The sequence below is a fragment of the Osmerus mordax genome, chromosome 10 (genome assembly GCF_038355195.1).
Source record: "Osmerus mordax isolate fOsmMor3 chromosome 10, fOsmMor3.pri, whole genome shotgun sequence".
Taxonomy (NCBI): Eukaryota; Metazoa; Chordata; class Actinopteri; order Osmeriformes; family Osmeridae; genus Osmerus; species Osmerus mordax.
The window spans coordinates 16150788-16211817 of NC_090059.1; the positions used below are offsets into that span (position 1 = coordinate 16150788).

The 61030-nt window shown below is 48.3% G+C and overlaps 6 protein-coding genes and 1 long non-coding RNA gene across 7 annotated transcripts; 4 read left to right on the top strand and 3 right to left on the bottom strand.

Annotated features, from left to right (window-relative positions):
* Nucleotides 1–4259: 4259 nt before the first annotated feature.
* On the top strand, nt 4260–16722 carry capn15 (calpain 15). The gene is made up of 10 exons (XM_067244962.1): nt 4260–4473; nt 6236–6419; nt 6516–6739; nt 6872–6997; nt 7949–8101; nt 10894–11055; nt 11526–11755; nt 12861–13024; nt 13519–13697; nt 15563–16722. Exons 2-10 carry the CDS (start codon nt 6291–6293, stop codon nt 15738–15740), a joined length of 1545 nt encoding a protein of 514 aa, XP_067101063.1. The 5' UTR covers nt 4260–4473; nt 6236–6290; the 3' UTR covers nt 15741–16722.
* A 95-nt stretch (nt 16723–16817) lies between these two features.
* LOC136950266 (uncharacterized) lies at nt 16818–18238 on the top strand. Its single transcript, XR_010877480.1, has 3 exons — nt 16818–17343; nt 17478–17765; nt 17831–18238. It is a non-coding gene; the product is annotated as an uncharacterized lncRNA (long non-coding RNA).
* Nucleotides 18239–21245: 3007 nt separating this feature from the next.
* On the top strand, nt 21246–29995 carry LOC136950265 (putative protein MSS51 homolog, mitochondrial). Its single transcript, XM_067244483.1, has 7 exons — nt 21246–21313; nt 22732–22909; nt 23306–23455; nt 25233–25357; nt 25877–26440; nt 29015–29108; nt 29377–29995. The coding sequence occupies exons 2-7, from the start codon at nt 22752–22754 to the stop codon at nt 29573–29575; spliced, it is 1290 nt and encodes a 429-aa protein (XP_067100584.1). The 5' UTR covers nt 21246–21313; nt 22732–22751; the 3' UTR covers nt 29576–29995.
* Nucleotides 29996–30208: 213 nt separating this feature from the next.
* LOC136950267 (putative protein MSS51 homolog, mitochondrial) lies at nt 30209–33793 on the top strand. The gene is made up of 6 exons (XM_067244484.1): nt 30209–30343; nt 31299–31448; nt 31630–31754; nt 31965–32528; nt 32690–32783; nt 33042–33793. The coding sequence occupies exons 1-6, from the start codon at nt 30327–30329 to the stop codon at nt 33244–33246; spliced, it is 1155 nt and encodes a 384-aa protein (XP_067100585.1). The 5' UTR covers nt 30209–30326; the 3' UTR covers nt 33247–33793.
* Nucleotides 33794–33966: 173 nt separating this feature from the next.
* Nucleotides 33967–34916, bottom strand: LOC136950960 (myeloid-associated differentiation marker-like protein 2). The gene has a single exon (XM_067245495.1). The coding sequence runs from the start codon at nt 34914–34916 to the stop codon at nt 34062–34064; it is 855 nt and encodes a 284-aa protein (XP_067101596.1). The 3' UTR covers nt 33967–34061.
* A 686-nt stretch (nt 34917–35602) lies between these two features.
* LOC136950043 (myeloid-associated differentiation marker-like protein 2) lies at nt 35603–36487 on the bottom strand. Its single transcript, XM_067244129.1, has one exon. The coding sequence runs from the start codon at nt 36485–36487 to the stop codon at nt 35603–35605; it is 885 nt and encodes a 294-aa protein (XP_067100230.1).
* A 3660-nt stretch (nt 36488–40147) lies between these two features.
* prr35 (proline rich 35) lies at nt 40148–42572 on the bottom strand. The gene is made up of 2 exons (XM_067244056.1): nt 41158–42572; nt 40148–40985 (listed from the first exon to the last, which is right to left on the bottom strand). Exons 1-2 carry the CDS (start codon nt 42570–42572, stop codon nt 40148–40150), a joined length of 2253 nt encoding a protein of 750 aa, XP_067100157.1.
* Nucleotides 42573–61030: the final 18458 nt, after the last annotated feature.

Genomic DNA, 61030 nt, shown 5'->3' on the forward strand with positions numbered 1-61030 from the left:
TGAGCGAGTGCATCCAGGGACCCATCCCAGTGGATTATGGGTACTGTGACAAAGTGGAAAAGAATCTGCTTCGTCTTCTGTCAGGAGAAGTTTCCACCGTGGGTCTGTGTGCGGTTGTCCTCGGCAACGCTCCGAGCAGACGGAACAGCTGCCAGAACGCCGTGTTTAAGACTCCACAGGACGTGTCGGAAGTGTTCGCGGGAGATTAGTGGCTCTGCCTTCGTAACGCTGAGAACTGAACTGTCATCTCAGCAGTACTATGTCTAACCACAGCTATATACCCCAGCACCAGTACTATGTCTAACCACAGCTATATACCCCAGCACCAGTACTATGTCTAACCACAGCTATATACCCCAGCACCAGTACTATGTCTAACCACAGCTATATACCCCAGCTCTGTGATGTATTATTATGCCTTGTTGCTGCGTGGCCAGTTCACCTGAAAGAGCTATCGTACTGGAAGGATGTTCTCCCTCTCTCTTCCTCCCTGAAAACTCATTGTAGTCTCTCCCTCTCCTCTCCACTGCCCTTTCCAAACAGTATTGACGTTTTGCTCTTTCTCCTTCCCTCTCTTCATCATCCACTCTGTTGTCCTCTGCTCTCCTCGATTGACTCCTTCCCTCTCTCACCATGACCAGAACGCACGCACACACACACACACACAACACCCGCCCTTCATCTTTCCTCCACGCTACACTACTCCTGTCCTCCCTCCCTCCCTCCCTCCCTCCCCTCCTCCCTCCCTGTTCTCTGCTGTGCATGCTAAGGTGAACCCGGGGCTGGGGCCCTATTAATAGCGATGCTACCAGAGAAGAGAAGCAGCAATTACCAGCTCCCCTACAGCAAATGTAATCAGTAGGAATAGCAGCGGGAGGCAGACGCCCCAGTCTGGTGGGCGGGCGAGGGGCGGGCGAGGGGCGGGCGAGGGGCGGGCGAGGGGCGGTCGAGGGGCGGGCGATGGGCAGGCGAGGGGCGGGGGGACTGGAGCGAAGTCACTGAGCAAGCTGTCCCAGTCCATCTCTTTTGGGACAGCTTTCTGTGACGCTGCGTTCAGAGGACAGGGTGGACACCTCCCGGCACGCTCTCACTTCCTGTAGAGAGGCTCCCTGCGGCTTAAAGGCCCGATCGCTACATCACTTCCTGTTCCCGCTGCCTTCGATTACAGAGCTGCTGTGAAGAAAGTGTGTCACTCGCTAGGAAAGGCACCCCCTCAGAGCACGCTTCTTCCTGGATACCAGCTCCGCTTGTTTGTGTTGCTGTGTGTCGCTCACTTCGACGACAAACCCTGAATATCCTCAGCAACAAACACCATCACCCCTTATCATGTGTCCCGGTCCAGTGGTTCTACCTAGCCCCGCCCCCATCCCCCCCCTCCCTGGCCCTCGAGGTGACCTGACCCAGCTCAGCAGGGGGGAAACCTCGCTTCCAGTTTCCACTCAGCAGGAAGTCTCTCTGCGAGGGTCTGCTGTCCACTGGAACATATAGATTATCTTTATCTCTCCTTGTTTGTTTCCAGCTGCCTGTCCCAGCTCTCGTCTGACCGCATGGACACACGCCTCACTGGGACCTGCTGGAAGTGGGTTGTGTGTGTGTGTGAGTGTGTGTGTGTGTGTGTGACAGGCCTTCACTTAGTGTCCTTGTCACCCTGGTTCCATATCTGTCCATCAGCATGTTTACCATGATCAATAGGTTTACTGTAGCGTTGCAGGAAGTGCCATTCACATGCTCTCTCTCACTCTCTTTCTATGTCTCCCTCTCTCTCTCTCTCTCTCTCTCTCTCTCTGCTTCTTTTTCCTTCTTTCTTCTCTCTTTCTACCACTCTCTGTCTTTCTATTTCTGTCAGCCTGTAAGGTCCATTCAGAGGCCTGTATGCAGGCAGTCTTCCAGAGGGATGTGTGCAGAGGAGAGCTGTGTTGTCAGCCTGACTGGTGCTGTGTTGTCAGCCTGACTGGTGCTGTGTTGTCAGCCTGACTGGTGCTGTGTTGTCAGCCTGACTGGTGCTGTGTTGTCCGCCTGACTGGTGCTGTGTTGTCCGCCTGACTGGTGCTGTGTTGTCAGCCTGACTGGTGCTGTGTTGTCAGCCTGACTGGTGCTGTGCTGTCAGCCTGACTGGTGCTGTGTTGTCAGCCTGACTGGTGCTGTGTTGTCAGCCTGACTGGTGCTGTGCTGTCAGCCTGACTGGTGCTGTGTTGTCAGCCTGACTGGTGCTGTGTTGTCTGCCTGACTGGTGCTGTGTTGTCCGCCTGACTGGTGCTGTGTTGTCAGCCTGACTGGTGCTGTGTTGTCCGCCTGACTGGTGCTGTGTTGTCCGCCTGACTGGTGCTGTGCTGTCAGCCTGACTGGTGCTGTGTTGTCAGCCTGACTGGTGCTGTGTTGTCAGCCTGACTGGTGCTGTGTTGTCAGCCTGACTGGTGCTGTGTTGTCAGCCTGACTGGTGCTGTATGGCCTTGAGTGTGTGACTGTTGAGGCGTGTTCAGGCGCTGGCTAAGACCCAGCATTGAGTTACTCACTGCTGGCTCAACACTGCCACTCATGCCTGTGTGTGTGGACTGTACAGTGTGGTGTGTGTGTGTGTGTGTGTGTGTGCGTGTGTGCGTGTGTGCGTGTGTGCGCGCGTGCGAACTGAGGGAGAAGCAGATTTGAAGCATGTCTTGACCATATTTCCAGGCCCTGCAGTCTCATGGTACTCTGTCGGGAGGTTAGGGTTTGAAAGGTCTCAGCCCCTCAGGGAGGTTAGGGTTCGACACAGGACCACTCAGCTCGTCTCAGCCCCTCAGGGAGGTTAGGGTTCGACACAGGACCACTCAGCTCGTCTCAGCCCCTCAGGGAGGTTAAGGTTCGACACAGGACCACTCAGCTCGTCTCAGCCCCTCAGGGAGGTTAAGGTTCGACACAGGACCACTCAGCTCGTCTCAGCCCCTCAGGGAGGTTAGGGTTAGGGTTCGACACAGGACCACTCAGCTCGTCTCAGCCCCCACCTGCTCTGCTTGTGATTGGGGAAGGGTGCTTGTGCTTAAGTGGCTCGCCGGTTGATTGGCTGGCTGGCATGCCGCTGGGCTGACAGAAGTGGATTGTGGGAAGGGTGGCGAATCAATCAGGCCCCCCCCCCCCCCACTTACTGTGTGATGGGGTGTCTCATCTGTTATTGTTGCCAGGCGAGGGGGGGGGATGCTTGGCACCCTCATAGGGAACAGGCTAGAGGCTAGATAAGGTGCCAACAGGGTGTACACAGTTATCAGTTCCACTGTTCAAGTTTGATTTCCAGCGTCTGTAATGAGCTTGTTTGATGGCTGGATCAGTGCTTCTGGGCGGGCTCCGGAGAGGCCTGGCGGGCGGGCCCCGGAGGTGTGACATCACGCGGCGCCACGCGCGGCGTCTGGCTGGGTGGAGCGCCGAGCGCGTCCTTGCGTGCAAGCTAATATGCTACATTACATTTACATTTAGTAATTTAGCAGACGCTCTTATCCAGAGCGACTTACAGTAAGTACAGGGACATTCCCCCGAGGCAAGTAGGGTGAAGTGCCTTGCCCAAGGACACAATGTCATTTGGCAGAGCCGGGAATCGAACTGGCAACCTTCAGATTACTAGCCCGATTCCCTAACCGTTTAGCCACCTGACTCCATATGCTAACATGCTAGCAGCAGGGGGGGGCGTTCCCGGAGGCAAGTGTCTGTTCCTGTTCCTGTTCGTCCTCGCCTGCTGAACCTCCTCCTGTGGCCTGGAGGCTGAATCAGCATCTGTCTGAAAGTTAACCACACAGCAGCCTGTTCCGTTTCCCCCGATATAGATGTATCTGTTTCGACACGTCTGGGAGTCACGTGATGTTCGCTCTGCTTGTGTGTATTCTGTGGTTTAGTATGTTCTGGAACTTTCTTAACCTCTCTGTTGAATGTTGTTGTTGAGTGAACTGTGGATGCCACCCCTGTAGGCACCATGAAATCTCGACTGAAAATGCTGTCTCTCTCGGAATATGAGGCTAATGAAGTGTTTGTCTTTCCTCTCCTTCTCCCTCTCTCTTTCCTCTCTCCTGTCTTTCTCCATCTCTCTTTCCTCTCCTTCTCCCTCTCTCTTTCCTTTCTCCTGTCTTTCTCCATCTCTCTTTCCTCTCCTTCTCCCTCTCTCTTTCCTCTCTCCTGTCTTTCTCCCTCTCTTTCCTCTCTCCTGTCTTTCTCCATCTCTCTTTCCTCTCCCTCTCCCTCTCTCTTTCCTCTCTTCACCTTCTCTCTCTCTCACACCCCCCCCCCCTCCCTCTTTCTTTAGAATGTGGTGAACTTCGTAGACGACAGTTTTCCTCCAGGCCCTCGTTCGGTTGGCTTTCCCGAGGGAGACAGCGTGCAACAGCGAATCAAGAAGTGGCTCCGCCCCCATGAGATCAACTGCAACAACTTCAAAGACCGGGGAGTGAAATGGTCGGTCTTTCGCACGCCGCGGCCCTCGGACATCCTGCAAGGGCTTCTGGGAAACTGCTGGTGAGATACCATACACTAATATTTCTGTGTGTGTGGTGTGTTTGTATGCTGCCTGTGTGTGTGTGTGTGTGTGTGTGTGTGCATTGATATTTGCCTGGACCCACTCACTAAAAAGCCCCTCAGAAACTAGTGTAGTGTTGTACAGGTGATTCATTAAGTCTCTTCTCAAAGGTCACTAGGATAAATGAGAGACAGAGGGAGAGGGAGAGGGAGACAGAGAGGGAGAGGGAGACAGAGAGGGAGAGGGAGACAGAGAGAGAGAGGGAGACAGAGAGAGAGAGGGAGACAGAGGGAGACAGGGAGAGAGAGGGAGGGAGAGAGAAGGGGGGGGAGGGAGAGAGAGAGGGAGAGAGAAAACGGACCTTTTGAAAACCGAGCTGTACTGGCCTGTTCAGTTCATCACTGAGAAGTGAAGAGATAAACTCCCAGGGAGGGAGGGATGGAGGGGGGGGAGGGAGGGAGGGGGATGGGGGAGGGAGAGAGGGGGATGGGGGAGCAGCCAGATGTAGAGATGCAGCTCGTGACTGGAGGATTATTCATGAGAATGTAGGTCTGGACTCAGGCTTTATCTGCACGCCCTTGTTTTGGACGTCCTTGGATGTGTTTAGTCACCCTCTGTTAGACACACACTCTGTCTCCCTGAAGCACACACACACACACACACACACTCTCACACAATCACACTCTCACACGCACACACTCTCACACACACACACACACACAGAAGAACATCCTCTGACTCTCACACTGTTCACTGATTCTCCTCTTCCCCCTTTTTTTCTCTCTCTGCTTTCACTCTCTGTTTTATTTGTCTCTTTTTACTCCCTCCATTCCTTTCGCCCTAACTCACACACACTCTCACACACACACTCTCACACACACACACTCTCACACACACACGCTGCAGCCTCTCAAAAATAACCCTCCCCAGAGCTCGAACTGCACACTCGCTCTCACTCATGACAGGATGTAACCCACATTTCCATCTTTGAATCCCTCCCCCCCCCCCACACACACACACACTCAACATTAGGTCCGTAAGTCCCACTGCCAATGAAAACACATGTCTCAATGCATATGGGCCAATCACCTGCTGACCTGGAGCTGAGAGAGACGTCCTAGTCCGCCGCTCTCTCGTTTGGCTCCAAAGTAATTTGATTTTGATTAGATTCTTTTATGTGATTGGATTTTCATTGGTCTAAATGGCCAGCTCGCCACTGCTCATCGCTCCCTGAAGCAGATGGGATGGCTCTATTAATACACGTCTGCTTGGAAACAGGGATGTAGGCTGCTGCAGGGGTGTGTGAGGGTGAGAGTGTGTGTGAGGGTGAGAGTGTGTGTGAGAGTGTGTGTGAGGGTGTGTGTGAGGGTGAGGGTGTGTGAGGGTGAGAGTGTGTGTGAGGGTGAGAGTGTGTGTGAGGGTGAGGGTGAGAGTGTGTGTGAGGGTGAGGGTGAGAGTGTGTGTGAGGGTGAGTGTGTGTGTGAGGGTGAGAGTGTGTGTGAGGGTGAGAGTGTGTGTGAGGGTGAGAGTGTGTGTGAGGATGAGAGTGAGGGTGAGAGTGTGTGTGAGGGTGAGAGTGTGTGTGAGGGTGAGAGTGTGTGTGAGGGTGAGAGTGTTTTTGAGGGTGATTGACAGCATTCCTACTAGCCAGGGGAACCCAAGGAGAACCGTCCGTCAGTTTCTGTGTTCTCTGCCTGTTCTCCTGTTTGACTCTTCATCAGCCCGACTGACCAGTGTGTGTGTGTGTGTGTGTGTGTGCAGGTTCCTGAGTGCCCTGGCCGTGCTGGCAGAGCGTCCAGAGCTGGTGGAGAGGGTGATGATCACACGGGGGATCTGCCAGGACGGGGCGTACCAGGTCCGGCTGTGTAAAGACGGCACCTGGATCACTGTCCTGGTGGACGACATGCTGCCCTGTGACGAGTACGGATACCTGCTGTTCTCCCAGGTCAGGCACGCACACACTCAGATACCAGCCCTTCCCTTCATGTGATAAACCTCCTCTCTGGCTGTAGTATCTGTAACACCCCCCTCCCCTCCCCAGGCCCAGAGGAAGCAGTTGTGGGTGGCCCTGATAGAGAAGGCCCTGGCCAAGCTGCACGGCTCCTACTTCGCCCTGCAGGCGGGCCGGGCCATCGAGGGTCTGGCCACGCTCACCGGCGCCCCCTGTGACTCGCTCATGCTGCAGGTCAGCTCCACCAACCCCCGCGAGGAGCCCATCGACACCGACCTCATCTGGGCCAAGATGCTGAGCTCCAAGGAGGCGGGGTGCGTCTGGGGCGGGGGGGGGGGTAGCTCGGGGGAGGGGCCACTGCCCCCACCAGAAGACTCCACTTCTCTGGGTTTCGTTGTGCTGATTTTAATGTGTTGGGTGTGTGTGGTTGTGTGTGTGTGTTCCAGGTTCCTGATGGGGGCGTCGTGTGGGGGAGGCAACATGAAGGTGGATGACGTGGTGTATGAGTCACTGGGGCTCCGCCCCCGACACGCCTACTCCATCCTGGACGTCCGGGATGTACAGGGGTATAGGTACGAGAGGAGAGGAGAGGAGAGGAGAGGGGGAGAGGAGAGGGGGGAGAGGAGGAGGGGAGAGGAGAGGAGGGGGGGAGAGGAGAGGGGGAGGGGGGGAGAGGAGAGGGGAGGGGAGGGGAGGGGAGGAGGGGAGGGGGGGGGGAGAGGAGGGGGGGAGAGGAGAGGAGGAGGGGGGGAGAGGGGAGGAGGAGGGGGGGAGGAGAGGAGGGGGGGGGAGAGGAGGGGGGGAGAGGAGAGGAGGAGGGGGGGGAGGAGAGGAGGGGGGGGGAGAGGAGGGGGGGAGAGGAGGAGGGGGGGGGACCTCAGGTTGTCATTTACACTTTCTCTGACAGACTTGTGAGAAGACTGATGCCATGTTGCTGCACACAGGAGCTGACACAATCTCCAGACACTAGAGCAGATCCCAGATCAGTCCAAACACAAACAGCCAAACCAAACTGACCCCAGATCAGTGTGTTTCTAGCTGGGTGCCCTACAAGGAGAGGGAGAAGTTTGAGAGAGGAAGGTGGGGCAGGGGATAGGTGTGTCTGCAGGAGAGATACTTCCCTGACGGGGGGATAGTTACTGACAGCCTTATCATGGATGCTTCCTCTGTCCTACTTGAGGAAATGGGCCAGGTCTGAAACTCCGAGGCTGGTAAACAACCACGTGCAGCCTCTCAGTGTGGGGGATGGTGGGGAGGGGGGGGGGGGGTGAGGGGAGGGGGGGGGTTGAGGGGAGGGGGGGGGGTGAGGGGTAGGGGGGGGGTTGAGGGGAGGGGGGGGGGGGTTGAGGGGAGGGGGGGGGGGGGTTGAGGGGAGGGGAGGGGGGGTGAGGGGACACGGTTCTCACACCCCTCCCTCTCAGATGACATGAGAGGAACACTCCAGCTGCTCTCAGATGTGCACAGGCATATATGGATTTATTCATAACTTCTTGCTCTCCCCCCCCCCCCGCCCTCCCCTCCAGACTGTTGCGGTTGCGTAACCCCTGGGGGCGTTTCTCATGGAACGGGAGCTGGTCGGACGAGTGGCCTGATTGGCCGCAGCACCTCCGCCACGAGCTGATGGCTCACGGCAGCAGTGACGGAGTGTTCTGGATGGAGTACCCCGACTTCATCAAGTACGACCTCCGCACCTCACAACACACACAGGTCCTGGTTCTGTGAGTGTGTGTGTGTGTGTGAGTGTGTGTGTGTGTGAGTGTGTGTGTGTGTGTGTGTGTGTGTGAGTGTGTGTGTGTGTGTGTGTGTGTGTGTGTGTGTGTGTGTGTGTGTGTGTGTGTGTGTGTGTGTGAGTGTGTGAGTGTGTGAGTGTGTGAGTGTGTGTGTGTGTGTGTGTGTAAGTGTGAGTGTGTGTGTGTGTGTGTGTGTGTGTGTGTGTGTGTGTGTGTGTGTGTGTGTGTGTGTGTGTGTGTGTGTGTGTGTGTGAGTGTGTGTGTGAGTGTGTGTGTGTGTGTGTGTGTGTGTGTGTGTGTGTGAGTGTGTGTGTGTGTGTGTGTGTGTGTGTGTGTGTGTGTGTGTGTGTGTGTGTGTGTGTGTGTGTGTGTGTGTGTGTGTGTGTGTGTGTGTGTGTGTGTGTGTGTGTGTGTGTGTGTGTGTGTGTGTGTGTGTGTGTGTGTGTGTGTGTGTGTGTGTGTGTGTGTGTGTGTGTGTGTGTGTCCATGAATCCTCCGCCTCTCAGACAGGTTGAGTCTGTGCTGGGTTGGTTTAAGGGACAGGAATGCAGTCTGGTTGTATCTTGTCTGTTTGGTTTGTCCTGAAGAAAGAGCTGGCACACCCTGTCTGAGAGGAGAGGTCACAGCACAACCACCTCTGTGTCTCTGTCTGTCTCTCTCTCTCTCTCTCTCTCTGTCTCTCTCTCTCTCTGTCTGTCTGTCTCTCTGTCTGTCTGTCTGTCTGTCTTGTCTGTCTGTCTGTCTCTCTCTCTCTCTGTCTGTCTCTCTCTCTCTCTGTCTCTCTCTCTGTCTGTCTGTCTGTCTGTCTTGTCTGTCTGTCTGTGTCTCGGTCTCTCTCTCTGTCTGTCTCTCTCTCTCTCTGTCTCTCTGTCTGTCTGTCTGTCTTGTCTCTCTGTCTGGCTGTCTGTCTGTGTCTCGGTCTCTCTGTCTGTCTCTGTCTCTCTGTCTGGGTATTGTCCTTCCTATCAATCAAATGAGCATTAAGCAGTGTTCAGCTGCAGGCCCAGAGCTCTGATATGTCTGTGTGTCTTATTGATGTCCAATCTGTCCATCAAATGATCTGTGCGATACTGGGGCCCTGCATGTATGGGATGTGTGTGTGATGCTAGTCTTGGTGTCAGGGTTACAAGGCCCAGAGCCCTGTCTGTCTGGCTTCCTGGCTGGCTGGCTGGCTGCCGTCTCGTCTGTTCTGTCAACCCGCCTCTCCATGAGTGGTACATTGTGGGCTACTGGAGGCCTGGAGCTCTGTTTTTTTTTTCTATTGGCTGTTGTGCGAAGAGGGAAGTGACAGCGTAGTGATGTCATCCCAGACTAAACTGGGTTAACAGCCTCCTGTAAAGGCTCCGACAGACAGGAAGCACCGGCGCGTTACGATGGGGACGCTACGAGGTGTGTGTGCGCGTTCCCAGACAGTCTTTGCGTGTGTGTGTTCTCCATGCTTTTCAAACCTCCTCTTGTTGAGTGGGAGGGCATAGATTAGGTTTCATCTCCTCATCGCCCCCCCCCCCCCTCCCCCCCACGCTTCGTTGCTGGGCTCGCCAAAGAGCGAGACAGTCGACAAAGCGAGAGGGTGAATGTGATGAAACGCCGCCAACCAGCGAGAGGGCGTCTCTCTGGGGGCGCTGGCTTTGAAGGAGGGCTGAGGTATTAGCAAGGCAAATGTTTTCCTCTGCTTCAAGGGAGAATACATTGATCAACTGGTAAACAGATCAGTGTGTGTGTCAGATGTGTGTGTGAGAGAGAGAGAGGGGGCGAGAGGGACAGAGTTGTGTGTGAGAGATAGTACAAGAGTGAAACTAATTTGAGTGGTTGGTGCTCTACCTGTAGTGTTCTAAGCCTAATGAAAGCTGACTTAGTGTGTATGCGTGACTGCATGCTTCACAGCATGTCCCAATGAAGGAGTTAAGGCCACACACTGAAAATATCACCAACTACGCTCTTGTTAAAACGTGTGTGTGTGTAGATGTGTGGTGGTGGTTGTGTGTGTGTGTGTAGCTGGTGGCTGGTATTAGTAGCTGGAGTGTCTCTGCTTGATCTGCTAATTGGCTCCTGAGTCTCATCGCTAGAGGTCCTTCCTGCCTGTCTGTCTTAACATGGAACTATCTGTGTGTGTGCGCATCAGTCAGCGTTGTGACGCTTTCTGACACTCTATCCTCCTCTTCTTTCTTCTCCTTCCACACCAACACTATTCCTCTCTCATCCACCCCTCTCCTCCCTCCATCTCTCTCTGGGTCTCTCTCTCCTCCCTCCATCTCTCTCTCGGTCTCTCCTCCCTCCATCTCTCTCTCTGTCTCTCTCTCCTCCCTCCATCTCTCTGTCTGTCTCTCTCTCCTCCCTCCATCTCTCTCTCTCTCTCCTCCCTTCATCTCTCTCTCTCTGTCTCTCTCTCTCCTCCCTCCATCTCTCTCTCTCTCTCTGTCTCTCTCTCCTCCCTCCATCTCTCTCTCTGTCTCTGTCTCTCTCCTCCCTCCATCTCTCTGTCTGTCTCTCTCTCCTCCCTCCCTCCATCTCTCTCTCTCTCTCCTCCCTTCATCTCTCTGTCTCTCTCTCCTCCCTCCATCTCTCTCTCTGTCTCTCTCTCCTCCCTCCATCTCTCTCTCTCTCTCCTCCCTTCATCTCTCTCTCTCTGTCTCTCTCTCCTCCCTCCATCTCTCTCTGTCTCTCTCTCTCTCCTCCCTCCATCTCTCTCTCTCCCTCTCTCTCCCTCCCTCCCTCTCCCCCCTCCCCCCCTCTTCCAGGTACTTTGACTCAGTGGACATCTGTAAGATCCATTCTGACTGGCAGGAAGTACGTCTCCAGGGCAGCTTCCCCTCCAGGGCCAGCGGACCAATCACGGTCACCGCCCTGACCGTGCTGGAGAGGACTGCTCTGGAGTTCGCTCTATTCCAGGAGGGCAGCAGGTAAACACACACACCATACACACACATGTACCATAAACACACACACCATACACACACATGTACCATAAACACACACACACTACCTGCCTCAGTGGAGAGTTAGAGTGTATGACGGGAGAGTATTAGTGTATTAGGGAATCGGGCTAGTAATCCGAAGGTTGCCAGTTTGATTCCCGGTCATGCCAACTGACGTTGTGTCCTTGGGCAAGGCACTTCACCCTACTTGCCTCGGGGGAATGTCCCTGTACTTACTGTAAGTCGCTCTGGATAAGAGCGTCTGCTAAAATGACTAAATGTAAATGTATGACATGTGTTTTGTCTGTAGACATCCGTGTATTCTCAAACCAAACAGGTGTGTGTTTGTGTCTCCCAGCTTGTCCTCTGGTCTCAGACCTGTGTTTTTAGGGTGACACTCCTGGCATCTAGGCAGTTCAGTCTGAATAATCTCTCTCCTCCCCCCCCCCCCCCAGGAGGTCGGACGCAGCGGACAGCCACCTGCTGGACCTGTGCATCATGGTGTTCCGGGCGTCGTTCGGCAGTGGGAACAAGCTGACTCTGGGCCGGCTCCTGGCCCACAGCAAGCGGGCCGTCAAGAAGTTTGTGGGCTGCGACGTGATGCTGGAGCCTGGAGAGTACGCTCTCGTCTGCTGCGCCTTCAACCACTGGCAGATGAACGGCAGCGGAAGCCCGCCCACGCCAGGTACACACACACACGCCAGGTACACACACACCACACACACACGCACACCAGGTAAACACACACCAGGTACACCACATACACACACACACAGACACACACACGTATGCTACTCTAAGAAAACACACACACACACACAGCTAGTCAAGAAACAGAAACACAAAACACACATTCTAGGAAAATCGACAGGATACACAGAAACTCTGGGCGCTGAGGGCTGTGTGGGTAAACAGTCATTCATAGATTCCTTCACACACACAGAGCAGAGCAGCAGGCTCTCACTTACACACACTCTGCGTAGACACCACAGGGGGTCCCACACCCACTAGCTACTACCCTGTATACACACACACACAAACAATCTCTCCAGCGCACACACACAAACACCTGCATTCACACATGCACTCCCAGATGAAACAACTGTCTCAGACACATATATATACACACACACACACACACACACACAACTGAATTCACACACACACACTTGGGCACATACACACCAACACTCACAGCGTATTCACTGGCAAGAGAATCTGCAAAAGCTTTCTGAGCAGAGAATGATTTGCCCTTACTGAATGGCCCAATCATTCATAATAGAACCATAATGGCCATTTCATTTGGAGTCGTTGACTGACTGAGCTCCCGGGATGTCGTGTGGGAACACGGCCTTCGCTGTGCAGAATTAATGACACACACAGGCGGTCGTCTGCCAGGTGTGTATCTGCATCGACGTATGGGAGTCAGGTGTCAGGTGGCTGAGCGGTTAGGGAATCGGGCTAGTAATCTGAAGGTTGCCAGTTCGATTCCCGGCCATGCAAAAATGACGTTGTGTCCTTGGGCAAGGCACTTCACCCTACTTGCCTCGGGGGGAATGTCCCTGTACTTATTGTAAGTCACTCTGGATAAGAGCGTCTGCTAAATGAATAAATGTATCTTACATCTCTTGGGCTGGACGGAATGACCTTGGTAGATGAGGTGAAGCGGCGCATGTTGGGCTTGTCCTGGTGTCGTCAGGGCGACGAGGGCAGAGCATGTGCTGAACTGAACATCTATAAAAGCTCTAGTGAGATGACCTCACTGACCCCCCCCTCCCCTCCCCTCGTAGTGTCCAGCCCCACCAGCGGCCGCCGGCCCTCGCAGGATTTCCCAGGGTACATCCTGGCCATCTACAGCTCCAGACAGGTGATGGTGGAGCAGGTGGAGGCCACGCCCACCACGCTGGCCGACGCCATCATCCTGCTGACGGAGAACAAGGGAGAGAGGCACGAGGTGAGGGCCACACACACACATTTGACTGGCAAAAGACTCATGTTTAAATGGTAGCGACCCACTAATGTTCCAGCTGAATCAGAATTTGGTTTATTCGTCTTGTATGTTATACAAACACAGAATTTTCTGTGGCAGGAAGGTGCAAACAATAAGCATATACGGATCTTAAATATATTAAAGTACAAAAGTTTAACTATTTCTAAGAACTAAACAATCTAAAAAAAAAACTTAAAAAAAATATAAAGTATGTATAAAAATAGAATAAGAATGAGCAGCATGAGTGGTCAACATAGTGCAATCAGATACTGAGATAAAAGTGGCTTATGTGTAGTGTAATTGCCATTAAATGGACTTATAATAGTTCAATAAAAGGCTGAATGCTTCCCTGTGTGTCTCCTCTATCTGTGCTGTAGCTCACTTACAGGAAGTTGACCATGTCGTCTAAGGAGACTGAACATGCACTAAAACATGACTGTGCGTGTGTGTTTGTTCAGGGCCGCGAGGGCATGACGTGCTACTACCTGACCCACGGGTGGGCGGGGCTTATCGTTGTGGTGGAGAACCGCCACCCCAAGTACTACCTCCATGTGTCATGTGACTGCACCGACAGCTTTAACGTGGTGTCCACGCGCGGCAGCCTCAAGACCATCGACAGCGTCCCGCCACTGCACAGGTACGCCACAAACACACACACTGACACACACACACACTGACACACACTATCATCACACACACACATACTGACACACACACACACTGACACACACACACACTGACACACACTATCATCACACACACACACACTGACACACACACACACTGACACACACACACACTGACACACACTATCATCACACACATACTGACACACACACACACTGACACACACACACTGACACACACTATCATCACACACATACTGACACACACACACACTGACACACACACACACTGACACACACACACACATACTGACACACACACACACTGACACACACACACTATCATCACACACACACAGTTATTCAGACACACCACACATCCACGTATAGAACCTAAACGTCACCATGCTAGAAGGCTGATGCCAGATTGATTCCAGTGTTCCAAGATAATTCAATGGAACAGGACTGTTGAGAGACCTAAATTTGATGGAATTAGAAAAATGGAATGGAATCAGATTCCCCAAAGGAGCACTTAAAAACCAGGCAAATAGCTGATGAAACTGGACTTAAAAATTCCACTCATGAATGACTGTAATGTCACTGTTAAAGACAGTGCTATGAAATGAGAATGTATAAGGACTTTATTATCTCTGGGAGATCATCCGTGCACGCCGCCATTAAACCCCATCATGGATGAGCACCAGACAGCCACCTGATGGTTCCGTTCCTCCCGACACGAGGTCTCCTGCTCATTAAACACTAAGACAAGACTTAGCCCAGTTTGTTAGGCTGATTTTATGAAACATGATGTTGTTTATAAGAATGTTTTGCTCACTTAGGGTTGTGATTTATTTGATTTCGAGCATTAGGATAGAGCAGGTTTCCCGCAGTCTACCTGTGTTTGCTCTCGTTAGGAGCCAGAGTCAGGTGGCTGACCGGTTAGGGAATCGGGCTAGTAATCAGAAGGTTGCCGGTTCGATTCCCTGCATTGCAAAATGACGTTGTGTCCTTGGGCAAGGCACTTCACCCTACTTGCCTCGGGGAGAATGTCCCTGTACTTACTGTAAGTCGCTCTGGATGAGAGCGTCTGCTAAATGACTAAATGTAAATGTAAATAACGCTGAAACAGGACTGAGCTGATGGAAGGAAGCAGCACTCAGTGCCTGAAGCAAGCCTTCCGTTTATGTCAGATACACAGAGAATAACTGATGTGCACTCGCTGTTCTGCACACAGCATCTGCTAGGCTGTGTGTGTGTATGCATGTGTCTGTATATACGTGTGTGTGCATGTGTCTGTATATACGTGTGTGTGTGTGTGTGTCTGTATATACGTGTGTGTGTGTGTGTGTGTCTGTATATACGTGTGTATGTGTGTCTGTATATACGTGTGTGTGTGTGTGTGTCTGTATATACTTGTGTGTGTGTGTCTGTATATACGGGTGTGTGTGTCTGTATATACTTGTGTGTCTGTATATACGTGTGTGTGTGTGTGTGTGTCTGTATATACTTGTGTGTGTGTGTGTCTGTATATACGTGTGTGTGTGTCTGTATATACTTGTGTGTGTGTGTGTGTGTGTGTGTGTGTGTCTGTATATACGTGTGTGTGTGTGTGTGTCTGTATATACGTGTGTGTGTGTGTGTCTGTATATACTTGTGTGTGTGTGTGTGTGTCTGTATATACGTGTGTGTGTGTGTCTGTATATACTTGTGTGTGTGTGTGTGTGTGTGTGTGTCTGTGTCTGTATATACGTGTGTGTGTGTGTCTGTATATACGTGTGTGTCTGTATATACTTGTGTGTGTGTGTGTGTGTGTGTACCAGAGTGACTGTCCTGTTCCCTCACTGCTGTGTTCCTCTGGGTGTGGCTCCCCCTGCAGGCAGGTGCTGGTAGTGCTGTCTCAGCTGGAGGGCAACGCCGGCTTCTCCATCACCCACAGACTGGCCCACCGCAAGGCTGCCCAGGCCTCCCTGGGGGACTGGACCCCCACCAAGGCCACTCACAGCCCCCAGCTCACCCCCGACATCGACGGCCTCCATCGGCCCCGGCCTCTATGACCACCCGCCCCCCCAGCGCACACACACCTAAGCTGACACTTTTCTACTTTAGACGAGGGTGGAGGGAGGAATGGGGGGGGGGGCTGTGGGTGAAACATGTAAGGAGAGGGGAGGGGAGGGGGATCAAACACGGAGAGGATGACGCTGTCCCTCCTCCACCTCCTCCTCCTTCATCCCGGTGTAAGGAGGGCCCCATCCAGCCAAACCCTCCCTGATCCTGCAGAAATGGAACGTGCCATTCTGGGGTGGTGTGGGGGTGGTGGGGGGCCCAGAGTAGTCCCTCCCTCAGCAGGAGCCCTGTGTGCGGGACTGACAAACAGACATGGACCAGAACGCCTCCGGTTCCTCTACGTGGAGATTCCCCTAAAAAACCAGACAATGACCCCCCCCCCCCCCCCCCCCCCCCCTCCTCCTTGTTCTTCTGAGGTCGAAGGTCGGGGTGCAGTGCTGTAACTACTGAGCCACTCTTGGCTGTTCCCCACTGAGCCAATCTACCAGCTCCAGCCAGCCTGGTCTGACCCGCTCCTCCAGCGCTGCGTACAGGGTGGATCTTGGAGGGGGTTGTCTTTGGGGGAGGGGGGGGGGAACTCTTCCCCCCCCCTCCCACGTCTCTGGAGTTGTCAACTATTGATAGTGGTGTAGGGGGCCTCCCCAACGCCAAAACATGGTACTTGATGAGCCAAACCCAATCAGTTACATGAATACCACAATCATTGATCCATAATCTTTATATGATTTTTTTTAAGAAAAGGATTTGTTTAATTTTTACACATCTACACGTTTCTTTAACTGTTTTGTCCGTGTGTGTGTGTGTGAGCGCGTGCACGCACGTGCGTGCTCTTGAATTACCCACCAAGCCATCTGTAAGGTACTGTGTCCAAGGTCGCTCTCTACACAGTGCACAGGCAGCCCTCTCTCTCTCTCTCTCTCTCTCTCTCTCTCTCTCTCTCTCTCTCTCTCATTCTCTCTCTCTCATTCTCTCTCTCTCATTCTCTCTCTCTCCTTCTTTCTCTCTCATTCTCTCTCTCTCATTCTCTCTCTCTCATTCTCTCTCTCTCATTCTCTCTCTCTCCTTCTCTCTCTCTCATTCTCTCTCTCTCATTCTCTCTCTCTCATTCTCTCTCTCTCATTCTCTCTCTCTCATTCTCTCTCTCTCATTCTCTCTCTCTCCTTCTCTCTCTCTCATTCTCTCTCTCTCCTTCTCTCTCTCTCATTCTCTCTCTCTCATTCTCTCTCTCTGCAGATGAAACTCATCACCTCTGTGGTAGCTGGTCTCCTAGGTAACCTATCCTGAGCTGGTTGGAGCTTTTGCTGTCCAGTGCTGTTGTATCTCCACCTTGCTGAACCCAGCTATGAAGCTAAAGCCCTGTATGGGGGGATGCTGGCCTCTCTATGGAGCAACGGCTCCTCAACACAGGGGTTACAGAACCTTTATTCTTCCTCCGTCATTCTAACCCCTGTGGAGGAGGGATACCTGCTGAATGGGCAGAGATTATTCTAGAAACGGTGTATTCATCCCTTTGGAAGGTTGGTTTACTTGAGTGACTGCAGATTCTGTCTGTGGGTTCCCCTCTACTTGAGTGACTGCAGATTCTGTCTGTGGGTCCACCTCTACTTGAGTGACTGCAGATTCTGTCTGTGGGTTCACCTCTACACACTCGAGGTGTGGTCCTGGTCTGTGGGTCTCCCCTGCCACACCGCTGTGGTTGAAGCGGCCGCTCTCCGTGTCTGTATGAGAGCCAGACGGCTGGCTCTCTGGAGGCAGACGGCTGGCTCTCTGGAGGCAGACGGCTGGGTCTCTGGAGGCAGACGGCTGGCTCTCTGGAGGCAGACGGCTGGGTCTCTGGAGGCAGACGGCTGGGTCTCTGGAGGCAGACGGCTGGGTCTCTGGAGGCAGACGGCTGGCTCTCTGGATGCAGACGGCTGGCTATCTGGAGGCAGACGGCTGGGTCTCTGGAGGCAGACGGCTGGGTCTCTGGAGGCAGACGGCTGGCTCTCTGGAGGCAGACGGCTGGCTCTCTGGAGGCAGACGGCTGGCTCTTTGGAGGCCTGACGGATGGGTCGCGGACAGCACCGCTGGCTCTTTGGAGGCAGACGGATGGGTCGCGGACAGCACCACTGGGTTCACTTTGAAAGGTCTGGTTGTGACGGGAGATAATCTTAATGGAGAAGCGCTGCTTTGCGGTCTGAAGAGTTAGTTAGTGTAGGTAAGTGGATAGTTTCCATGTCATTTTTTTTTTCTCAGTTCCGCGTTGTCATTGGTTCCCTTTAGCTCTGTACTGTTACAATATTTGAAGAAGCTGTGATTGTTTGAAATTGATTTGTAAGGCATCTGATATGGGATCTTTTTTTGAAGAGGAACTGGATCTGAGTGAATGAGTTTTGAAAGCGTTTAGTTTGTTTGGTGTGTCTGAACATCGGAGCACTCTGGGGGGCACAGCTACAGCACAGGAAAACAAAGTCTGTTATTCTGTCGTAAATTACTTTTTATTGGGCAAACACAAAAATAATAAAACACAATTTTCTCTCCCTATCAATCAAATACACACTTATGCGCTCACACTTGTCTTGATCATAAACTTGAACACACACACATTCATGTCCCGTTGGATAGGGAAACGATGCAGAATGTAGTCTGATCCCCCGGGTGGCTCCCGTACATTGTGTGCCATATTTCCCAGGATGCTTAGAGAGCCGTAAGACACGGCCTCTGAGATTTCACAGCTTTCCTCCGATGTCACCGCCGCCATCCCCCTTTCATGCCGCCGCTATCTGCTTCTATCAGACAACATAAGTCCCATGTTCAGAGTTGAGATGGTTCAGTCCTTCTGAAACGGAGGGAGGGAGACCGCAGAGAACTAAACGGTACAGTCTCAGCCTGCAGACAAGGGAGGAGAGATTTGTCAGTTAAGACTTGACTTGTTCTAATGTAGTGAAATGGCAAAACTTGAAATTTAGAAGGCCAATTTGAGTGCCCTCTGTTTTTTTGTTTTTTTTAGTTTGTAATTTTTTTTTAAGATTTGGACGTTCCTTTTTAATGATTTTCAACTATACTTGATCTTAGCATTCGTTATCTTTAGAATGCAGTTTCCAGAAATATGTATTCCGTTAATTGGACCCTGAGAGATCGTCGGAATGCTGTCGTTAACAATGCAGTTCTTTGTCCTAATAATTTTAAGATAAACCAGTTGTATCCATTGACCCTTTTATGGTATCTCTGTTAATGATCTCCGGAAGCAGTTTCACCCATGTGGGCTGCTCATGGCCTTACAGTGTCGTAATGTACGGGGTATTGTACAACGTAACCACTAGAAACGTGTTGGACAGCCAATCGGTAGAGGCTTGATTAAGTCAGCTTCGGGTCAGTGTAGCAAACAGATTTAATGACGCACACTGTGTTCCAAACTAAAGGGTGATGTGGACCGCTCACCCAATGTCAGTTTGGCTCTGCGTGACTACAGCCAAGCTGTCTGTTCAGTGTGTTTATTTATTGTTTGATGTACAAATTAATTGATTAAAGCACAAGCGATTATTCTACTGTCTTGGATGTGCCAGGATGAAAGGCAGATATATTAGTGTTGAAACTGTAGGATACTGAATGAAAAATCAATCAATAAGTGATAAGAAAAGGAATGTTGAATAATTCATGGCTTTTTTTTTCTCGTTTTTTTTTTTCTTCTTCTTTTTAGCCCAGTAGGACTAGCTTGTCAAAAACTGAACCTGCACTGATATGTAAAATCAAGACACCTCAATATTCAGCGTCACAGTCCTAAACTACTGTTGCTGTTTCACTTTACATGGACGTGTGCTTGATTTCTTTAATTATATAAATGTTTTTAAATCATCATTATTATTGTCTTTTTGACATTCTCCGTTGTCCTGTGAAATCTATCTTCTTGTTGAATTGTGGTAGACTCTTCCTTGCAGCAGTGGCTCCCCCTGGTGTTCATTTGTGGCTATAGCCAGAGGTTTGAGCACACATCCGACTCATCCAGCAGCCAACATCCTCTTGTCTACAGTAGATCTCTGTGGTTGTCTGCTTGTAAGTTGTACAGACACCAATACCTAATACAACCAGAACCAGTGATCCTAGCATTTTACTTTGTAAAAAAGATCAATCAAAACAAACCTGATGCTGTAATACAATGGAACTCTTGTTTGTCAGGAATGTGATATAAAGAGTATTTTATTGATTTTGTGGGGGGAAATATATGAGAATATGTATAAAAAAAAACAATGTACGTTTAATTTTCAATCTCAGGTTCCAATGGACCAAATAAAGGTTTTTTAATTAAAAGTAAAGCTCATCGTCATTTCGCTTACACACTTCCACTGTAAGGGAGTCAGGTGGCTGAGCAGTTAGGGAATCGGTCTAGCAAAAGGTTGCTGGTTCGATTCCCTGGAAGTGAAATATGACGTTGTGTCCTTGGGCAAGGCACTTCACCCTACTTGCCTCGGGGGAATGTCTTACTGTAAGTCGCTCTGGATAAGAGCGTCCGCTAAATGACTAAATGTAAAATGTAAATGTAAGAAGCAACATTAGGTCATCATGTGCCTCCGACTCTGTCCCAGGCCTTCAAGCCCTCCCGCCCTCCCCCTCCGGGCCTCCAACCTCACCCTAGCTTCCTCCTGCCTCCAACCTCACCCTAGCTTCCTCCTGCCTCCAACCTCACCCTAGCTTCCTCCTGCCTCCAACCTCACCCTAGCTTCCTCCTGCCTCCAACCTCACCCTAGCTTCCTCCTGCCTCCAACCTCACCCTAGCTTCCTCCTGCCTCCAACCTCACCCTAGCTTCCTCCTGCCTCCAACCTCACCCTAGCTTCCTCCTGCCTCCAACCTCACCCTAGCTTCCTCCTGCCTCAAACCTCACCCTAGCTTCCTCCTGCCTCCAACCTCACCCTAGCTTCCTCCTGCCTCCAACCTCACCCTAGCTTCCTCCTGCCTCCAACCTCACCCTAGCTTCCTCCTGCCTCCAACCTCACCCTAGCTTCCTCCTGCCTCCAACCTCACCCTAGCTTCCTCCTGCCTCCAACCTCACCCTAGCTTCCTCCTGCCTCCAACCCCCATCTTTACTAATCGACTCCACCTCCTCCCCACCCTCCCCTCTCTTTCTTTCATTTCTCCTCTTTCCATTCTCGTCCCTTCCTCTCTACCTCTTCCGCTCTCTTTCTCCCCAACCCACGTCTCCCTCTCTCGCCCCGTTCCTCCGCTCCTGTACCCCTCCACCCCCATGTCAGGAACCCTGTAAAGGTGAAGCCTCATCACTCTGCCCCCTCCCTACCCAGCTCATGGGAGATTGGTTTCACTACCCCCCCCCCCCCTCACTCACACACACCCAGCCCTTTGGAGGGGGGTTGCTGCTCTTGCATATTCCAACCTGTGGACCCTGTCAATCACAGCACTGAGAGAGAGAGAGAGAGAAAGAGAGAGAGGGGGGTGTGCAGTGAAAGACAGACATGGTGGTGGTGGGGGGGGCGGGAGAGAAGAGGAGAGACGGACAGAGAATGATCCAGAAGGATCCATCGAAGACTGCAGTTCCTTCCTGAAGAAGAGCCTGTCTAGTGAGCTGAGCAGGTATTGTGTACTGACAGGAGTTGTGAACGTTGCTTGAGGACAGGCAGAAGGTTGTTGGCTTCGTCAGAGCTACTGACGGTTGTCTTATTTTAAATTTAGAACACAGAGATGGAATCGTGTTTAAATTAGCCGGACTTCTGTGGAGCCATGATTGACCTCTTGGCCAGAAATTTGAGAAGCAATAATTAAATCTTTGTCTCATGGGAAATCTATTAATTCCAAGTTTTTCCATTCTTGTGAAGATTTGAAAGAACTAATTAGATTGTCCTTTCAATTTGTCTCCATTAAAGATGAAGCCCATTTTTTGATTAAAAAAAACCACAGGTTTTACTTAATTATGCAATTGAATGTTTTGCGGTTCTGACATGACTAAAGTCTTGTATTACTAATGAAAATACTTTCATGTCTCCTTCTGTTTAACCAGTTGGACTGAACTGCATTAGTACTAGTAGGTCTGTGTAGCCTGGTTAGTTTTTTTATAGGAGCTATAACTAAAACACCTGCCAGGCATGGAAATGTCTGGGAGCATTGTGCCTTGAGTGCATTTCTGCATGCTTTTGGAGCTAACCCAGATAGGGTTTCAGTTCATCTAGTATCTGTGTCTGCTGGGGGAAACAACCCTCTCTGGGACAAGCTGAGAGAGATCAGATATAGTGTTCCTTAATGTCTACGTGGAAGACTATGCTCTAAAGGAATAGTTATTGATTCCTGCCATTCAGTATTTCGTGTCCTTGTCTGAGACGGAGTTCACAGCAATCCAAAAAATAAGACAGCCTAAATATTTTAATCTAACAGTCTATTGCGTCTTACTTGCGTTGAGCTGTAGTGTGGGGATGTGAGATATGCCACCACCCCCACCCCCCACCCCATCCCCATGACTGCTACAACACTTAAAATATCTGGCACAAAGTCCGTGCTAATGCAGGTGGAAGAGGCCAGGGGCTTGGCTGTGCTGTGGCCAAACGGGATTTGGCATCAAGGGCAGAAAGCTGGCTGACTGATTTTGGAGGCATTACAAGAGCGTAGCTAATGGAGACTGCGTGCAAGCTCCACCCCTGCCACCTCCCTCCACCCCTGCCACCTCCCTCCACCCCCGCCTTGCCCAGCGTAGCCAGGATATGCTCAAATATCTCAGCGTATCAGTGACTGGTAATAGCAATGCTGAGGAGAAAATGGTTGGTGTATAATTGTGGACAGTGTGGACAGTGTGTTTAGGTCACACGCTTTCATGAAGGAAACTTTTGATATCACGATTCATGTAAGATTCAGATCTTTCTCATATCCTCGACAAAAAAAACAAAACAACAAAACATAAAATCCACACATACACACACATACACACACACATACACACACTCAGTGAACAAAACATTCAACAGATGATGGAGAGTCTGCCCTCTCATCGTGTCTCCTGCCAGCGTGAAGCAACACCTTCCCAATGTCCGGACCCGCCCCAGCTCTCCCGCAGTCCTACGCCCCGGGGCCCTACGGGGTGTTTTCAGACCAGCAGGGCTTCTACTCTCTGGATTCCAATGTTCCAGGCCTTTCCAGGGTAATCCTCAACAAGCTGAACATGAAGGACTATGGAGAGTACAGGTATGCAGAACAGGAAGGTGTCCCTGACCTCTTAAACCTGGTTAGTGACAACCAAGCCAACTGAAACCATGCTTATACAGCATGTATTATTTGTAATGTTATGTCTGGTATTTTGGTAACGTATGTAGTACTGTCAGATGGGGTCAGATGGCTGAGCGGTTAGGGAGTCGGGCTAGTAATCGGAAGGTTGTTGGTTCGATTCCCGGCCGTGCCAGATGAAGTTGTGTCCTTGGGAAAGGCCTACTTGCCTCAGGGTAATGTCCCTGTACCTACTGTAAGTCGCTCTGGATAAGAGCTTTCTTTCTGTCCATCTCTCTACATACTGGTTATGTATTTATATACTTCTCTCTCTCTCTCTCTCTCTCTCTCTCTCTCTCTCTCTCTCTCTCACGCCAGGGCTGCTATGGAGGGGAAGAAGAAAGGAGGGGCTTTCCGTAACTACAAGGAGATGTTCCAGAATATGGAGGAGACGTTTAAGTTCTGTGCCGGTTGTCACAAGCTCCCAGACCACCTCCCAGCGGAACAGACCCTGAAACGCTGTGTCAAGTGAGTGACAATGCAAGAGGTGCTGGATCGAAAGTAGATTGTTTTTTTTTTTTATGGCCCACTGTCTCATATAAACTGCACTAGTAATTATTTATCACAATCTAGTTACCTCATAGAGGAGCCCAGGCCTGAAAGATCTCATATCAACTCTAATCTTGTTCTATTTATCTTCCACATATGACAGCCAGCACACTGTAAACACAATCAAAACACAAACATGACAAATAGTCTAGTTGCAGACAAAGTGGTAGACTGGACTTCAGCCAGAAACCCATATGACAAATCTCTCTATCCCCGGCTCATCTCTCAGCAACTCTGACTTTGAGCGAGTGAGTAGCAGAAATCCTAGTCAGACTGGCAGTTGATAATGGCACATCGGCACCATCATATTTCAACACAACAATGGAGGGATAAGCCAGTGTTATGTATACACACACACACGTAGCTAGGTCTTTCATTAGCATTGTTCTGTGGAAGCCTCAAGGACATCTGATTCTTGCTTGTTTTCACAGACTCACACATTTGCACACATTAATGCACACAGACACACACACACTCAGCCCCCCAACTTACACACACACACACGCACATGAACACACACACTGGAGTTCCCAATAGTTTCTTTGCAATTCTCAGCTGCCTCAAGTTTTCTCACACAAGGGATCAATGGCAGACTTTTAGGTGACACAGAACTGTTGACACTTGGCACCAGTTTAATGTCAACAATTCTAGAGTGGTGGCAAGGCCTTTGGCATCAGAGGATTATCACCATGAGAACCAAGGGACTGTTACAACCCTAGCACTAAGCAACGTCTTTAAATATCAACTTATTTTTATTAACATTTCTTTATGAGCTCTCCTAATATTTGATTACTCCCGCAGTGGAAATTTAGATCAATTTAAACATTTAGCTCTCTTACTCTGGTTAATGGCTGAGTTTACAATGTGTCATGATGCTGTTAATGTAATTATTTCACAGGCTTATTGAATCGGCATTTGAAAGAGGAATGGCTTGCTTTTACACAAATTCCCAACGGGATGAACAAAGTAGCCATCTATCCATCTACTTTGGTACTTTGACTGTGTCCAGTACTGATCGTGTATTGGTTATTCGAATGTCTTGATTCAAAGATAGTGGTGCTTAATAAATGAATCCATACTGATGTAAAAGTCCCTCCAGGTTCAAAGTGACTGAAGTGAGAGGGGCGTCCTTGCCTTGGAAAGGTGCCAGGCGGGTATCACACAGCCATTACCTCACCACCTAAAGTCCGACACAAGCTCAAGGTTGCATACTCAGTAGTAAATTCCATCCTAGAGTCTGGCTCTTACCTTGTCACCAGCTGTTCTCTAAAACAGAACAGAATCTGTCAGTCTTTAATGAGAAGTTGTCCGTTGACAGCAGAGGTCAGACTTGAAGACTGAGTGACATGAATTCAGACTTGTGTCATTCACTATTAATATACACAGACACAAACAAGTCTCAGTGTCAGAGGAGCAGGCCTCTGATGTGATACTGAAGGAGGAATTTTGATTGGAGCCTTGTCTTTCTTGAGGGGTTTAGTTTGTCTGAGGGGGCAGTTCTGTCAACGTAAATGAATCCCTCTGAGACGTTGCTTGTAAAAAGAGCTTCACAAAGAAACGTTGATTTGATTTGATTGAAGTGTATGACATTGTTTCATGATTTTCCGTGACAGTTCAGACGGTGCTAAAAATTATTCCCCAATCCATCCTCCAGCTTCTGTTACTCCTCTTCTTCTCCAACCCTTGAACCCCCCAGGTGTCTGAACGTGTACTACTGCACGAAGGAGTGCCAGGTGAAGGACTGGCCCGAGCACAAGAAAGTCTGTAAGAAGCTACGACTGGTGGCTATTGACCGGCTGGTGGAGTGGCTCATGTTTGCAGGTGAGACGTTTGTGGCATTGTGACCCGACTGTTCCTTCGAGTGAATGAGACAACTCACTGAAAGCAGCTTGATAATGCAGTCCAAACACATCCCAGTTAACAATGCTGGAAAATACAGTATGGAGCTTAGAAAAAGTACCGGAAATGATGAAAAGTCATAAACGGGGTGCCACAAGGATCCATCGAAGAAACCTTTGTTTTCTTTTTTTCTCAATTATATATATATTCAATATAATATATAATATATGTATTATATATTCAATTTCTTTTTAGTTTGATTTAATAGAATTCTGTCTTTTTGCCGTGAAAACTACACTATGTGATTCGAATGAGTGCTTGCTATAATCATGCCTAACTTAGCATTCACTACTCAGCGGATAACCACTCTCTCCCTTCTTCTCTCCCCCCCTCCTTCTCTCTCTCTCTCTCTCTCTCTCTCTCTCTCTCTCTCCCTCTCTCTCTCCGTCTCTGTCTCTCTCTGTCTCTCTCTCTCTCTCCCCCTCCCTCCCTCCCTCCCAGGAGACCTCCCGTTCACCACAGAGAAGTGGTCCAGGCCGGCACCTGAGGTGCGGGGCTGGGACGACTGGCTGGCCATGCAGGGGGACCTCACCCCCCGCCTGGATGCAGTCCTGTCATGCAGCAACATGGGCAACCTCTGGAAGAACGTCACCAGGCCGAGGCCGGAGGTCACAGACCTCCGAGAGTCCGTATGGCGGGTCGAGAGCGAGTTCCTGTCTCGCGTGCTAACCGTTGGCATGGCGATTCAACGGTTCGGCCTGGACCCTTACTCTAAGCCCCTCACCGTCCATATAGCAGGGGCGGGTCTCACTGAGACCATGGGGGCCAGACTGACAGACTATGACGAGCTCAACAGCATGTTCCCTGGGCACCAGGGTCTGGAGGTGGTGATGGTGGGGCCGGAGGTGTCGGAAGGCCCCATTATGAGGCCTCCTCTCAGGGCGTTCGGGCCCAGACAGAGGGTCTACATCAGCGCCTACAAGGGCCTCTACCACCAGTTCTGGGAGGACCTGGTGGATAAAGAGGAAGCGGCCAAGCCTGATCTGGTGGTTGGGTTTCACCCAGGTAAATAGATCTACATTTTCTGTTCAAAATTCCGTTATCTAGTTATACACAATCATAAGGCCATGTGTTTATATGATCCTAAAATATAAATTCAGGTAGAACATGTCAGTATTTTTCCTTCATATTGGCACTAGTACACTCGCTGATTACAGCTACTATTATTATCCCGGGTCAAGCTTAAGAAGTCTTGGAGATTGAAAGTAAATTCCTTCAGAGCCAGGTTTCTGCCCTCCCGTCTCCTCTTCCAGGGTTAAAGGGTGCATTGTTATAAGTGGGGAGAGGTAACTCACTAGATTTTGTGGCAATCTATTTTGTGCCAGACATTTATTAGACATTTGGGTGATTAATGGTGACAGCTGGGTCCGATCTGGCTAGAGAGCCCTGGACTCAGCACAATCTCCATAGCTAGCCTGCTGTAAAGAAAATGAAGAGAGTTTCAGCTCCATTCCCTGCCAAACTCCACCACAACAACACCCAACTATCCTGCCAAAGCCATCTAAATGCCACACGCATCCTCGGTTGCAAAACAAATTAAAAACAAGACTATCTTTATGGTTCAGATTTCCCATACATTACAACCTGCAAAAAGTCACGACCAATCATCATTTCTGGATTCATTTGAATCCAGAAACGTCCATAACTGCCACTGGTGTTAGCTGCCTGATATATGAGCCTCTCCCAGGGGGTAGGGGCGGGGGGTATTGGTAGCTAAAATTAATTTGAGCTGCACACAGGGCTACTTTCCAAACCCCTCCACCACCCTTCCACCCCCCCTCTGACAGCTGCCTGGGTCTCCAGCCTCTCTAACCTGCTGAGCAGAAGTGGAGCCCCCCTTAACCAGGCTCCATCCCCTGTCTCAGTTATCACTGCGGGCTTCGAGGGAGCTAAATATACTAGGACTAAGTCATCTTCGGGTAAACCACTTGACAGCCTGACCATATTTCATACTGCAAACCTGGCAAAACACTGCACTGCACCTCCCGTTGGAGAAACAGGGGAGAGAGGAGGCAGGGAAATGCGTCTGGGTTTGAAGCTAGGCAGAGGAGATGCAGTAAGGATAGAAAAGGAGAAATGTAGGAAGAAATGATAAAAGGGGAGTCAGGTGGCTGAGCGGTTAGGGAATCGGGCCAGTAATCAGAAGGTTGCCAGTTCGATTCCCGGCCGTGTCAAATGACGTTGTGTCCTTGGGCAAGGCACTTCACCCTACTTGCCTTGAGGGAATGTCCCTGTACTTACTGTAAGTCGCCCTGGATAAGAGTGTCTGCTAAATGACTAAATGTAAATGTAAAAGGAAGAAAAAATAAAAGGGCGGGAGAGAGGGGCAAAGAGAAGGGAAAAGTGGGTGGGGGATAAAGAGGTGGAGCGTCAGAGTGGGATAGGACACATTCTAACATGGTTTGAATTTCCTGAATCCTCCAAGAGAACTGACCTGTCACCTCGTAGAGGCTTCATCCCACGAAGGGCCTGTAAGAAGACACCTCACAACACACACAATATCAACACCTTGGCTGGGTTTCCCAGATTCGGAACGTTCTAAGAACACTCTAGAACGCTCTTAGAACGCTCCTAAGAAGCTCATAGCGTTAAGAGCTTCTAAGGAACGTTCTAAGAGCGTTCTAGAGCGTTCTTAGAACGTTCCTAAGAAGCTCTTAGCGTTAAGAGCTTCTTAACAAATCTGGGAAACCCGGCCCTTGTCTGTCTACTGTCCCTCTGATGGAAAACTAAACTATTCAAAGACCATCCGTGTGTGCTGCCTTCTCCCCTTACTCTGGCGTATTAACCCCACAGACACAACTGAAGATTAAACCCGATAACAAGAAGGGCTTTGACAGTACAAAGTGCCTTTGTTTCAAACTCAAGATGGCCAAAAAGTCATTGTAGTCGTTAACAGCCAGAACTCCTTGTCACTCTATCTCCAGATAGCCTAAACTCTAAACGCTTACCCTGTGTTGAATGTTTTATCTTGCGGTGTGCCTATCAAAGCATACATTATTCATATACAAATCCTCTCCTTCTAAGGTTGGTGTTCTGTGGCGAGACAGTGTAGAATATGATCCTCCTGGTGTGCCAACATAATCCTGGGCTGCAGTCTGCCCAGACCCTGCACCTGTATCAGGCTATATGAGACCTCCATCTGGACACACAGTCCTGCCTAGTTGTGTTTACATCCCAGACATGGTTCCTGGGTGCGTGACAGAGGGGGTTCGAGGGAGGCTAGCGTTTTGGGTAACCCTGTCTGACACTAGTCTTGGCCACCCTGAGCTCATTCGTATACTGTCGTTTTTTTTGTTAGAGAAATGCTTTGGCGTGAGAGATTATGTCTGCTGCACGTGAGGGGAGGAGAGATGGATAAACATGTTGGAAAGTTACAACAATTCCAGCCCACCAGAGCTGAAGGAATGATGGGAGGGGAAGATTGTCCTAATGAGACAAAATTTCTCTGGTTGTGGCGATACTTTCTCATTCATAATAACTTAACTTTCTTGTTAAGTAATCGTCTATGGTTAATGGTTCTGCGGTATATAATACCTGTTGTACTAGCTGACTGGTGGTGCGTGTGTGTTGTCATTGCAGGTTTCCATGCCAATCAGGGTCTGGTGGAGGGCTGGCTGCCCACCCTGCTGCTACTCAGAGACTTCGAGGTCCCGTCATTCTTCAGCTTGTTCAGGTGAGTCCAACAAAATGTCCTGTTGTCCTGTGTGCCTCACATGCTGTCAGCACAGACCTTGCTTGAACCTGACCTCAAAGCATGCTTTATCAAGTAACATTTGTGTGTGAATGTGTGTGTGTGTCTATGTGTATCTCTGTGTGTGTGTGTGTGTGTGTGTGTGTGTGTGTGTGTGTGTGTGTGTGTGTGTGTGTGTGTGTGTGTGTGTGTGTGTGTGTGTGTGTGTGTGTGTGTGTGTGTGTGTTTGTGTGTTTATGCTTGCCTACAGTGAGATGGAGTTGACCTCCTCGCTACAAATCCTACTGGAGTTGGAGATGAACATCAAGGGAAGTGGGCCAAACCCGTTCACCTCTCATAAACCAGAGCAGGTCCAGTCCTGTCCCAACAGACCGCTGGTGTACTGCAACTCCCACTACGTGTACTTTGAGGGCCTGCTGGAGAGAAACAAGTTAGAGGAAAGCCAGTAGTGGACTGAAATGCCCATTGGGCCTACAACATTCCTTTACTGTTGGAGACCGCTTATTGGACTGTTAAAATACGTTTTACAGTGTTACTCATGGTGTTTAGTGCGTGGTGATTCATCTGGGTTTTGTGTGAGATTAAACTTGTTAAACAAAATATTAAACAATGTTTTGTCTGTCTGTGTAAACTGGCATATCAAACATGTACACACCTTGCTTTGTTATATTTGTGTTGGTTAAAACAAGAACATGTCTAGACATTATAACGACTGAATAATAATTGAGACGATACAAATAGGGATGGGTAAGAAAGGGAACTCCGCACTCTGGCGGACTCAACTTGTAAATGCATAATTATTATCCCACTTGATGTTATATTCTGTACTCAGCCTTCTGAGTTGCAATAAATTAAATGTCGTTGTATTGCCTACGTGTGACAGTGTGAAATTAATATTTGAACATTAACCTATTGATAAAAAAATAAAAAATAAATAAACGAATAACAAGTGTTTTTTGTTGTTTACATTTTTGTACATTTGTGCTGTGTGAGAGGAGTATATGTGCAAGGCTGTGTAAAATAACAGCGCTTGCCTTAACAACCTGAATTCTCGGGAATCGTCTCGAGTTGTCAGACTGTTCTAGAAGGGGGAGCACAGGTGGTATAAACTTGGAGTCTCCAGTTGGCGGTCCGAATCTAAGTAGGCCTACCCCACGCAAAGAGAATCATTCAACAACGCTTGTCACCAAAGAAATCCTAATGACAGAATCCCAGAGGTAAGCCGCTTTTGAAGTTTTAATAGGCAACATTCGCCGGCCTTTCCCCAGTCGCATGCTCTTATTTGCATGCCGACGTAAAGTATTTGAATGTCTACCTAATAAAACGTTTGACGACGTATGTTATGGACAGCCTTCTAAATCGGGAGACATGGACCGTTGAAGTCACAAGAGTAGAAACTATTTTATTTGAATATGCATGTCATAGTCATAAGTAAAGGCCAAACTTTTTAGATACCTCTGTTGACATTGTACCCTTATAGAACAGTTCATTTTCGAGTCCTTAAGAACAACAAGAGATATGAAAATGCATGATTTTTACAGGACATTTATGAGTGATGAAATCATACAATTTTATTAAATACTTTTGATTTGGATTAGGTCTCATTTGTGACATTGTAGTAATTCCTCACTGAAACCTTCCCCTTATTTCTCCTCTATATATGGCAGACACATGTTGTAAGCTAAGAATAGACATGAGTGAAAGGACAGGTTTTAAAATAGCCAGTAACTGGTCAGTCAGGTGTGTAGAGAAATAAATATGAGCATGTATGAATATGTTTCATCCAAATTAATTTAAAACACAATAACACACCTCTCTGTCTCCCTATCCCCCTCTCTCTCTCTCTCTCTCTCTCTCTCTCTCTCTCTCTCTCTCTCTCTCTCTCTCTCTCTCCCTCTCTCTCTCCCTCTCTCCCTCTCTCTCTCCCTCTCTCTCTCTCCCTCTCTCTCTCTCTCTCTCTCTCTCCCTCTCTCTCCTCTCTCTCTCTCTCTCTCTCTCTCTGTCTCCCTCTCCCCCCCTCTCTCTCCTCTCTCTCTCTCTCTGTCTCCCTCTCCCCCCCCCCCCCCTCTCTCTCTCTCTCTCTCTCTCTCTCTCTCTCTCTCTGTCTCCCTCTCCCCCCCCCCTCTCTCTCTCTCTCTCTCTCTCTCTCTCTCTCCTCTCTCACTACTGTAGGACTGCCCCAGAGGCTAAAGGCAAACCCATGGCCTTCCGGTCTCAGAAAGAGATGTTTGAGAAGATGGAGGAATCGTACAGGTTCTGTGCTAACTGTGAAACGAAGCCTGGTCAACTTTCAAACACACAGAAACTGAAGCGTTGTGTGAGGTGCAGTGCAACAGAAAACAACCATGTTCAATGTTCATGTTTCATACGTGCAGTTGAATCCCAGTGAGGAGCTTCAATTAGAAGCACTTCAATTAGAAGCATTTCTTTCTGTTAATTCCTTTCTATTCCCTCTGCTCTCTCTCTCTCTCTCTCTCTCTCTCTCTCTTTCCCTACGTTGCAGATGTCTAAATGTGTATTACTGTTGCAAACAATGTCAGAAGACTGACTGGCCCAAGCACAAGACGTTTTGCTCACAGCTGCGCCTCATATCCATTGACAGATTTGTGGACTGGCTAGTGTTTAAAGGTGAGGGGCCAAACACGTCCAGTTATTTGTATCTAGTCCCAGTGAACATGTCGGCTAAAAGCTTTAATGCTACAATTGGTGAACCAATAGTTTTACCATCTGTTCTTTTCTGATCACCTCAAATACAATTTGTTAAATATAAATGAAAACTTTGGTTCAACTGATAAAAGCTTCCCTTTCCTTTTCTGTCTTTTTTTTCTCAACGACAAGGAGACCTCCCGTTCCCCACAGAGAAGTGGTCACGCCCGCAGTCCGAGGTCAAAACCTGGGACGACTGGCTGGCCATGCAGGGGGACCTCACCCCCCGTCAGGACGCCATCATGGCTGGTGCTAACATGATAGACTTGTGGAACAACGCCGGAAGGCCCAGACCAGAGGACGATGACTTGAGGCAGTCGCTGTGGCGAGTCTCAAGCGAGTTCTTTTCCAGGCCACTCAGCATTGCCTTAGGGCTGAGACTATTTGGCCTGAACCCTTACTCCAGACCCCTCACCATCCACCTGGTAGGAGCGGGCCAGAGTGAGACCACGGGGGCCAGACTGACAGACTACGACGAGCTCAACCGCATGTTCCCTGGGCACCAGGGTCTGGAGGTGGTGATGGTGGGGCCGGAGGTGGTGGAAGGCCCCATTATGAGGCCTCCTCTCAGGGCATTCGGGCCCAGACAGAGGGTCTACATCAGCGCCTACAAGGGCCTCTACCACCAGTTCTGGGAGGACCTAGTGGAGAAAGAGGAAGCGGCCAAGCCTGATCTGGTGGTTGGATTTCACCCAGGTGAGAAGCTCTTTCACGTAGCTCTTTGAAAAGTCGTACATAAGAACACTATTAAGCATAATTGTTCTTGACTTGTTAATAAGGGGTTAATTCCTGAATGTGTAGGATGACGTTATGTGTCTTATCTGGCCTAAGCTGTTTTGATTTCCTTTGTCCTACAGGTTTTGATGCAAGCCAAGGCCTGGATGAGGGGTGGTTACCGACACTACTGCTCCTAAGAGATTATGAGATCCCCTCCTTCTTCACTGCTCTGAAGTAAGAGTCTTGTATACCCCCAACAGTATGGTATTGCTCTCTACATGATCACAACAAACACCTTATCTTCACCATTACCTAAACATGTCAGCTGTCTACTGTCCAATCCTTTGCAATGCACAGCAAAGCTAATTTTACTTAAATCATGCATTGTATTAATGTATTCATTTCAATCACACATTCTCTCAGTCACTTCTGGGTTTCTGTCCCGTGTTTACGTGAAACTCCCTGTTTACTTCCTCTTTCCTCCTCCCACAGTGAGACAGAGATGACCTACTCACTGCAGATCCTGTTGGAGTTGGAGATGGACTTGAAAGGCAGTGGGCCCAACCCCTTTGCCTCACTGAAACCAGAAATGGTTGGGTCCTGTCCAAACAAACCGCCTATGTACTGCAACTCCCACTACTTCTGCTTTCAGGGGCTTCTGGAGACCGCCCAGTTTGAAGAACCAGAGGAGAGCTGAGATATGTTGAGTAATTAGTCCAACATTCAAACCGTGTTTCTCTGATATAAATTACGGATTTGGCTTTCTCTCTGTCTGAGAAACAAGCCTTCAAACAGTTCACTACACTGTGATTTTGTAATACAATAATACTACGTTATATTTTATTTTTTACCATTAATCCAACAAAATCTTCTTTTCAAAGACGGCCTGGCAGGAGGCAAATGACTCAAGGCATAACGTATCGCCCTTGTCTAACTGTAAAGCATGTTTTATAAACAGTAATCAGGAGGCTATGCATTGTGTGCTCCTTTGGTAAATACAGTAAACATTTGCATCAGCTATCTTAGTTCATTTCCATGGAGGGCTACATTCAACTGAACTAACTGGTTCCCTCATTAAAACCATTGTGTTTATTCTAGTTTTATAGGTGTATGTGGCACGTGTCAGTCATTTGCATACTATCACTTGTATGAAATTGTTTCAATGCCTGCTTGACCGTGCGATACAGTATCAACCATTTTATTCTTAACTGAAAATAAAAAGGCAAACATTTTATTCCAAACAACATGTTTCCATAACTTAAAATTCTGATCATAGAGGTATTTTTTTAATCCAACATTTGTAAAATATGAATATCAGTGAATTTTCATAACACATAGTTTATCTAGTAGTAAGTGACAATATACTCAGAATTCAGATTTAGCCAAGATGAGACTCAATTCAATTAACTTGATAAATCCTGAAAGAAATCCAAATGCTCAGGTTACTCTGTGTAAACAGGTACAGGCAAAAAACAGAGGTAACACATACAATTAAATATAATCGCAGCCTGTTCAGGCTTTGAGTTTAGCCAAGATGGATAGAACCAGGTCCACAATATAGAGCACCAGATTGACAATGGACCCTATCAGAACCACAATCATATCTATGTAGGTACAGTCACGACAATGGAGCGGGTGGTAAGTGTGATAATACCTGAAACCATAGATGGGCCAGAGAATCACAGCAATCACGTACAACAACACAGCGACGACGTTAAACACAAGTTCCAGAATCTCCATCCCGAATGTCAGCAGGCATCTCAACAGCTTAATAAGATGAAGGACAATAATGACCACAGTCACAAGCAGGCAGACCACGTAAACCACCACGCAAAACACCATCGCCGGATAATGGAATCTCCTCTCCACTTGCAGGAAGTAATTGGCGGCGGCGGTGAGGAGGATGCACGCTACGAACGCCTCGGTGAACCTGAGGACGCCCCTGCAGTTGGACAGATACCCCCCAGGACACTTCATCTTGGCCATCACGGCGTCCACCAGGAAAGCCAGCGTAGCAATCAAGGAGAAGATGACACAGAGGATGCTGACGATGCAATAGGGACAGGCGAAGATCACGGCGAAGATGATCGTTGCCGAGGTGATCATGAGGGTGCAGAGCATGGTGAGCCCGCACGTCAGGTCGTCCCAGGGCGGGAGAAACGCAGCCAGCAATACGTTCCAAAGCATGAGCTCCATCACCAATATGACCACGGGAACGACGACACAGAACACCCAGACAAACTCACACCAGACGCCGTAGGGATTCACCATCCTGCCTCTGAAGAGGACGATGATGAATGCCAAAGCGCTGAAGATAATCTCCACCAGTTTCAGACAGTTGCGCAGGGACTTGAATGGGCCACACATCTTCACGGTCTAAATTCAATCGACTTTGTGAATCGTGCAGGTTGCTGTCTGGTTTTCCTCCAGGTAGTTGACAAGTTTGCGAGACTTTCTTTTTTCCTTGTAACCACTACCATGAGAGTTCTTCCATTTCTGCCAAAGATGTCTCTGGAGTTGAAAGTTATTCCTGAAAGGCGTGACCAGACATCATCGGAGGATTCTATAAACTACAAGCCACTCCTCGTTATTCAAATTCAAATCTCTCACTGAATTGCTCCTCCCAAGGTTTCTTCCATGTTTTCTCCTCTAGTGAGTTTTTCTGGGAGTTTTTCCTTATCTTCCTTGAGGGTTTAGGTTGGTTGAGGGGCAGTTCTATGGGCGGATGAAGCCCTCTGTGATATTGCTTGTAAACAGGGCTAAACAAATCAATTTAGATTTGATTTTTTTATTTTGATTTGATGACTCACTAGAGTATTTTGCATTAGAACCAACAACAGAGCAAAAGCCAGTGGGACAAACATAATTTTCTATAAACATTTCTTGATGAAAAATCTGCGCTTAGAATTCCTTGTGAAAGCTCCTCTTCGGCCAGCAAGTATTTTCTTTTTCAACAAAAGATGACAAGTATTCTGTGTTAATGTATTTATTGAACAAACAAAATTTTTTAACATTCCCACAACCAGAGGTCAGCATTATACATTTTTGTTTAACTATGTTCGTTTAAAACCACATATTTCTAGCAGGGTAAAAACCAGGTCTATTATGAAAAAAATCAGGTTAACATATGTCATAAAGGCCACAATAAACTGAATGGCCCATATGCAGAAGCTGCCTGGACAGTCACTGGGTCGAGGATTGTTCCGGAAGATGTAGATTGGATAGGCAAGTGCAGTGCAGCAATAAAGCACCACAGATATGATTAAGAATATAAAAGTGAAGCGGTCTATGTTAAACGGCAAACAGTTCTTGAGGGATTTTAGGATGTTTGTAGCAATGATTAAAGGAATGATGAGGAAGGGAATGATGTAAGCTATGAGGCACAGGATCAGGGTCAGTTTTCCATCGTAGCCTGTGAAAGAGACAAAAATAATACAGCTGACAAAAGCTTCCAGCACCTTCCAGAAGCCGGGCAGAGCTGCCAGGTAGCTGCCTGTCTTCCCGTCCAGGAACTTATCCTTGATCACCTCGAGGGTGTACAACACGCCACAGAGGAGGGCGAAGCCGCTGACCACCCAGGAATAGAAACAAACACGGCAGGCGTAGAAGTTGGCGTAGATGATGAAGATGGACAGGGTCATGAGAGCGGAGGACATCGCCACGCCCGTGGTGAAGTCATCCCAGTCCATGCAGAAACCCAGCAGGATATTGAGGGCGAACATCTCGATGATGGTGACGAAGAGGGTCAAGAGGGGACAGAAGGCCCAGACGAACAGGGCGTAGTTCCAGTAGGTGTGCTGGGTCTCTCCTTGGATGGCGGCCAGGACGAAGGTGACCAGACACAGCACGATCTGAGACATGTGCAGGCCACCCCTGGAAGACATCAGAGAAGAGGGGGTAAAGACAGCCTTGGAGAGAGTATCTTTTAGACGATCCATCCTCATCGAGCTTTGTCCTTGGTTCAGTCTGACCAAACAGCTGCTGTGGTGGAGGCAACGCTGTTCTGTTATCTGGGCAGCTCCCAGACTTTCACTACAGTGTTTTTGCATGTTAGCCATGATCTGGGATGGGTCTACGTCAGAGATGGGAAGTAACAAAGGACAAATACTTTGTTACTGTAATGTGTGTTTTGGATCAAATGACCAGAGGGGTTAGTATGTGTGTTTTGGGGTAAATGACCAAAGGGGTTAGCATGTGTGTTTTGGGGTAAATGACCAAAGGGGTTAGCATGTGTGTTTTGGGGTAAATGACCACAGGGCTTAGCATGTGTTTTGGATAAAATGACCAAAGAGGTTAGCATGTGTGTTTTGGGGGAAATGACCAAAGGGGTTAGTATGTGTGTTTTGGGGTAAATGACCAAAGAAGTTAGCATGTGTGTTTTGGGGTAAATGACCAAAGGGCTTAGCATGTGTTTTGGATAAAATGACCAAAGGGGTTAGCATGTGTGTTTTGGATAAAATGACCAAAGGGGTTAGCATGTGTGTTTTGGAGGAAATGACCAAATGGGTTAGAATGTGTGTTTTGGATGAAATGACCAAAGGGGTTAGTATGTGTGTTTTGGGGTAAATGACCAAAGGGGTTAGTATGTGTGTTTTTGATAAAATGGCCAAAGGGGTTAGTATGTGTGTTTGGGGTAAATGACCAAAGAGGTTAGCATGTGTGTTTTGGGGGAAATGACCAAAGGGCTTAGCATGTGTTTTGGATAAAATGACCAAAGGGGTTAGCATGTGTGTTTTGGATAAAATGACCAAAGGGGTTAGCATGTGTGTTTTGGGGGAAATGACCAAATGGGTTAGAATGTGTGTTTTGGATGAAATGACCAAAGGGGTTAGTATGTGTGTTTTGGGGTAAATGACCAAAGAGGTTAGCATGTGTGTTTTGGGGGAAATGACCAAATGGGTTAGCATGTGTGTTTTTGATAAAATGACCAAAGCGGTTAGTATGTGTGCTTGGGGTAAATTACCAAAGGGGTTTAGCATGTGTGTTTTGTATTAAATGACCAAAGGGGTTAGTATGTGTGTTTTGGGGTAAATGACCAAAGGGGTTAGTATGTGTGTTTTGGGTAAAATGACCAAAGGGGTTAGCATGTGTGTTTTGGATCAAATGACCAAAGGGGTTAGTATGTGTGTTTTGGGGTAAATGACCAAAGGGGTTAGTATGTGTGTTTTGGGTAAAATGACCAAAGGGGTTAGTATGTGTGTTTTTGGGTAAAATGACCAAAGGGGTTAGCATGTGTGTTTTGGATCAAATGACCAAAGGGGTTAGTATGTGTGTTTTGGATGAAATGACCAAAGGGGTTAGTATGTGTGTTTTGGATCAAATGACCAAAGGGGTTAGTATGTGTGTTTTGGGGTAAATGACCAAAGGGGTTAGTATGTGTGTTTTGGGTAAAATGACCAAAGGGGTTAGCATGTGTGTTTTTGATAAAATGACCAAAGGGGTTGGTATGTGTGTTTTGGATCAAATGACCAAAGGGGTTAGCATGTGTGTTTTGGGGTAAATGACCAAACGGCTTAGCATGTGTGTTTTGGGGTAAATGACCAAAGGGGTTAGTATGTGTGTTTTTGATAAAATGACCAAAGGGGTTAGCATGTGTGTTTTGGATTAAATGACCAAAGGGTTAGGGTTAGCATCATACCTAGCATGCATTGATGTATAATTATCACACCCACCATCATTATAAGTGTCCATCATTGTGTCACAGAATCTGATCTGAACATGTGAATAACGACCAAGGATTGGACCAGGCTGACGCTGCTGTTATCTATTTTTGTCCACATGAGGGCGCTATAGGCAAACAAATGATGAAACCTGTCTTCCTGTAACCACAAAGCTAGAGATAGTTGTTTGTTAACTGATGTTTTGTTGTTTGAAGTGTTCTTTAAAAAAAGTCTATCATTTTTTAATAAACTTTTTGTAATAGTCTGTATCACAGACATGAAAGAAAAATCTGTAATACATGAACTCCTGGTAAGGTGAGAAAGTAACATAGTGGTAGGAATGCATTGTTTAATTTTGTCAGATGAACGAACATGATTAAAGTGACACTTGTTTATATAACTAACCCATAGAGTAAAGAAAACAGACAGGCATCTTTGACCTCTTCATCACAACCAAACCATTCACCATTTTGGGCACTGTAGCTCTGGCAGTTGACCTTTGCCGCCATGGCTAGGTGTGAGGGCGCGGAGGGGACCAGGGAGAGCAGGGCGGCCCAGTGCAGTCCACCGTTCCTGGGGGCTGACAGGCACTCCTCTCCCCTGCCAATCTGGAGCCCCTTGCCTCACAGTCCTGACCTTTGGAGGAGGGCTGTGAACCAGTCACAGGTGACCCTGTTTTAGCTCAGGGAGCTACACCACCTTTAGCCCTGTCACACCACACACACACACCTCACCTACACACACCACACACACCTCAGACATACACACACCACACACACACACCTCACCTACACACACCACACAAACCTCAAACATACACAACACACACACCATACACACATACCCCACATACACACCTCACACACACACACACACACACACCATACACACATGACACACACACACACTATACACACACACCATACACACATAACACACACACCATACACACACACACACACCACACACCCTACTGTGTGAGAAGAGGCCATGCCACTGTGTATAAACTGTCTTCCAGCTGTACTATCAGAACCTGTATAATCCATAATGTATAATGGGTGGGAATGTCCCTGTACTTACTGTAAGTCGCTCTGAATAAGAGCGTCTGCTAAATGACTAAATGTAAATGTAATAAACCTCTACAAAGGCACTTTGCTTTTTTAGACACTGTATTGTTACAGTGTAACATAATATCAGAGTTGTACTTTTAATCAATGGCAAGTTTATCCACTGAGCAGTAAATCACCAAAAATGTGAAGCATATTTCTTCATAGTTCTTTTGTATATGTAATATGCGACTACAAATGAGAAGAGCAGCAGCATGGTTTTATAATATCTTTGTTTATTCAAATACATGTGCATTTCTTACAGTGGTGTACTGTGCACTGTTTTAATCAAACTCACAATAATACAATTCAACAACACATTTCCATATAAAACATAACATTTACTTATGAATTCATTTTACTTACACTGATGAAGAAAATTACATTATGTACATCAAAGGATTTTCTATCAGCAGTTTCTCACATTTTTTATGAAGCTTAAATATTAAGTGCATATAAGTGCACATATTAATTATTTTTGTTAAGGTTCAAGCACTGGCTAAGATTGTTTTTAGTTTGCCAGAGAATCCTCAACAATTAACATCTCAAAAAAGCAGAACTTGCTGTTTTAGTGCATTATTACGACTTCTTTGTCTTATTTTTTTCTCTTCTGATCCATTCTTTTACTCATAAGGTGCTAAGCATCGACATAATTGTGTCAGTTGGGCTCAGGAAGGGTCTGTTTTGTGAGAGAAAGTTTCAAAGTAATGGTGATACAGTTGCCTGGACATTAAACTACACAGAACAAATTAAATCAATGAAATAGTGTTGCGAGTGTTGGAGAGTTCTCAGAAGTCAGTTTCATTGTTTCTTAAATAAAATACATTTTTGTTTAAGAGTCCGTTGCGGTCAGAGGGCTGTGTGGACAGTGTTGTTCTAGTCGCTGTATGGAGGGCAGCCTCTTTGTGGTTTTGGCGGCAGAGGAGGGAATGTCAGTGAAGACCACGGGCCTTCCGTCAGGGCAGAGCAGCACACTGGAGTCTGCCTCACACTTGGTGGTTCTACCGGGCCACAAGGCCTCAGCTGGACCGGTCCTCAGGCTCAATCCCCCCGGAGACAGAACCTCCGTCTTCACCACCGTCACGCCCGCCCGGCTCATCTTGATCAGCATGTCTAACGACTGCTTGCGGCTCTCCAGCGAGGCCTTCATGGCTTTCTTCTCGTTCTCCTCGTCCTCTTTCTCCTCGTCAGCCTCTTCGTCCTCCTCCTCCGTTTCCGACGTGGCGTTGCCGTGGAGGCTCGCGTCTCTCGTGGCGACCTGGTCGCCGGCGGCAGCCGTCTCTGTCGTGGCCGGGTCTTTCTTGACCGACAGGTCCAGGGGTCCTTCGCTCTGGCGGGCTGTCCTCTCCAGAGCCTGGTGGATGTGGGACAGTTCACTGCGTATTTTGCTCAGGTGTTCCCACAGGTGTCCCTGAGCAGGGGTGTCCTCTCTCTCCAGGTGGGAGATCTTGCGTTCAGCCTCCTGGTACTCCTGCAGAGCCTTGGACAGGTCGCTGAGGAGAGCTGCGGCCGACTGGGAGGATGCGTCCCCCGTCCCTCGGCCCGTGGTAGAGTCCTGGCTGTTGGGTTGGCTGCATCGGGGTGGGGAGGAGGACCCACTGTTGGGGCTGGCAGGGGGGTCTGAGTACCACTGGTCTAGCTGACGGGACTGAGGCTGAGCGCGATGGAAACTGCAAAAAGAACAGGACGCTAATTAATTTGAGTTATTTTGAAACGGTTTCACATCTTAAGGTTCGAAAACTAAAGTGAATAAAAATAAGAATACGTGATAAAATCCCCAATTTTTTTTTTGGGGGGGACGTTATGCAAACATGTGATCACAACAAGCAGAAAATATCTCACCTGCTGTGGAGAAGAAGCTTGTCCGTTGCCACGGCGATAGACGTGTTGTTCTGGATGTTCTTCAGGAAGTCCAAGGTGAATCCCAGCGCCGGCTTCTTCTCCACAGGGGCCTCGCGGATCCCCAAGGGGGCCCCTGTCCTCTTCAGGCCCCAGCCTGCTTTCCCCTCCTTGGCTGCTTCTTGGAGCTTGTCCCCCGCCCTGTAGCTGGGGTCTGGAGACTCTCTCTGGGGGGGCGCCCAGGCAGCAGGGGAGGCAGGAGTTGCGCTCGGCCTCAGGGCAGGCACCTTCCACAGGTTGACTTTGGGCTGAAAGCTGGAGGGGCTGGACTCCAGGCCATTGGTGGAGGTCTTAAGCCCCTTGTTGGCCTCGCTCTGTGCGGAGGCTGCTCCTCCCCCGAAGGTGTGCTCGCAAAGGAAGGGGTAGTAGAATCGAGGTGGCAGGAGGGTCCTGTCTGCGTGGGGGTGTGCAGTGGAGGCAGGGTGCATGAGCTGAGCGGCCGAAGCCAGGAAGGGAAGCTGAGCGAGTTGGGCGTGGGTCTGGGCCGTGAGACTGTTGGCAGAGGTGGGGAGGCCCGAGTTGACGTAGGAGAACAGGCCAGGGGTGAGCGGGTAGCCCACCCCGAGGACAGACAGGTTGAGCCCGGTGGGGTCCGGGTAGTCGGCCAGGCTGGGGGGAGGAGGGTAACAGGGGATGGAGCTGCCCACTCGAGGCTGGGCCACCTCGGGCTTGGCCTTAGTGTGGCTGGTGGCCAGTAACCTCCACTGCTCTGACAGGAGTCCGGGAGCCGTCAGGCTGGTCTTGGACAGCTTGTAGTGCTTCAGCTGGGCCTCCACATCCACTGAGCGAGCCCTCAGGAGCTGGTCCTCTAGGGAGAACATGTCGGCCATCAGCAGCTCCGACTCGGCCCGCTTGGCCTTCCTGGTCGCCCCTTCAGACGACGACTCCCTGCCGCTGTTGTTGGAGGCCTCTCTGGTCATGCCAATGACTTCCGCCCCGTCTCCCTCCTCCTCCTCCTCTTCATCTCCTCCCTGACTCTCCCCTTCCTCTCCTTCATCCTCCAGGGGCCTCCGTGCCCGGGGCCTCTCCTCTGGCCCTGCCCCGGGCCCTGGCTCCTCTTTCCCGGCCCCGCGGAGCCCCTGTGCCTGCTGGAGAGGCCTGAGCTGGTCCGGGTGCAGGATGTTTCCTTTCTTGTAAGGCCAGTCGGACTCGATGAGCAGGGACAGGGAGTTCTTGCACAGGCTGTACTTCATGTGGTTGTACAGGTGCGATTTCTCCATGCAGGTGAAGGGACACTGAAAGCATTTGTAATTGTAGGGTTTGCCCCAGGGCCGAGGGATGTAGTGGGGCTTCTTGGGCTTGCGCTCCTTGTGTTTGCAGGCTGACATGACCTTACAGCCATGGTCCTCTTTAGACATGGCTGGGATAAGAGTCGCACTGTGCTGCTGTTGCTGAATAAAAGGTTTGATGTGGGACTTTCCAGGATAGATTCAGCAGAACAGAGTTTCTTCTCTGGTTCTTCAGACTGTACAAGTCAGCGGGATAAATTGCATGATTTTTGCGTATGACTGAAGCTCAATCTGTGGATAGAAAATTAACAGTGCTTGTAAGTAAAAATGTTTTTAAAGAAATTTACTGAAAAATTATACAATATATTACATTTCCCATTAAATTCATATCTTGGTTCTTTACAGTGAACAAAACACATATTAAATGAGAGACAAGCCATTGTGCTGTGGACCATATGGCAAAAACAAGAATGTTAATGAATCTTGAGTGTTTGTGGATGTGGTCGCGTGGGGTGCTGTGTATCAGCATGAGCATATGTGTAAGTGTAGTGAGTCATGTGCAGCCTGCCTGAGCCTCGTAGCCACTAACCTAACTTGGGGGTGTGGAGGGGGAGGGGAGGGGAGGGGAGGGGGAAGGGGCGGTGTCACAACACTCAGTTCTCACTGTACCTGCCACTACTCATTATTTCCAGTGCAGCACCAGGCACTAGCAGGGCCCAGGGCTGGGGGGCAAACAGGCAGGCCCTCAGGGGGCTCAGCACCTGTGCAGGGGGCCTTACTCACGGGCCTGCCTGGGCTGGAGGGCTGGGCCCTGGAGGCCGGTTATGGGCACGGCGCGGCCAGGGTGAGGGCGGCAGAGGGCGGGCGTTGAGGGGAGAGGGTTGGGGGTGTGGGCCCTGGTTGTTAATGAGAGCCTGGCATCGCGCCCACAGGGCGTCGTTAGTGCCAGTGCTGAGATCTGGGTCAAGGCACATCGCCCAAGTTCAACTGCTCTTTCTGTCTGCTTTTTTCTTCTCCCCCTTTTTTTTTTTTTGTTTATACGATATTCTAACAATTCTAATTGATTAAAACTCAATATTGATATCCCAGTGGATTGTTGAAGACACAGAATTTTTACGTAACTTTTTTGTTGTCTACAATATCATAGACTTCACTCACTACTACTCAGTAAATTTTAAATAAAATAATAGATAAACAGTATATATCCTAAATTGCTCTGAAAACTGTTAGATAGAAAACTTTAATCTGGTGTAAAGATATTTTTACTATAAATATTAAATGATTTACTGATTTAAAAACAAGATCTATTAAGGTAAAGATTGTTCTATATACATTTTTCCAAACAAATAAATGCATGAAATAATGAGTGTTCAAGTGTTCCAACTTATCATGCAACAATAAATGCAGAATCTTCAGAGCTAAAATGCAGTGGCTTCTATCTTCACCTACATACATATTCACCTGCTCATATTTTTACAGAAAAAACAATGCAATGATGAATACATATATACATGATGTATTCCAAAATGTGTTCTTTACTAAACAGTTTTTCAAAAAAAACTACGAGATTTTGTAAACTAAAGTATTACTACAGTACACTAAGTTAATACAATTACAGACTTCTTGTCATGTAATTTGTTAATTATCCCAGAGATAAGTCAAATCAGTCAGCCGTAGATTAAATATGAAATTTCATTTAACATCAAAAATCTGAATCAGATTTGATACACTTGAGAAACTCTATTATCCGCAACGACTATTTCAAACATCCTCTTAATACGATTTATTGTAATCTCAAATGATCAAAAATTATACATATATTATATTTCAAACACATTCAGCTTTCCCTCGCTCTTTCTCTCTCAAACTGTTTCGAGCGCTAGCCGAAATTAATGGTGTATATTTTTTTCTATTAAAAGAAGAAAACAGAATAGAAAGTTTCTGTCCTGAGAGCCAAGCCGCTGGGTTTCCCCTGTAGGAGCATGTTAGCGAGGCTGCTCCTCATGCTGAGAGACCCCCTGTGACTGGGAGGGTTCTGGTTTCTATTTTCCTTCAGGCCAAACAGGAATGAAAGACAGAGAAACAGTTTGGGTCAAGTCAGAGGCAAAAAAAAATAAAAAAAAGTACAACTTTACAAAGCCACTTTGTACTCCCTCATTAAGCTTTAAACATAATTCTCTGTCATCAATGTTTATCTCCTGAGATCTAAATTGATTTAAAGAGTGCCGGTATTGTGGTGAGTAAACCATCGCTGCAGCATGCGGGTGTCTCATTGAGAAGTTAGCCAGGGAGACTCAGTGACTAGAGTCAGTGTCAAATACACCTCGACTCTGATCAGCCAATCATTGACTCTAACACAGGGTGGCAGGCCGCTCGCCAACTTTCGTCCTGGTTGGACCCCCTCACAAGTAAAGCGCGATTGTATCGGCCCATTCGATTGGCTGGCTTGCCCAGCCCTGAGGCACTGACCCCCCGCTCCTAGCAAAGAACAGTGCCTAACAGCTGCTATTAGGAACCAATCAATAAAAATCATTTTTACAGTTGCTTTTTCCCTCTTCCGGACACTGTTATCAGCTGTGCTGTGCACTCCCCTACCCCCACCGCCACCCCACCCTACACCCCTGCCTCGACCCCGAACCCCTTCCAGGCCCTACGGCCTTGTTTTAAGCTTTTAGGGCTCATGGTCAGGCAAGCCTGATCGCTTCAGCTTTAACAACTATTGTTTCAATTAAGAAGGCTGGCCTCACTAAAAGCATTGACAAGCTGCGTGCAATAACAAACCGATATCAGGCGATGGGAGGGGAGGGGGGAGGGGGTAGTGTTCCAAAAGGCAATATCATCAGATGGATATTTACTCGCTGTGAGTACATTTCAATTAACTGTGTTAAAGACTACGATTCTTTATAGTGTGTTATCGTGCAGTTGTATTAGTGTATTTGACCTCTTCTGTATCATGAGTTTGATATAAAATATGAGTTGGACATTAAGCATTTTGAGCATGTTCAGTCTGTATTTATGTAGCTGGCATTTGCTAATGGTTCACAGAATTTCCACATTCACTCTCTGATACATGTAAAGTGTAGCTTTACCTAAAATGGTTGCGAGAGTAGTGATGAGTGAGGGATGATCTTGAGTCTTCTGAGTCTGTGGAGGAATCAGCCTTGAAAAAAGGAAGACTAGAGATTAGAATCTTGTTTTAACGTGTTAAACGTGTTAAAAACTTTATTCACAACATATTTCAGTGTATATATACATCCAAAAATTACATTTAATTGACTTTTAACAGTATACATTTCTATAGATATGTGCAATCTATATGACACAAACTGTATTAACTTGACTCACTGGAAGTGTCAGTTATTTGAATAACATCAACAGCCAACAAAATGCGCTTGTGTTTATGAGGGGTCACTATTGATGAATTATACTTTACTGTTAATTATCAGAGATAATTCAAGTCGTATTTCAAGTTTCTTTAAATAACTGCAACCCATAAAATATTTACACATTAACTCAAAAGTAGTAAATGCTACTGATAAAGTACTACAATTGTAGATCTATTAAAACTGCCATTAATTAGGCCTCTCCAGTACAATTTAATTTGCACAAAAACTTTTTCTATAGGTTAAATGATAAATAGGTATCCTATATGAAATAGCCTAGGATACGTAGGCCTGTTCAAAATATGTTAAAATGTTTACACAAAACAAGGTACATATTTTGAACAAGGTCGTGTATCTAAATGTTTTCTTGCCAGTTGCTATGGAGGTTGAATAAAGCATTTCCCCGCATTCCTCACAAGGCTACAGATAAACAAACTCCATATTTTTCCAAATGTCACATTAATTGAATGCCATATGGTGTTTCAAAGTGGGAGAAAAACGTGTATTCCTACCTGGTCCGTTACCGTGAGTGTCTCTGGTGTGTTGTCAATTCGCTGCGTTACGGGTACCAAGCGGACAGCGCATATTCCGCTCAAATGGGAGCACGATAGAGAGTGTTTGGGAGATATATATTGACTGGGAGCAATGCCTTGGGGCGCCACAACACCGCAGCGCCTCCTCCCTCCCCGGTACCGTCACATGTGCCTTTACCTTGCAGCAACAATATACAGTAACGACTTCAACTATATAGATAACTGACAACGGTTGGTTCAACATTTATGGAATTAGAGAATTTAAGAACATTTGAGACTTTATGTTATTCTGGCAAACTTAATTTGGTAAGTATTCTCCACAGGGTATAGATATATAGCTAGATTAAAATATAATACATTTTACATGATTTTGACCATAGGTCATACAAAACTATCTTTACCATGATAATAAGTCTAAACGTACCTTAGATGTTCGTTATTTGAATGTTTGCTGGAGATAATCAGTAACTAAGCCACTTAATTAGCTCTGTCATATCATAGAAGCCAAACAAAATGTGGTTAATTAAATGTCATCATTCTTTGGTGGATTTTTCTTTGTTCCTGCACCTGCTTGCGCGCGAGTGAAACTGATAGGCCTGTTTTATCTGTTGGATGAATTCCATGCTGCGTTACTGTGGGGATAAGTGTGAGCTTCAAAATATGAAATAATATGTCTCTGAATATGGGCAAGGTGCACTTTATTGTGCAGCACAGACGTGCAGTGGCCCAGTTAAACATTTTAATAGCCTGCTGAAGTTATGCGGTTTGGTTTTATACGTTTGTAATTCAGTCATGCACACGGATAGCCTACATTGGTTTTAGCCACACATTCATATTTCAGCACAATACTTTTTTTATATTATCTGTCCGTAAAGTCGAAATAAATAAATTATTTGACACAGAACTGTCTCGAGTAGCTACAAACCTACTTTATTCTAAATAGTTTTCTAATATGCACATTTATAGTTATAATGTTTTTAATGTTAATATAGGCCTAAGTCTATACAAAACGCACGACTTGACTGACACAAGAATGACAACTAGCCGAAGCTATACAAAGAAATTGTTCAAAAACCAAACTGTCTATCAGGCGCGTGGGGATCGTTCTGCTCTCCATATCTGTCAGTTTAAGTGTCAGATTGTTCCGGATGAGCAGACCTGTAAAATAGACAACCCATGCTGTGACGCGTGCTGCAGGAAACACTGTACATACTGGTTAGCTGTCAGACAAGAATGACCCATGACCCACCTTCCCCTTTTTTGTCAAATAACAGATTAGTTTGTGTCCTTTAAATAATATCACAGCTGTATAATTAACTTTAACCAGTAAATAATAAAATACAAAGGCTCACAAACTGAAATTGTGGGTACGATTGGATATAGATGTCAGGTTAAAGTACATTTTCAGGGTGGATAGAAACTCTTTCTCCTTTGCTTGGTTTGACATACACTAGGCTGGCGTGTAGCGCAGCCCTGTCTTGCTCTCAGGGAAGTGATTAGTGCAGTAGCACCAGAGCGCTGGATATATTACTGACTTGAGCCGTGAGATCACATCCAACGGCAGTGACGGATGCGTGTCTTATCTGACAGCTCTCTCTCTCTCTCTCTCCTTCTCTCGCCCCCTCTCTCTCTCTCTGCCTCTCTCAGCTATCTTTCTCTTCACTCTCTCGCTCTTTTCGTCTCTCATCTTACACTTAATCCCTTTCTCTCAGTCCCTCTCTCCTCTCCTCTCCCTCCTTCTCACTAACTTTCAGTTTTACCTCTTCCTCTCCCTTTCCTCCTCTCCCTCCCTCCCTCCATCCCTCCCTCCCTCCCTCGTTCCCTCCATCCATCCCTCCCTCGTTCCCTCGCTCCCTCCATCCCTCCCTCGTTCCCTCCCTCCCTCTCTCCCTCCATCCCTCCCTCGTTCCCTCCATCCCTCCCTTGCTCGTTCCCTTCGTGTCTCTTTAGCCTGTGGCTGGCTCTGGGTCAACTCCAGGTTCTTCATTTTCCTCCTCTGGCTGTGTGGGAGGAGTGTGCGGGCCCCTTTGAGAAATGCCAGTGTCCGTGTGCTGAGGGAGTCGGGGGCCTTCACGAGCCATCAGGCCCGCTGTCACACGGCGCTGGGCAAATGGAGACTGACAGGCCGCTCCATAGGGCCTAACCATCTGTACCAAATGTGACAGCAGGGGGAAGAAGAGCATGTCTGGTAAATCAGGAGGAACGAGAGGAGCGAACGTGAGATGGAGAAGAGAGAGAGAGAGAGAGAGAGAGAGAGAGAGAGGGTAAAGGAAATGAGTAGAGATAGAGAGGGGGAGAGGTTTGTCTCTTCCTGAAGTGAGGACACTTGGGAGGTGATGTCAGGTTTTGCAAAGAGAAAGAGGGACGGAGAGGGGAAAGGGCAGGAGAGGAGATGTTCAATGGAGACGAGACAGAGAAGAAGAGAGATCCATCTCCCAAAGCAAGGACACTTAGGAGGTGGTGTCAGATGAAATGAGTTTGGTTCAGCTGCTTTGGACAGGCTTGGAAGGAGACATCAGTTCCTCCTTCCTTAGTTTAACTGAGTGCAGAGAGAAAGGACAGTCCGTTGTCCGTCACTAAGCTCCAATCCCCTTTCAAACTCGATTTCGAATTGAATCCAAAGCTACGGAAAAACAGTGAAACACTGGGGCCTGACACAAGCCAACTGCAATAGTGCACTTTCTCTTCTGGGAAGCGTGATGACATGCTAAACTGAAGAGTCTGAAGGAGACGACAGTGTGTGCGGTGGAGGTAAGAGTGCGGAGGATCCTGGTGAGAGCGTGTCTCTTTCAGCCGAGCGGGAGAGCTGTGCAGAGAGGTCCTTATGGAGGGGCAGCTGGGATGATGACAGGAGCACTCTATTAAGACTCAGAGACAGGAACCTGAGGGCAGCTTACACACTGCTGCTGGGGAGATCCAGCTGTGCATCTCCGACACACACACACACACACACACGCACACACACACGGTGCAACGCTAATGGGATAAAACATCTCCAGTATGCAGTCTTTGAAGCATAGCTATGCGCACACTCCCATAGGACTCCTTGCTGTAGAAAGAGAGGTACGTAGATGGATGGAAAGATGGAAGGATGGCTGGATGGAGCCAGATGAGAGTGCTGTTTGGACTACTAAACGATAGCCTTCTGCCCAGGTGTGTTCTCCTCGTGCCTTTTCGACCGCCTGAGTTTACGGCCCGGGGAGGAATAGCTAACAGCTCCTCTCTTAGCCACTGCTGCCAGGCACATTAAGTAAACTCATATCGCTCTCAGCCACTATCAATTATTCAGCTGCCCTCCCTCCTCCTTCCCCTCATTTTTCAAAGGAGAACAACTCAAGCATCCAACCCCTGCTTTAACCACACACAGTCTCAGTTAAAAACAACTTGAAATATCTTTGGTGGTTCGGTGTCTTCTATATTGTTTAGGTTCTGATGCTGCCAACAGATATGGATATGACCTCTTTGAACACGTCAATGACTCAGTCTTGACAGAGACTCAAAGGTGAAACCCCCTTAGACGGAGCGAGGGAACAGCCCAGTGAGTCTGCATTGACACATGTTCAGCTTTACCCTCAAATGAATCCTCACAATTACCGTGAGGAAGGGCAGACGAGTAATGGCCAAGTTCCAAACCCCTCAAAAAAATACATTGAAAAATGGGCCTGGTTCATGTCTGAAAAGGGCAAATATCACAGTTCAGTCACGATGACTGGATGGATGACTCTCTTGATTTTCTCTCCAGATATCCATGCCCTTCTCCACTCTCCAACTCCATAAACACACATGAGATACAAGCCCAAGGGAAGCTTGTGTAGCCCTGCACAACAGGTGAACTGGACGGACAGAAATCAAAGTTATTCATATGGAAGGACACACCATTGAGCCATCATCTAATGTGGAGCCGAAGTAGCGACATGGATATGTCTGTCAGTGTGGGGAGATGTGGTGTTGACACTCGCGACTCCTCTCCAGTCAGACTGTGACAGGAAGCAGCTGGTGCTCACACTCTTGGTTCATATCATCGTGTCACTCTCTGCCCCCCTCCAAACCCCCCTCCGCCCCTCCAGTACACAGCTGCCCCCATGTGCATCCCAAGGAGGCGGGGTCTCTGTTGCCAGGGCACCTGTGGTTGTCACCTGACGGGGGAATAGGAAGTGGAGATGAAGGGTAGCAGCAGATTCTGTCACAGAGCATCAGTACTCCTGTCAATCTGACCACGACCTGCAGGGTGTGTGCACGCACGGGTGTGTGTGAGGGAGAGAGTGAGAGTGTGTTTATTTGTGCGTGTCCATCAATGCACTGACCCCATGGGGAGTGTGTGTTTGTTTGGTGTGTGTGTGTGTTGCGCATCAACTCACTGACCCACAGGGTGTGCTTGTGTGTACATTAACGCCTTGAACCCTGGGAGTGTGTGTGTGTGTGTGTCCGTAAACACATGGACCTGGAGGGTGTTTGTGCCTGTGTGTGTGTGTGTGTGTCCCAGTGCACTGACAAACGGATGAATACATACAGAATAGTTTTTTTCGTTCATCAAGTTCTCCTCTGCTCATGGAGAACCTCTGCCCAAATCACCAAAACATTGCGCTCCTTGGGGTTACAGATAGCACAAGCTGTATCATTAAGGCAGAACATCATGTCCAGTGCTCACACTTATTTAATCCTTCATCGTATGACAGTAATCTAGCAAATATACGAAGCTGTCTTCAAGCTATACCCAAGGGAACACAATACCAGCATGTCCAAACCTAAACAGCACACCATGCTAATGGCTAACCAGCTAGCTGCTACCTACGACACATGGAACGTGATAACAGCATGGCCCTGTTGAAGAGACCGGAGATGCTATTCCCTCAGCGGCAGAGCTGAGAGCGGAGGCCACCCCTCAGACACACTCTGGGGACCAGGGACCAGGAGATGGTGTCAGTCAGAGGCCCAGCTGCATCCCCTCTGAACCCCCAGCCCCCTCGACCTCAGGACCCCCAGCATCCAGACCCCCTCCCTGGGTGTGACTTGCAGCAACGCAAGGGGGGGGGGGGGGGCGCAGCTGGAGAGGAATAGCTGTCCATTGGGAGAAGGGGAGAGGAGGGGAGAAAGAGAGAGAGAGAGAGACTGTCATCGCTGGTTGTCCAAGCGGGAGGAATGGAGGGAGACAGGGCCCAATCACCCAGGACCCTCAGCTCCTTCCCTTGGGGTCTCCCAGCCTCCGTACTACAAGCCCATGTTTTAGCAGACCATATGTTCGCCCCCCCCCCCCCCCCTTATACCCCCTCCGCAAATAAACAAGTGAGTAGCTATAGCCAGAGGGTATTCATGTTTCTCTCTCTCGCTCTCTCTCTGTGTCTCTCTCTCTCTCTGTCTCTCTCTCTCTCGCTCTCTCTCTGTCTCTCTCTCTCTCTCTGTCTCTCTCTCGCTCTCTCTCTCTGTCTGTGTCTCTCTCTGTCTGTGTCTCTCTCTGTCTCTCTCTCTCTCTCTGTCTCTCTCTCTCTCTCTCTCTCTCTCTGTCTCTCTCTCTGTCTGTGTCTCTCTCTGTCTCTGTGTCTCTCTCTGTCTCTGTGTCTCTCTCTGTCTGTGTCTCTCTCTGTCTCTCTGTGTGTGTCTCTCTCTCTCTCTCTTGCTCTGTTTCTCTCATTTGGCTCAGACACATGCAGTCTCTCAAGCCTCCTTTCTCTTGTCTTAGATAAGTAGTTATCGTTTTAGTTATTTCTTGAAATAGAAAAACACAGAATGACACATCCTTCAATCGTACCACTGTTGATGTAAATGATAAGCTCCATTTTTGTGTTATAAAAAAATCTGTTGGGCAAATGTCTGGACGTTGTGTTGCCTCAAACCTATTGTAAGTTACTAGTTCACACACCGCTGATCCATGCTGTCAGTGCCTGGGATGATTTACAGCTAAAATAATCTAAGTAACTAAGCAAGCCCTCAATTGTAATTGTGAGCAGCTTTGCTAAACTGGATAGAGTCCTCTATTCATGATTTTGAGAAGGTGAATGAAGGACAGTCCAAAACAGATGGACAGTGTGTGTGTGTGTGTGTGTGTTGTCCATGGGGCGAGTCAGACTTCCCTTTGGTCAGAGAAAACTGGCCGGAGATGGACAGCTGTGCCCAGGGCAGGGCATATAGGAAGTGACATCACTGAGAGTGCGACGAGTATTTGTGCCCCCCAGGGATGTGTGGACTCACCAGGGCAGAGGCAGACGGCTGGGGGTCACCACAAGGTCAGACCCTGTCCAACATGATGACCACACTTCTTGTGGCCTACTTCAAACAAACATCATGTCGACTAACTTCTATATATTCAACTATAAAAGACCACACCAGACAGACATAAAAAAAAAAAATGTGTCTGTCAAGTTGCCAATAACTGGTGGCATGAATCTGCTAACATGTTTTGGTTGATGTGGAGAGTCTGTGGTTGCGCGAGGTAAAGTCAACTGAGGTAAAGTCAACTTTGAGCGGCACTTTCACAAGCGAACTTGCGTTGTGCGTGCGTAAAACACACGCACAACGCAAAAAACACAAACACACAAGCAACAACACACACACCACACACACACACCACACACGCACATATTCTGACAAACAGCCTGCCTCTCTGACTGGTCCATTGAGTCATCAGTGACCTTCCGTGGGATTGGAGTTGCCAGACCAATTGACCAAATCACTGATCTTTAAAAGCAGCTCAGGGGGATAGTGAGTAGGCACACACCCCTCCCTCTCCTCCCCTCACCTCCCCTCCCCTTTCGCTCCCTCCTTCCATCCCTCCGTCCCTCCTCCCTGCGCCCCTCCACCTCGCTTCTTTAATCAAGGAGCAGGCAGGCAGGACTCTGGGTCGGCATGGCGACGCTAACGAGAGGCGACAGCTCTTCGGCGCTCGGGGCAACGACCAGCTCGGCTGTCGAGACCGCGGAGAGTCCGCCAGGCACGCACTGAGGCGAGGCGGAGGAGGAGGAGGGGGGGTGGAGGGGGCGGGGCAGGGGACACAACGTTGCTGGTGGTGGGTGGATAGTAGATAAGGAACTGTGATACAGGCACACTTACTTAGACAAAATCATATACTCACTCTGTAGAGGCATATGAAAAAGTGTTTGGGTGTTCCTGTAGCAACACACAGAAAGATGGTCCGCACACACACACACAAAGAGAGCACATGCATACTTAGAGCTTGCACACACACACACACACGCACACACACACACTGAGAGCCTGCACCCTCCAGAACCATCCAGCCCTAGGGCCTGGATGGTTCCTCCACAGTGTGCTGTTGCCCCCAACCCTCCATCTCTCTCCTCCTCCCTCCTTCCCCCACCTCCACAACCCACTCCGTTCTTCTCTCTGCTTCCCTCCCCTCCTCCCTCCCTCCCTCCCTCCCTCCCCTCCCCTCCTCCCTCCCTCCCCTCCCCTCCCCTCCTCCCTCCCTCCCCGCCCCTCCTCCCTCCCCCCTCCATCTCCCCTGGAAGGAGAGCACAGTTTAACTTCTGTCATCGAAATGAAGCGGACAAGTCAGTCTCAAGGCAGAGAGTGGATGTGACAGGGTGCTAATGGACAGGACAAAGAGGGATTTACCAAGTATTAGTAAACCTTAATAATTCACTAGACCCAAGACCCGAGAGGAGGCCTTTCCTTCTCTCCTGTCATTCTCTCTCTCCTCCTCTCCTCTCTGTCCGTCGCTTTGGTTTGGATAGAGGCAGGAGGTATCTTGTCCTTAAGGAGTTGATATTTTGACAACATGATCGTCCTTTGTAGATTTGTTTAGTGTCTTCGATTAACGGTTCTCTAGTGTGCACCTGTGACAGGGTTTTCCCTTTTCATTTTGACGATGTGAGGTTTAATGTGGTTAATAGAGTTTAGAGGGACTTTCTGCTGTCTGGCATGTTTGTGTCTCCATGTGCCACTGTCTGGCGACAGCTAGACTTGGCAGAAAAAAACACACCCATCGCCTTCTCTAATCTAGGCTACCTGCCTTGGCCAGACTAACCCCCCCACCTTCCAGACCCTCCTGCCTACCAAACCTCTCGACCTGCCAATTAAGCCCAATCAGACTTTGGCAAGTCACAGTCGGACAGAAGCAGCCTAGAGGGACCAAACACACACAGACAAGGACAGAAACACACACACACACAGACACACACACACACACAGCACCACCAGCACATCAGAGCCTGTCCCAGCTGTTTCACCTAGTGTCCGTCACCAAGCATGTCTGGCCGTCAGGCTTCCCTGACTGGGATTGGATGAACCAGGGGGTTTCTGAGAGGCAGACTGAATCATCAGATCTCCACACCACCCCCACTGGCTGCTCTTTTTATCCTCCAGTTTGAGGCGAGGGTGCGGTGGAGACAGAGGGGTGGGGTGTGTGTGCGGGGGTGGAGGGGGGGCGAAGGTTGATGGTTGTCAGCTTTGGCCCAGTCTGCTGCGGCCGGTGGGACAGGGTTAATGGTTGACCCCCCCCCCCCTCCCCCTCACGCCCGCGCCTGACCCCCTCTCCTGCCTCCACACCGCCCCAAGAGATGTCCAGGGTGATGGGGACTGGCACCTCGGGGCCTGCCCTGGCTGGTGCTTTGCTGGTGGTCTCTGCGGCCTATTAGTGTCCCTGCTATCCGCCTGTCAGCCTGACAAAACAGGCCCTGTCAAATGAACCAGGGCCGGGGAATCAAGAGGATATGTATTCAAACGCACCCGGAGAGTGAGCCAGGGAAAAAAAGAAACCACCGGTGCTAATGTCGACGCTAAACAGTAGTGACAAGCCCTGAGCCGGACGGAGGATTGACAGAGATGGAGGAAGAGAGACAGGAGAGGGAGGGAGAGAAGGAGAGAAAGACAGAAAGGAGAGAAAGTGAGAGAGAGAGAAAGAGAGAGAGTGAGCAAGAGAGAGGTAGAGAGAAGGAGGGGGAGAAGGATAGAGAGAGAGCAGATAAGTAGTTAACTAGAGGCTGATGATGTTGGTGAGGCTGTCCTGGGGAGACTTGTTAGGGACCAGGCCAGACCAGACAGACACTCACTGTTCCTGGGGATGTGAAGCCAGGTAAACTATGAGTAAACAGCTCACAGCATCTTCCCACAGATTATATCAGAGTTTTATGTCAGTGGAAGGCGAGGATGGTTTTGTGTGTGCGTGCATTTGTTTCCAGAGCATGCTTACATTAAGGAAAACTGCATTTAAGGATCACACAGATCATTGTTATCTTTCATCTTCGACAGTGATTGACTCTAAATGCTCACACGATCATTCTCTGTATTTCAATGACAAATGATAAATGTTATAAAACAACTCTATACAAACTCAGCATTCCTGTTCTCAGGGCTCGAAACTTTCTAACTAAAAGCCACGTGGATTTTCATGGCAATCCAAGCCACGTTCAGAGGGCTGTTTTAAAGCGATAGATTAGATGAACCCGGCATCTCACCAAAGAGCTAATTGGTTGGATGTGTTGTTGTGGTGGTGGTAGTGGCTCACTGTGGGCACTGCCTGCCTGGCTGGGTCCTCCAGAGCAGGGGATATTTCCCGGACACTGAGGCTGTTTCAGGCTGCTGGCGTGGGTCATTATGTTGGCGCGCTGATCCTCAGGCTGGGTCTAGCAGGCCCCAGACTCTGGCTCTCTGGTGCGTTAGCTGCAGCTGAACCACACCTCTAGCTGTCTGCTGTGGAGCGACACACAGCAGCAGATATATGAACAGAGCAATATCGTTGTGTGTGGAGGGTCTCTGTACGTGGAAGCGATCGGCGGAGCTACGTCCACACTGTTATCACGTGTGCGTTTGATGTTGCGGTCTGTGTAGGTGTTTGTGTCTGCGTGTCTATATGTGTGTGTGTGTGTGTGTGTGTGAGTCTATGCATGTGTGTTTGTGTGCCTGTGTATAGATGAGTAAGTGTGTGTGTCTGTGCGTATGTCTATGAGTGAGTATGTGCTTATGTGTGTGTGTTTATGTGTGTGTTTATGTGTGTGTGTGTGTGGACTGTTTACGTGAAGCCTCAGTGTTGGAGCGGACCGCTGTGTTCCTCTCTGGTGTGTGTGTGTGTCTCTGAGACAGAGAGCCTGATGCACCATGGCAGCTCCCCCTCAGCCAGGGGCCTGCCCAGAGCCACTGCAGATGATAGTTTTAATTGCTTTCAATCTTTCAGGCTAGTCCCTGCCCAGTGGCACAGAGTGCTTGTGCGTGTGTGTTTGCGTGTGTGTGTGTGTGTCGGCATTTGTTTGACGAACTGTTGTTGTTTGTTATGTGTTTATGTGAGGTCTTTGTGTGTGTGTTTATTCAGAGAGGAACGGAAATTGAGAATAAAGACTATACATTTTGGTGGATGGTTCACATCACACCATATTTGAAACTTGCCCAAAGTGCACTGTATTACTTGGTTAAACCAGGACACGTAGAAAGTTAAACTCAACAGCAAATCAAGAGCAAGGCTCAAAACTATGAAAAACTAATCCAGACCCGCTAAGGTGTGTGTATAAATAATACACTTAGGGGTTTTATGCCAAAACCTCAAAACACACACACACACGTAAAAGCATTTTAGTCCTAGCGAGCTACAAACCAACAGATCAATTATTCACGAAGAGATGTCCAACTGACATGACTAGGTTTGGGGAACCCAGCCGCAATTAAAAGAGACAGTCATTTAATTCACATGCGTGATGTGGGTGTTCTTCTCGCACCGAGTCACTCTCAGAGGCAATCAGAGCAGTGGTAATCTGTGATGTGAATTCCCTCCAGAATTCTCTCTGTTTTGTTTGATTTAAAATGATTCTGTAAAAAGACACACCCTGTGCCCTGTTGGAGTCAAATCAGTTCAGGCTTATTTTCTGTCGCACATCGTACACAGAATTGCATGTGTATACAGTTTCATTTATTAATGCGAAATTAATGAATAGCTACTCACCAACAGGACTGTCGGGAAGTCAGACAATATTGTTATATCGTGCTTTATAATTGCTAATATGAGAGATAACTGATGACGTATGTCGTCCTTTTCAACACAAGGTCATTAGCCTCGTTCCTAAAGATTTCCTCTGTGCAAAGCACTCGGCTTTAATCCATTTCATATTTATTGATCTTTGCTGACTTTCTATTAATGACATGTCTTTTTCTCAAACCCTTCCCACACGCTACCAGCAAGCAGAGCCATAGCCATGACCTAGTCTACAACATTAAATTTTACATTTAGTCATTTAGCAGACGCTCTTATCCAGAGCGACTTACAGTAAGTACAGGGACATTCCCCCCGAGGCAAGTAGGGTGAAGTGCCTTGCCCAAGGACACAACGTCATTTTTTCACAGCCGGGAATCGAACCGGTAACCTTCAGATTACTAGCCCGACTCCCTAACCGCTCAGCCACCTGACTCCCCCCCTTACATGTGTGAACACTACCCACTCATCTGTGTGTGTGTGTGTGTGTTTACCATTTACTCCTCCTAAGAATGCTGAGTAGGGGGAGGCTCTGCTGGCTGGGGGGTATATTAAGCCCTAACATTACCACAGAGGCTAATCTCCATCCATTTAGAGGGCTGTAATATTTAATCAGTGCCCTGGCCGGGCTTCCAGCACCACGCGCCCTGCCACGGCTCATATGTTCACAGGAGGGGCCAGCCCAGAGGCGACGGAGGGGAATTCAACGCTAAAAGCCGCAACGCAGGCAGTCAACCACAGCAGCCCACCTCCCCCTCCACTTCCTCCTCCTCCCCCTCCTCCTCTTCAAAGTTCATCTCCACTGTGCTGTGGTATTGAGAGAGAGGTGAGCCCGCCTTTATTTATCCTCAGACTCAGACGGTGGCGTTGCCAGTTAAAGTGTTCATTTGTTCAGAACCCTAATCCTCTCAAAGATAATCTACAAACACACTTAACTTCACTTTTCATACTGTAGCGTATCCGGAGAGCCGCTGTTCCCAGGCTGAGAAGAATGTCACTGAGCAGACACACTGCAGACAGGCCAGATGCTGAAAGGAAACCCACTACAACACCAAGCCTGGAGCTGGAACACTGGACAGCACCAGCCTCTCCTGTTCTCACGCCGTTGCAAAGGTCAAGCCGCACACCAGAAGGTGAAGCCTAACACCTGAAGTGTGAAATGACAGAAAAACAGCTAGGACGCCTCTGGTTTTTGGGGGAGTCAGATGGCTGAGCGGTTAGAGAATCGGGCTAGTAATCAGAAGGTCACTGGTTCGATTCCCGGCCGTGCAAATGACGTTGTGTCCTTGGGCAAGGCACTTCACCCTACTTACCTCGGGGAGAATGTCCCTGTACTTACTGTAAGTTGTCTGGAGAAGAGCGTCTGCTAAATGACTAAATGTAATGTAAATGTTTTCACAAGCTGTGGTTTATGGTGTGTTTGTGTACACACTGAGGTACCTGCCTGACTGCTCGCCTGAATGCCTGCACACACGCGTAACAGTCTGTCTATAAAAGCTAGCCCGCACAAGTGTGTGATGAGTTGGGTGACAACATTCCGAGACCACGGGGGAGTGAGAAATTCCAGTGATTTTGTGTGTGTGTTTTATAAACTTTACATTTGCGTTGCTAAGTCGCAAGCGGTAGAAGTGCCATGGAAACGCCTGGTGCCTGATTCAGAGCGACTCTAATGGGGAGCCCTGCTGAATGTTTCATAGTGCCTGGGGGCCAGGAACACCGAGCATGTTGGGGAGGTATGGACCTCCATCTCTAGGTCTGGGAGGAGTAGAGATGTGGGGGGTGGGGGGGGGGGAGATGAGGATGTATGGACCTCTAGCTCTGGGAAGTGAGAGTGTGACAGAGAGAGAGAGAGAGATAGAGAGGGGGGGGAAGGAAGGAGAGAGAGAGAGAGAGAGAGAGAGAGAGAGAGAGAGAGAGAGAGAGAGAGAGAGAGAGAGAGAGAGAGAGAGGAAGGAGAGAGAGACAGAGAGACAGAGAGAGGGAGGGAGAGACAGAGACAGAGATGGAGGGTGGACAAAGAGCAATGTCCCATATCCTCCTTGCTGTTCACTGGTACATCTGTTGTAGATATCAGAAAGACATGGCAGAAGTTTAGTTTAGCTGATGCAGTACAGACAGTACAGTGTCCAATTATTAAACAACATGAAGCCAAGAATCACCAGACACCACACTTCTTCTGCCAGGTGGAGGATACTCAAAAGTCGTTAACAAAACTGAAACTAGCTCCAACACATTTTGTATGTCCGATGTAGTAGAACCATTCTCTTGCAGCCACAGAAAATGTACAAATCTTTCAAAATGAAAATCTATAGCAATTTTATATTACAGCCTACATTCATAATTTACATTTGTTTGTTTTCCGGCATATTTTTTTGCGGTGTAACTATATACTGCATCTATATGGGTTTGTGCTGCTCTCTTTCTGAGAAATCAAACAAACTTACTGTATTGGTTGTAATAAAAAAATATATATATAATTTAAAAATTACATTTGTTCATCTGACACAATAAAATACACCCTTGTGCTGCCTTTGGATCATTGTGACCCACCTTTTGCACCACGACGGTGGGTCACAATGACCTGAAGGCTGCACAAGGGTTAAGTAACAAAAAAGAAAGTACTGAAAGAAAATAATTCAGAACGGTGCGCCTTAAAACTGATTCGTTTAGACTCGTTCAGGTTCCTGTCCCCCTGAGAGAGTTGAGCCTTCTGGACAAACTATACCCACAGTGAGCATAAGCACGAAGTTGCACAGCTGCTGTCATATTTTGACAAGTTATTTTTAAGGGGTAAAGTTGTAGTTTTTTGGCCAGTTTTGTGTAAAAGTTTTTGTTTTACCACACAATTAATTGTTTTTCTTTCTGAATTAGATAAAACACCAGACACACTCTTAACCCTCCAACGAACATTTGCATGTGTCAACATCAGTATATGCATGGATTCACATTAACCAGTGGACGTAAATATGTTCAACTGACATAGTTTTACTATGCCTTATCTTTCTGAAAACTGAATACAGCATGAATAATTATGACAGGCTATATTGTGCCAACATGTAGCGTCATTTTATGAGAGAAAAACATGGCTAAATATCTACGTTTTCGACTTAATGATATGTAATTTCTGTAAGAAAGCTGAAAAAGACAAAAAAAAGGAGAAAAAAAATATCCATCTGTTCAATTCTTACATGCCACAGCTCACTCAGATAGCTCGTAGCACTGTCTTGCGTATGCAAATATGTTTTGCCTGGAAATCTATTTGGAGTTGCTCGAAGGAATCCAGAACGGGCCTCCTTCTGTTTCCCCCACCGGCTCACGCGGGCCTCGCTCTCGCGGTCTATCTCTTCTCGCATGGAAGACATTTCACCAGCTCGCACGCGCAGGGACATGCAGCCAGCCGCGGAGCATCCGACGGCCCCACCACCGGCTATTATGCAGATCTCCCAGGCTGCCGCCCGCCACTGCTCCTGGGCTTGTCATCAGGCAGGACAAGGCGCCCACAACTAACTTGTCCAGTTGTGTAGCCTTATAACACCAGGTTAAACCGGGTGAGCAACCAGGTTAGGATAAATCCGTTTGAGTTCTTAAGTCACTAAAGTTTCTGGGGACTTATACTGACAAATGTATTCTTTCCATCTCAAAAATATTAATTTAGTCTACATGTCAGACTATCTGCACAAATGAGCATATAGTTTCCATATTACGTTTCTATGCTGTATCACCACAATTTCGATGACATTAACCTGGTTGCTACAGCAG

Coding starts and splice junctions, on each gene's coding strand:
- LOC136950267 (XM_067244484.1), top strand. Junction 31,449..31,629: donor AAACTGAAGCGTTGTGTGAG/GTGCAGTGCAAC, acceptor CCTACGTTGCAG/ATGTCTAAATGTGTATTACT. Junction 32,529..32,689: donor GGTGGTTGGATTTCACCCAG/GTGAGAAGCTCT, acceptor TTTGTCCTACAG/GTTTTGATGCAAGCCAAGGC.
- LOC136950043 (XM_067244129.1), bottom strand. CDS start 36,487: ATGGATCGTCTAAAAGATACTCTCTCCAAGGCTGTCTTTACCCCCTCT.
- LOC136950960 (XM_067245495.1), bottom strand. CDS start 34,916: ATGTGTGGCCCATTCAAGTCCCTGCGCAACTGTCTGAAACTGGTGGAG.
- prr35 (XM_067244056.1), bottom strand. CDS start 42,572: ATGTCTAAAGAGGACCATGGCTGTAAGGTCATGTCAGCCTGCAAACAC. Junction 40,986..41,157: donor AAGCTTCTTCTCCACAGCAG/GTGAGATATTTT, acceptor TTCTTTTTGCAG/TTTCCATCGCGCTCAGCCTC.
- capn15 (XM_067244962.1), top strand. CDS start 6,291: ATGATCACACGGGGGATCTGCCAGGACGGGGCGTACCAGGTCCGGCTG. Junction 6,740..6,871: donor CTGAGCTCCAAGGAGGCGGG/GTGCGTCTGGGG, acceptor TGTGTGTTCCAG/GTTCCTGATGGGGGCGTCGT. Junction 11,756..12,860: donor CGGAAGCCCGCCCACGCCAG/GTACACACACAC, acceptor CTCCCCTCGTAG/TGTCCAGCCCCACCAGCGGC.
- LOC136950265 (XM_067244483.1), top strand. CDS start 22,752: ATGTCCGGACCCGCCCCAGCTCTCCCGCAGTCCTACGCCCCGGGGCCC. Junction 22,910..23,305: donor AAGGACTATGGAGAGTACAG/GTATGCAGAACA, acceptor CTCTCACGCCAG/GGCTGCTATGGAGGGGAAGA. Junction 29,109..29,376: donor TCATTCTTCAGCTTGTTCAG/GTGAGTCCAACA, acceptor GCTTGCCTACAG/TGAGATGGAGTTGACCTCCT.